Source organism: Zingiber officinale, chromosome 1B (assembly GCF_018446385.1).
Source record: "Zingiber officinale cultivar Zhangliang chromosome 1B, Zo_v1.1, whole genome shotgun sequence".
In the NCBI taxonomy this organism is placed as follows: domain Eukaryota; kingdom Viridiplantae; phylum Streptophyta; class Magnoliopsida; order Zingiberales; family Zingiberaceae; genus Zingiber; species Zingiber officinale.
In genome coordinates, this window is record NC_055986.1 from 123300175 (window position 1) to 123372263 (window position 72089).

The window sequence follows — 72089 nt, forward strand, 5'->3', positions numbered from 1 at the left end:
TGTCTTGTATTTTCGCTGTGCGCACTAACCATTATAGGAAGCGATGTTTTGAGTGACATACTATTCACTCCCCCTCTAGCGGGCGTTAAGGTCCTAACAATTAGTATCAAAGTGGGTCACTCTTCTACAAACTAATCCTCGAGGGAGCAAAGCGCTAGAGGAAGATGTAGTACGAAGGCCCTCTAGGATGGGATATCCGAATCCCACCTCCATACGATCGAGATGATTTCGAGTATTGGAGGAAGCTGTTGGAGATTTGGTTCCAAATAGATTAGAACCAATGGATTGTGTCGGAGGAACCGTTTGAAGCTCCAACGGACAAGAAGGGAAAGCGCCTCTGGCCTCGCTATTGGACCGAGGAGCAAAGGGAGCAATCGGAGGTGGACAAGGAGGTAACTAGAATTTTGATTAATTTATTACCTCTTAATTTGGTATTGAATGCAGGTGAATACAAGAACGCAAGCGACCTTTGGAAAAAGGTAATTACGCTTCATGAGAATCCTACAAAACTCCAAGTAGTGGAGGTGCCCAAGGAGAAAGGCTCATTGGTCCAAGAGGAGAAGGACCAATCGGATGTTGATATGTATTCAACATCCGAGGAGGAGAAGGAAGATGAGGAGGTATCATCCACATCTTCAAGGGAGGAAGAAGTGGAATCATCCACATCTTCAAGTGAGCTTACAGTAATTTTAAGCACAGAATGTCTCTGTAAGCTCATTTTGATGATGTCAATCAACTGAAACTTATAGCAGTCGACTAATACGGTCAAAAAATATTTTTCAGCATTAGAAAATAACCAAAAGAGTGGTGAACATGCATGTAATCTTATGGGGGATTAATACATGATGTTTATGGTCATTAGAGGTCAAAGAGTCCAATAATTGGGATATTGTTGGAGCTCTTTTTGATGTATGGTAAAGGGGGAAAAGCTTAAGTTTAAGTGGAAAACCTACATACCTTTGCAAGAAATCCTAACTCAAGGGAGAACTTAGGTGAAGGGGAAGCGATTACTCATTTATTTGCAAAGGGAGAGAAGTTTACCTTTTACGAGGGAGATTAGGTGAAGGAGGGAGCATAGAATTAGGTTCCATGATTTATGCATGTGTAGATTGCATGTTTATTTGCATTATTATTACTATATTATTTTCCTAACTTAAACGGGTTGTCAAACATCAAAAAAGGAAAGATTATTGGAGCAATCTAGTGACCCTAGGTATTGATGTTTGGGCAAAGATTTAAGTTAGGTTTATTATTATATTTGATATGCATTGTAAGTGTGCAGGATATAGGTACAACAAAGAAAGTCCAAGTATGATTTGGCAAAGGAGGAAAATCCAAGGATGAGTCTTGACGGTGTAAGTCCAAGCATGTAGTCTTGACAACGTAAATCCAAGTGTGACTTGGCAATGGATGAACTTCCGGAGGCGCGACCTCTTGGCAAAGGAAGACCCGACAACAATGACAAGGCCGATGGAAGCTCCAGAAGGCAAGACATGAAGGATGGGGAGGCATCCAAGGGACGCAAGGCTGATGGAGGAGGGTAGAAGGCTAGGTCTAGGTTGGTCGGGCAAGGACGAGTGTTGAGTGAATATACTCAGGAGTTAAATCCTAGGATTAGGATTTTACTGCAGCGTTACTGTAGCAGTACTGCAGCGTTACTGTAGCAGTACTGTAGCGTTATTGTAGCAGTATTGTAGTAGTTGACTAATGTTTTCATCAGTCGACTGGTAGTCGACCATTCGCTTGTAACGGTCAAATTTCACTTAGGACCAGTCGACTGGTGGTTGTACCAATCGACTGGTGGCGGGAAATGTGTTTTCCTCCCGAGCTCTATTTAATAGAGCTCGGGGTGCTTGGCCAAGGTTGACGAAAATAGAGGTGGTTAACCCCTATTAGAGTCTCCAAGGTCTTCTTGAGTGATCAAGAGCTTGTGCGAATTTGTGGCGAGGTTTCTCCACCCAAAAGGAGCTACTCGAGCTAGCCGGAGGTTTTCCGAGGAGTCATCCACCGATAGATCGAGATCGTCCACCTTACGGACAGTCGTGGAGTAGGAGTTTCATTTCCGAACCACGTTAAACAACGTGTTAGATTTGCCTTCTTTAGTTAGTGTTTGTCTTGTATTTTCGCTGTGCACACTAACCATTGTAGGAAGTGATGTTTTGAGTGAGACGTTATTCACCCCCCTCTAGCAGACGTCAAGATCCTAACAGTTGTATCATTATATCTTGGGAAACAGACGTTTGACGCGACTTATAAGCATCAACGAAGGGGATGAATTTGTTTAAGAAAACTATGTCAAATGTAGACCTTGGCCTTTCATTTTCCCAACTGGCTAACCCATTTAGACTTGGCCAAGTCAACATTCAATGACTCTGCCGACTCGGTAGTTGTACGACACAACAACTCGATAACTTGGACAACCCATTTAGACTTGGCCAAGTCAACAAGCACCTGGACTGGGTCACCTTCCAGGTTGACCAATTTTTCGTCTGGTCGCTTGGGTGATACTCCGAGCATCCAGAGTTGAGCTCACCCGAACCCAATTCTGGTCTTCTCCTCGAGCAATCTTCCTTCATGGCTTCTCTTCTCTCAAAAGTGTCGCGTTCTTCTCGTTTGCTGGTATATTCTTCTGCAGCTTCTCGTCCCTCTGATGCACCGAGCTCGTCGACTCGTTTCTTGTGTCATCCTTCTCACTCGTTGCATCTTCCGCTCAACTTCTTGTGCTCCTAAGTCTGTGCACACTTAGACACAAGGCATAAAAATGTGCAGAGCCTAACTTAACTCGATTAATCACCTTAAAATCAACTCGGGATATTTACAATCTCCCTTTTTTTTTTTGATGTGTATTAATCTAAATTAAATTAGGGTAAAAAATGTAAACAAATAAATTTGTAATTATTACAAGAAATAAATGTGCAATAAATAGTGCAATAAATAAAAGAAAAAAAATCAAGCAATAAATGTGCAATAAAAAGCGTAATAAATATAAGGAAAAAATTCTATACCTCACATTAACTTAATCTCTAATTTCTCCTTGATCATATCAAAAACTTGTTAGAAAAAATATGAAAAATTTAGAAAATTATTGGAACTTTTTCTAAGGGTTTTAAACATAATTTTCAGTTATATGTCTTTTTATGAAATTGATTTTTAAAAGGAATAATTTTTATCAATTAATCCATAGTTTTACAAAAATAATTTAAAATTATTTTAGAGTTTTAATGAATTTTTTTTAATAATAATTATAAGCTTTCGAAACATGATACCAATTTTCATACACAAAATATTTTTATTTTAATCATAACAAATATTCTTGAATAACAATAATCAATTTCAAAATTAAATGATCAAAATTAGAATTTGTCATTTAAAAATCTTACGATTTTTTTAAATATTAAAAATATAACAGTCATAGCTGAAAAATTAAGTTTTTCAAAATTAATCTCTAAGAAATTTTAAATTTTAAAATTTTTTTATCAAGAATTCATAGAAAATTAATTACTAATCGAAAAATTTTAAAATTTTTTTTATACTAATTGCTAATCCATTTGTGTATCAAAGAAAAATTTTCAACAGAAAACATGAATAGAAAATTTATGAAATAATTAATTTTGCTAATTAAATTAAATTAAATTAATATTTAAGTATGCGAATAAAATCAATTTAACAGTTTAGAACAAATTTAGGAACTTAAACTAAATTCATACCTACTAAATTTATCAAATATTTTTTTAGAAATATAATTTCTAGCTACGTTTATAATTTGGCTCATATAATTTCTAATATACTAATTTAGCCATTCATTATTTTTAAAATTTGAAATTGATGAAAAATTTACATCGTTCTTTTAATAATTCTATTTGCTCTTTTAATTTTGAATTTTCATTTTTAATTCTGTCAAAATATTCTACTAAGGAGACAAGACTTTCTTTGAATCTAAATATTTTGTCTTAGTTTTACAAAGTAATCTACTTAGCATTTTTATAGCTTCATATAATTGATCGGAGGGTAGAAATCGTATCTTACTTATCGTGTCATACTTGTAGGTAGATGCTCGCCCTTCATCATTGTTTGATTTCGAAGTGACTTCGTCTTCTTCTTCTTGGTAACTCGTCGAATGATGACGTTTCTGTTGGAACTCCAAGGTTGTTTTGGTGTGATCAACAAGTTAAGTTAGGTCCTGCGTTGTTTCTAACCTTGTGTCTAAGTATGCAGGAGCTTAGGAGCACAGGTACTCGAGCGGAAAACGCAGCTAGCGAGAAGGACGGCACGCTGTGCGTCCGAGGGACGAGGTGCTGCGGAAGAGTACACCGGCGGACGAGAAGGAAGTGCGCGTGGTGGTTCCGAGGTACGAAAGCCAGAGCGGAAGATTGCTCGGGGAGCAAGAGACGCAGCTAGCGCGAAGGTCGGCACGGGGTGCGACCGAGGGACGAAGTCTGCGGATGAGTACGCTGGTGGACGAGAAGGGGCACGCGGTAATTCCGAGGGACGAGAAGCCGGAGGGAAGCACGCTCGAGAAGACCGGAAGATGGGTTCGGGTGAGCCCTATTCCGGATGTCAGAGATCACCCAAGCAAGCGGAGCCGGAGCAGAAAGACCCGGACCAGAGGCGAGCTGACCGCAGAAGAGAGCACGGACCAAAAGTCAACTGGTTGACTTTTGGCCCGGCGCCGGAACTATCCGGCGCCGGAGTCGCCCGGCGCCGGAAGGACTTTTCACGGATCGAGCTTGACTGATCCAACCGCTGGGGATAAATTTTATCCCTGTGCGCCGGAACCCATCCAGCGCCCACCAAGGCTATAAATATAGCCTTGGTCCAGAAGCTTTTCAATAATCACGATCATTCTATTTCCAAACACTTGTATGCTTTAATTGTAGTTAAGCTTCTGTTTTCTGTGCCTAAACGCTGTAAGAGGCTTCTCCGCCTAAAGGAGTTTTTGAGCTTAATTTTCCTTGGATTAACAACCACATCGGTTGTAACCAAGTAAACATCTGGTGCCTCGTCTTTTCTTTTATGCTTTTATTTATCTGCTTAATTCATTTTACAAGTGTTAGCTTAATCGTTCGAGGAAGGGTTGTTTGTTTTTAATTGACAGGTTATTTACCAACCCTTCTAGCTGGCCCAACGGTCCTACAAGTGGTATCAGAGCCGAGTACGCCTCAGAAGGACTAACCGCCGTCTGACGCAACAAAAACGATGGCCGGAGCTAGCGACTACCCACCTGCATTCGAGGGGGAGTTTTCCATCTGGAAACAAAACATGGAGGTATACCTTAACTCAGATTCTGTTATTTCTTTAATAATGAAATTTGGTTATGAAGAACCAAAGAACACGAACGGAGAAGGACTCGATCTACGCCTCTGGAACGAAAAGCAATGTGAGGAGTCTATGGCAAATGGGCGAGCAAAATATTATCTTCTGAATGTAATACCAAAGGAAGATTTCAAAAAGGTCGGAGATTATGAAAGCGCAAAAGAACTTTGGGAAAAGTTCTTGCAGCTCTACGAAGAACCTTCAGAAGCTGACACTTCAATAGACACCGAGCCACCGACAGAAGAGTCTGAAATCGAGGTAAGTACTACAACAGCCGAAGTACATCCCAAGATCGATGAAGGGGGAGAATCTTCTGAAGAAAGCAACTCGATAGGGGGAGAATCAATTACTGACAAGGTAAGTCAGGTATGGACTCGAACCTCTGATCAATTGAATGATTCAATCGAAGAATTGCCTGAAAAATTTTGCGAATCATCGAAAGAGTTTTTTATATTAGAAGATCAATTGTCAAACTTATCCTGCAAATTTGAAATATTATCGAAAGAGTTCTTCGAATTTCAAAATATCTTAACAAAAGAATTTTGCAAGTTGGAAACTTTGATAAAAAACTTTTGTGAATCACAAAGAAGTTTTTCGAAAGAATTATGCAACTTAGAAATATTATCGAAAACTTTCTCTGGTCCTAAAAATTTGGAATTACAAATTACTTTATTGAAAAAGTTTTATGAATTAGTAATTGATTCATCGAAAAATATTTTCGGATTAAGAAATCTATTATTAATAAATTCCTGCAAATTAGAATTTTTATTAAAAAATTCTTGCAAATTATAAAATATTCCTTCAAACGAATTTTGCACATTGTCGAAAGAATTTTTTATAGCATCGGAAAATTTTATCAAGTTAGAATCTATACTATCGAAATATTTTTGTGAACTTGAAAAAATAATAGAAATTAACATGATACAAATTGTTGCATGTTTAATATTTTTTGCTTTAAATATGAAAAAGTGTAACTTAAGAATTTCTGATAAATTAAAATGGAAATTTAAACCTTCTGATTAAAGCATAAAATATATAAATAAATAAATGCATAGAAAATTTCTCTTTATGTTATTAATTCTCTGAAATTTTCTTGCATAAAGTTTTCTATTTAGAAACTTCTTAATCTTGATGTCGAGTGACTTAGAAATTTGTCTTGACTTAGAAATATTTCCTTGAAAATTATTGAAATATATTTTTTTAATGTCAACCCTTAGATTTCGTTTGTACCCCATTTTTATTGTGATCAAAGGGGGAGAAGGGAAAGTATAAGTCTAGGGGGAGGTAGAAAAAATTGAAAATTAAACTGTGATTTTTATTGTGATTTCGTTTGGAATGTTTGAAATTTAATTTTTTCTATCATGTTGCATGTTATTGCAATAAACTGTTTAATTTCATATCTATTGTTGACCCTAGCTTAACTTGGGTTGATCACACCAAAAAGGGGGAGATTGTTGGAACCCCAAGGTTGTTTTGGTGTGATCAACAAGTTAAGTTAGGTCCTGCGTTGTTTCTAACCTTGTGTCTAAGTGTGCAGGAGCTTAGGAGCACAGGTACTCGAGCGGAAAACGCAGCTAGCGAGAAGGACGGCACGCTGTGCGTCCGAGGGACGAGGTGCTGCGGAAGAGTACACCGGCGGACGAGAAGGAAGTGCGCGCGGTGGTTCCAAGGTACGAAAGCCAGAGCGGAAGATTGCTCGGGGAGCAAGAGACGCAGCTAGCGCGAAGGTCGGCACGGGGTGCGACCGAGGGACGAAGTCTGCGGATGAGTATGCTGGTGGACGAGAAGGGGCACGCGGTAATTCCGAGGGACGAGAAGCCGGAGGGAAGCACGCTCGAGAAGACCGGAAGATGGGTTCGGGTGAGCCCTATTCCGGATGTCAGAGATCACCCAAGCAAGCGGAGCCGGAGCAGAAAGACCCGGACCAGAGGCGAGCTGAACCAGAGAAGAGAGCACGGACCAAAAGTCAACTGGGTTGACTTTTGGCTCCGGGGCGCCCGGAACTATCCGGGGCGCCCGGAGCTGTCCGGGGCGCCCGGAACCATCCAGGGCGCCCGGAAGGGACTTTTTCACAGGATCGAGCTTTGACTCGATCCAACCGTTGGGGGATAAATTTTATCCCCCCAGGGCGCCCGGAACCCATCCAAGCGCCCCGACCAAGGCTATAAATATAGCCTTGGTCCAGAAGCTTTTCAACAATCACGATCATTCTATTTCCAAACACTTGTATGCTTTAGTTGTAGTTAAGCTTCTGTTTTCTGTGCCTAAACGCTGTAAGAGGCTTCTCCGCTTAAAGGAGTTTTTGAGCTTAATCTTCCTTGGATTAACAACCACATCGGTTGTAACCAAGTAAACATCTGGTGCCTCGTCTTTTCTTTTATGCTTTTATTTATCTGCTTAATTCATTTTACAAGTGTTAGCTTAATCGTTCGAGGAAGGGTTGTTTGTTTTTAATTGACAGGTTATTTACCAACCCTTCTAGCTGGCCCAACGGTCCTACAGTTTCATCCCAAGCTGCCTTAAGGTTTTTGTGTCTTGACCTTCTATTTTTCTCCTTTCCTTTGTTTTTCAGCTTCAAGCAGTTATCTTTGATATGTCATTTTTTTTGACAATTGTAGCACCAAACTTTCCTTTTGCTTCAGATTAGCTTTGTTGTCTATTTCTTATCAAATTTGTTAGTTTTAAAAAATTTACTAAACTTCCTTACCATGTAGGTTTGTTCGTTTTCATCGAGTAACGATTTTGAGTCTAAATCGATCTTCTTAGCTTTGAATGCTAGGTTCTAACATGACTCCTTTTTCTTTCTTAGACCTGTACATCGAGTTTCATGTAATTCTAAGGTCGAAAAAAAACTTTCTAAAGTACCTATCTCAAGATCCTTAGAGATGTAGTAAGAATATATTATCAATGTTCAGTCCGGGGTTCTTAGGAATGCATTAAGTGCATATCTTAACGAGTCTTGATTTGTTATTGTTTCTCTGAGGTTGGTGATTCTGATAATCAACTCCTTGAGTTTGGCAATAGCTGAGCAACCATTTCCCCTTCTTCAAGCCGGAGGTTACTGAGTTGGTTCTGGAGCAGATCTCGTCTTGCGAATTTAGTCTCCGAAGTTCCTTCATGTAACTCCAAGAATTTCTCTTAGAGTTCTTTGGAAGATTCATAGGCGCCGATTCCGATTGACTTCATGTGGCGATAGTACATTCAACATATGGAACTCTGCTTTTTTGTTGGCCACAAAGTTGGCCTGCTCCTTTTTGTTCCAAAGTTGTTCTTCTTTTTTGTCATCGTGTTGATCTCTGGGTGATACAAAATCATATTTGATAGTTAATAAGATATCAAAATCTATTTTAAAAAATATCTCCATTTTATTTCTTTAAATTACAAAATCCTCCTCGAACTTCTATGGATGAATGTTTGATCTGACCATCTTTTCATTACTTCAGTTGACAGTTAGTCCTTCTAAAGCGCATCTTACTCTAATATCACTTGTAGGTCCAGTTAGGCTCGCTAGAGGGGGGTGAACAACCCTGCACGTTAAAATTATCTTTCTCTTGCTATAGAACTTACAAGGACACACACTTAATTAATTAGAAACAAAACAGATAAAAATAGAGTGAGAGACTAGAGATTACTTGGTTTACAACCGGATATTTGCTAGTCCAAGAACTATATAAAAGCACTACTAAAGACTCCTTCGAGCAAAGTGTCGGTGGCAGAGTAGTCTCTTATAGAAGTGAAAGAACAAACAAAATGAAATAGAATTTAGAGATTACAGAGTGTGTTGTGCTAGACTTCAAGCACCAGAGCTATATTTATAACTCATTGGTCGAAGTTAACCGTTGACTGACGTGGCAGCTCCTGGACATCTAGACTGGGTCGAATCGATCCACTCTACAACGACTTCTTTTCTAGAGGTTATCGCTTCCGGGGTGATTGGACCCGATTTGGGCGCCTGAAGTCAGTTGGCATGGACTCCAGTGTTGATCATTGCTGCTCACTGCAACAACTCATTGATCTAGCCAAGATTGCTATGGACACTAGACTTTTAGGTTGACCGGTTTTTCGTCTAGTCATTTGGGTAATACTCTGGCCGTCCAAAGTTGAACTCACTCCAACCCAACTCCGATCTTCTCCTCGAACAATCTTTCTCCACTGCTTCTCGTCTTTCGGAAGTACCGCACGCATCCTTCTTGTCCGCTGCTGTACTCTTCTGTAGCTCCTCGTCCCTCAGATGCACCGAGCCCATCGACTCACTTCCTATGTCATCCTTCTCGCTCGCTGCGTCTTTCACTCAACTTCTTCTACTCCTAAGTCCCTACACACTTAGATGCGAGACATCAAAAAGGGCAGAGCCTAACTTAACTCGGTTGATCATATCAAAATCAACCCAGGATACTTATACATTCGACGCCCGAATTTGGTAAGTCGCTAGGGCCACAGTCGGCTTCCCACTCGGACTCAGGAAGCACTCGGGCTACTTGGACCTTGTGGCACTCGGGACTACCCAGGAACACCGCTTGGACAATCTAGCAGATTGGCCTAAATAACCCAAACTGATAGCTTCATATTATCAACTTAAGTTATCTCGACATATAAGTTTGGTTTCAGATAAGTATGATTTTAATTGTAATTTCAATTCAGATTATTTCGCTGTAACTCTTATAAATATCTCGATATAAACAACTTTAAATAAACTTTAACTTAGTTTAACTCATCCAAAGTATCAGTTCGGATCTCTTACTCTATAATCCTTGATCCTCTCCTGGTCCCTTCCAAAACCACACTCTAGATGCCTTTTTTTTACCCTCATAGCCTAACTTCCGACAAAGAACACCACACTTAACATACTTAAGCATAAAAACAACACCAAATTATGAAAAAACACTGTTTTTGGTTTTTTTTTCATCAAAATTTACTAGCTTTGATTGAATTTATATTTTTTTTTTCATAAATTGGTATTGTTTCTAAGCTTAAGTATGTTAAGTGTGGTATTGTTTGTCAAAATTTAGACTATGAGCGTAAAAAAAAAATATTTGGAGTGTGTCATTTTGTAAAGGACTAAAAAAAATCAGAGATTATACATCGGGTGATCGAAACTACTAAAAGTATCAAAAAGAAAGTTAAACATCTTTACAAACACAATGAATACATTTAAAAATTCAAAAATATTAAAATAAAGATTATATTATTATTTAAGGAAAAAACTAATCAATCAACCTTAAAAATTTAGGAAAAAAATTAAATAAGCGTTTTTTTAAATTATTAAAATATAAGCATCCTGGTTCTCCTGCAATTGTGGGAGATAAGGCTGTGCGAGTAGTTAACAACAATCACCTCTCATCTAAGTACAATTAATTATGAGCTTCATGGAAGTTTGAAGTCCTTGATTTCTTTTATTATATACTTATAATAATTATAGATGACCCTTTATTCTCATATTACTACTGATATAAATGAGTGCTAAATGCACAAATAAGTTCAAATCAGCTAGTTATTGAACTGTGAAAAGTTGTAGGAAGCGTATGATAGGCCACAATTCTTCCTACGATGTTAGCTTGCGCGATGGAATACAAACAAAACAAACAAGTTAAACATTAAAAGAAATACAAAGACTAAGAAAGACAAGTAAACTAATTAACACGTCGATGTAATGTGGTTCAGAGATATCTTACTCCTACTCCACGGCTGTCCATAAGATGGGTGATCCCTATCCGTCGATGGATTAGCCCCCGACAAACTCCGACTATCTCAAGTCGCTCCTTATGGATGGAGAAATCTCACCACAAAACTCATAATCACTTGAGAACTAGTAGACTACTAATTAGGGTTTACCACCACTATTTCGTCAACTATAACCAAGCTCCCAAGCCTTGGTTATATAGACCGCGGGTTGGAAAACTCCGCCTACTAGTCGACTGTCAAAACCATCAGTCAACTGCCCTCTTGTGGAAATTCGACCGTTACATCCCAACGGCTCGATACCAGTCGATTGGTAAAAGTACCAGTCGACTGCTTCACACTGGCTGAGCGAAGAAAAATATTTTGTTCGCTCCCAGTCGACTACACCAGTCAACTGGTGAAACCACCAGTCGACTGGTACCCGAGTACACTTCACTCAGCACTCAGACCCTCACCCTTACGACTCATTTGATACTTCTTTGCAGTCTTGACCTCTTGCCTTCAAGTCTACTTCCTTTGGCTCTCGTCCCTCGGATGCATTCAAGCCCGCGGCTCATCCCCAATGCCATCCTTCGCGTGTACCTTGAAGTCGCTTCCCTTGGCCCTTGTCATCGCTGCCTTGTCCACGGTCCCTCGGATACTTCATCCTTCACGGGACCCAAAGTCATCAACCTGAGTTAAATGTGTATCCTATAAATCTACACACTCACATACACATATCAAATAACAAGGGCGAACCTAACTTAAACTCTTTGCCCAAACACCAAAACACATGGTCACACGGACCATTAGGATTGCTCCAATAGTATTTTCTTGATGAAAATGAGAAAGAAATGGTTAAAGGGACCAATGTGGAGTTAAGAAGGGGTTTAAATTCAAGGTTGAATTTTTAATCTCATGACTTCAATTTTGGGATTTCCTAAAGGTTTAGTAAGATCTTCAAATCATTGTTAGTGTAATGATAAAAGTTGGAGCATGCTTTGAGAGAGAGTTTTACCTTAAAGGGATGATTTGGATAAGAAAGGAGATCTATAAAAGGATGATGGATGTATGCTCAAGGTTGAGCATTGAAAGCAATGGAATATTGAGAACCTTTATTGTGATAAGAGGAATTTTGAGAGGTTGAGCATTTGGAAACAATGAAAGGTAGGGAACATTCATTGTCATGGTTAGATGAATCTTGTGAGAAGATTTTTTATGTGTGTCAAAGAGGGAGAATGTAGGATTTAAGTTAGAAAAATCTCACTCATGCTTTGGCATGGGATGAAAATGGAAGTTGGGCTAATGGATTAGATTAACTTAAACATATTGTCAAACATCAAAAAGAAAAAAATTGTTAGTGCAATTATCCTCAAGATTGACCAAGTTGACTAGGCTCGGATTAACCCAAACTTGAGTTTCGATGTTTAATAATATGTGAGAAAAAAGTCAAGTAGGTCAAGGAAGGACCAAATACTTGACTGAAAAGTCCTAACTAGAGGTTAGGTAACGAAAAGTCTTAATTGGAGATTAGGCAACGGGAAGTCTTCACTGGAGGTTAGGCAATGGAAAGTCCTAGCAGTGCTAGGCGATAGAAGACCTAGTTGGAAACTAGGCAATAGAAGTCCTAGCGAGATTAGGCAGCGGAACACCTAGTTGGGAACTAGGCAATAGAAGTCCTAGCAAGGCTAGGCAATGGACATGTTAGGTAGGTCAAAGGCTGACTGGACACTTGGTGAATAAACCTTAACAAGTCAAGGTTGACTGGATGTTAGGCAACAGGAAGTTCCAACAGGTCATGGATAATTGGATGTTGTACAACGGAAGTCCTAGTAAATTAAGGTCAATTGGATATCAGGTAAGACGTGATTTCAGTCTTGAAAAGGTTGAAATTAGGATTAACAATCGATTGATAGGATTCACAAATCGATTGGCAAACACTAAACTCGAAAGTTCAGGTTTTGCTGCTCAAATTGATTGGCTTAATCGATTGAGCAGCGCCAATCAATTGGAAGGATTGTCAATCGATTGGGAGTTGGTTTCACTAAGCACATAAGTGTTGGAATCAATTGAAGTAATCGATTCAGCCTAGACCTAATCGATTGAGGCAACCTATTAGCATTGTTTTCTCTGCAAACAGAAATGTTTTGAATTGATTTGGGTAATTGATTGAGAGATTTTCACAAAGAGAATAGAAGGTGCTGAAATCGATAGAGCAATCGATTCAGCATGGGTCAATCGTTTGGAGGCTCTTCATGAAAGAACAAAAAATTTCAGAATCAATTGGATTAATCAATTAGAAGCTAATAATCGATTGGTATGACTCACCAATCGATTGGTAAGACGAAAAAGAGTTATTCTGGAGATTTGAACGGTTAGATCCTACGTAACAATAAATTGGAGGTAAGGTCAACTGATTGGGAGGTATTTTTTAGCTTGAAGGCAACCATAGAAAAGGAGGTTTCATGGAGTATCTTCAAAGCTAGTTTTTGAGAGTTTTTGAAGCAAAATATTGTTGCATTTCCATCCACTAAGAGGTAATCCAAAACAAGAAAAGAGCAGCAACGCAAGGTTCCTCATTGTAAACCCTAAAGTCATTCTCGATTGTATTCTATGTTTGTGTTCTTATTGTATCCTTGTACTCAAGGTTGTACGAGACTTCTCCACCTCAGAAAAATTTTCAAGAAGGAGACATTCATAATGGAGCTATGAGTGTGAGGAGTGGATCATTGGATTATTCACCTTAAATAGGTGGATATCAAATAAAATCGAATGTGTTAGCGATAAAGAATTTTACATTGAGTTTTTCGTTGCCATTCAAAGTCCAAAGAAGTGAAGCGAGCTATTCCCCCATCCTAACATTAAGATATATGTATGATTTCAAAGAAACATAGGTGAGTGGGTTGCTCTAAGATTTCAACCATAAGCGAGGGGTGAGATTCATGATGAGCTTAATAGAGTTTCTTCAAGTTCTATCGTTTCTATGCCAATCTTGGACTCATAGGAACAATGTTGGCTCAAATGTTTCAAATGTTTGATGAGAGGATAGTAATGAGGCAAAGAAGTGGAGAATAAATGAATACTAGAATTCACTTCACAAAATTGAGATAAAGAGATAAATACATAGCTTCTATTCTCAAATTTATTTTTTAAAAAGCTCAAAATATTCTTTTTATTTTCTCTCTTGATAAAAAAAAACCACATCAGTTTCTCTAATATTAAATGGGACTTATGGAGTTGTGAGATCTAATCTTCTTTGCATAGTTCCTTATCTTACAAATGCTTATTCTTTACTAACCTCTGAAGAAGGGACGTTACGAAGGCCTACCCAAACGAATAAACCTTTAAGTAAATATTTCCTTTTGAACGAATTAGTAATTTCATTTAAAATTAAGAATAAATGCCCATTAAGACTTGAGAGCCTTTAAATGTTTCCTTATGCATATTAATAGATTTTGGATTACAATGTCATATCCTACCATTGACTATGTAGAAGATTTTCCATGCTAAACTCATTGGTTTCCAATACAATATTCTAGTATTAGCTACAGTATGTTGAAAACAAAATTAACTGAATAAAGCAAGATAATGAGTTCCTTGTTAATTGTGTTGGACTTAGACTAGGTCGCCTACATTGCATAATTAACTAAAAATTAACATAAAAGAAAAACAAAAAAGAAAAGCTTGATGCGAAAACTCCTGTCAATATGAAATTCTAAGAAATGATCTATTGTACGCAATCTATCCTATATTGTAAGAGATTGATTCCATAACTCCAATCCGTAACTTCTAGATCACACAATTTTACTATTATGCTAAGGCTATCATTCTCTTGATAACACAAGAAATGGTAGAGAAAGAGAGAGAGAGAGCAATACAACAGTCAATCGGGCTAAAAATGAGAATTTCAGAACAGAACTTCTCAATAGAGAACGAAAAGCAAAGCATGCCATTTTCAGCATCAACATACAATACAGCTGGTCATTGAATCACCTTGGGCATTATGATAGATCATCCATGAATCACCACATCCAAAATATAAGTAGCAACATAAAGGGCTGCCATGTTACATGTGTACAAGAGAATAAGATTGTGTGCAAAACCGGCCGATCTAAAGGAGCAAAAAACTGTTGGAATGAAATTTTTGTCAAAAAACAAAACTCAAAAAATATGCCATGAACCAACAGAAGCTGCCCGCAGGAGACCCATGAGAAAATTATACATCACTAGCAGCTAAAGCACATCTCGCCTATAACAAGATGATTTGATTGTCTATTCAGCCTTGGTGACAAAAAAGCATAATTTACAAGGTGTGAAGCAAGAGAATCCTCACTGTCGTGGTTTCCTTAATGCTGTAACTGGATTGCCGTCAGGTAGAAAGGATGCCCATAAACTGTACCAGAAGTGCATGTTTTTAAATCACCGGTAATTCTCTCGGGTGGATTTAGCTCCCAATGCAATTCGTAGTTTGACAAATCATATGTACCAGGTGTAAATAGACAGATCTTCAAGGGAATTTCAGATGAAGACAGAGGCTGCAAATCAAGTTTAGTAGAGCTTAATGCACACCATATAAAGGGAAATTGAGACTCCATTGATAATTTCTTAGGTCGATTCCCCTGAACACTGGAGACAACTTTTATATCATTAACCAAGGATATGTCATTCCATCCACTTCCATTTCCAGAAGAATCAGAAAGCTTGGCCATTTCTGAGTGTTTTCTCCCAGGCATGACATCATAGGTTACCAGTCTGATGGAAACAACAGAATCAGAACAATTCTGGACTCTCAAATGAAAACCAACCTCACAGAAGGAAGCAGAGAAATCATGGTTAATCATTCTGGAGCCACTCATTTGCCAGGATATGGGGCTGTTGCTGCTAATACTGGAGAAAAGGATAAGAAATGGAAGTTACTTCAGGATTCTGGAAGTTCAGTAAAATAAAAAAAATTAAATAGATTCTAATCTTACCTGATATGGCAAGTATGATTGGTTAACAATTTTGGTCGTTCTACTGGCTCAATTACAGGATCTGTTTTGGCCATCTTTGATATCAAAATGAAGTCAACCTTGCCCAGATCTCCCTGACATTTCAATTGCACAACAAATCAGGCAATCATGGTTAGGGTAGACATCAAACTAATAAAATATCTACATCAAGAACAAATGAACAAAATGATTTTCGAATATTATATTTTTCAATGTCAAACATCTAGGAGATGAGGACAACACTAACAAATGACTTGAGTTACCCCTTCAGATGACATCGTCAAGTGCTCATCCAATATAAAGTTCATTTAATTGATATCATAAGACCTGAATAACAGATTACTGGATTTTGTACTAAAAACAAGTGAGGCGATAACTTCTGAATTAAAAATACACTGCATCATAGCTAACCAAATTCATTCAAATTTTATTTTGGCAAACAATTATAAACATGTGACTGACACAGAACTAACCTTCCCTACATTGTGTGTGAGAAAAAACTGACGACAGGATTGCGTGTGTTTCCTTGTGGCAGTTTTTACTTGTACTCAAGTGTACATTTGGTATACAGGAAAATGGTAGCAAAGATTACAACAGAGCAACTACTATTCTTCTTGCTTCTCCTTTGGGATGGATAAATCACACCTTTTGTCCATGGGCTGAATCATCTTCATGCTGCTTAATAAACAATATAAGCAGTCAGGCAAAGCTTCACCCTTGGCAGCTATGATACTAGTTGTTAGGGATAGCCAGAATCAATCGATGGATGAATGGCTAAGGGCTCATTGGTGAAGTAGAAACGAAGAGATCTCGTAGCATTCATTTGCGTCAAAGAATATCAAGTCTTATGTTGATAGACAACTATGATTCTAGGAAAATTTGAATTGATTCCTTCTCGCAGAATTATTAAATAATTTGTTGCACCCTGCTTTACCCTTGAATAAATCAACCACCCTGTACTTCTGAATATTATCACCCGTTCTTATATTTGCAACCTTCCAATTATAGACTAACAAGAACCTATGGACTCATTATACAAGCTTCATGAAAATCGCCACAATAGAGGACCCGTACAACAACAACCAAATTTTATCCCACTAAGTAAGGTCGGCTATATGGATCTTTCAATGTCATGGGGCTATATCCCTTACAATATCATTATTTATAATTAAATAAATTTTATTTTGTTTTATTGTTGCTAACCAAGTCTTTTTTGGTCATCCTTTTCTCGTTTGATGTGCACATTTGTCAGAGTTTCGTCTACATATATGTCTGTACCATCTTAAACGTGTCTCTTGGAGTTTTTTATCAATAAGTGCAACCCGACTCTCTCTATCATTTTCATTTCTTATCTTATCCATCCTTGTATGCCTACACATCCACCTTAACATCCCTACATTCACACAAAAAGAAATGCTGACTCCAAACTAACACTAAATAAATGACAACCAAATTACACCTCATGCTGCAATCATTTACCAAGCCAAATCTTAGATAATCTAATTACTAATCCCTACATTCACACCTGTTGCAGATCAATTCATCTCAGAGGGTTGAGCTATTCACTGACGTGGCAAGGCCAATAACCAATGTTGCGGATTTAATTAATTAATTCAGTCACAAATGGTTCTACCATGACATAGCTTTATGCAGACCAATTAATCACATGAATTAATTCAGTTGAACAGGTTTAATAGGATCTCCACTGGAAGTTGTTAAATTATATTGGCTAACCTATTGTCCTGAAAACTAGAGCTAATAGGAAAGAAACCAATTTACATATTTATATTGTTAATACTTCGTCTTCAACCCTGCTAAATTTACCACTTCTTCTAAGAGTTCGAGCTAACAGGAAAGAGACCAATTTATATATTTATATTATTGTCACTCCTCCATGTGTGGGTGAGGTACTTAATCTAATTGACCCAATCTCTCAACACATTGATTGATTAATTTTTTTAACAAAGGTGAAATTCAAACTTCTGACCTACTCTTCCGATACAGTGGTTAGCCAACAAAGTTTAACATGGTGCAAGAGCAGGAGGTCAGGCGATCGAATCCCTCGAGTGTTAAAAAAAAGAAGAAATATTTTCATGTGTGGGTGGGATAGCAGACAATCCATATAAAGCTTGAATTTCACTTTCTGCAACAGGTTCATCCTTCCATGGAAGATGGCCTCATAAAACCCATAAAGAAGGTTTAGATTGAGGTCGAATCCAGAGAGTTTATCGCTGTGTTCCTAAACTCTCTGCTGATTCTGCTTTACCCACAGTTTCACCATCAGTTGAGGAGCAATGTGCAATGTTGATTGAGAGGGAATCGAAGAGGGGAATAGCTTGAGGAAACTGGAAACCCTAATTAAATTCACTGTGACGTTCAATTCGGGTTTCAGTTTCCTCTAATGATACCCTTCCTCGATTCCTCTTGATCATCTCACTGCTCCGCGAGTGATGGTAATACTGTGGGTAAAGAAGTAGAATCGACAGAGACAGGTAGCATTCCTGACCCCTTCAAAAATGTCAAGAAGAACAGCAGGTCATCATATCGTAGGAAGAACAATGAGTATGTCAAATTGGCAGATAAGCCCTCTGAATATATCTTCATGTGCAACAGTGAGATGAAGCATGAGTGCTTCCAGGCCCAGGCCTCCATCTTGAAGGCAAGAGGCCATCAAGAAGATAAAGCCATGCACCAAGATATTCCTGTTTGACTTCAATTTGAAGCTTCTTTATGGGTTTATAAGGCCATCTGCCATGAGATAAGTGGTAATCAATTCATGTACTAGGAGGCCAAGACCAACAAGTCAAGTACCCCACCCACACATGAAGATAAAGTGATAACCTTATAAATATCTAAATCGATCCTTTTCCTTAATAGCTTGAGTTTTGGGGATAGGTGGCTTAGCCAATCAACTTTAATTAAAGGATGTTTTTTATATCGTTGACACAACATGACACCTCTCAATTATTATACTTTTGTTATAATCTTCCCAACATATAAAACAAATCAGGCAAAGCCATAATAAATAGGTTATAATTCAAGGAGCCAAATGAAACAAACAGGTCTTTTATAAAATAAATAGGCTGGATTTACCTTAGAAGACTTCACCTGGTGGTGTCTCTCGAACTGATGAAATTCAACCATGGGAGACTTTGACACATCAATTACTTCTTTGTTATCTTGAGAAACCATCAACAAATCACAACCGCTGAGATGTTCTTCATTACTTGAATTTTTCCGACAATCCTGAAGGATAAATACAGTTAATATTGCTTTGAACTGTTAAAATTTTATGGCATCACACTTTTGTTTTCACTATCTAGATGATAGACCAAAAAGCTGAATTTAAATCTCTATTTACTGAGAGACAAGCAACTCTTTTTTTTTGTCAATGCAAAATAAATTTGCAAACCTTTAGCTTAAAGAAGCATGACAAAGCCTGACCCGCCAGTAACGTTTGCACAGGGCAGATATAAAGAGTGGTAGGCAAAGCTGATATCTCCCACATATTGCCAACACTTGACAACTGATGGAGAGAGAAAGAATCCGATTTTGTCTTGTTCACTATGTCCATCTGGACAAAGAATTCATGCAAGCTTGATTTGCATGGAGTGATATTGAATGATACATCTATAGATGGCAATATCTGCAACAGTTTGAAAAAGGATTATTTCAAATTTCACAGCTTTGTATCTGCAGCACATCAACATGAAACACTGACAGCAGTAAAAAAACCTTCTGAACATGTTCATTCAAGAGAAAGTTAGACAGACAATAGGCTTATAGAACAAAGGGTACCACTGTACAAAGCATGTTCAAAACAAAACTACATGAAACTTGATGATTTAACCACCAAATTCTTGACTTTAATAATGGATGGGTATAATCAACTAGAAATGCAGCCAAAAGTCAGGGAAGAGATCAACAACAAAAGAAATGTCATCATCACACCTAACAAGCAATCCGAGGAGCAAACAATTAGTTTGGATGAGGTTTCTGAAGAGTTTGTGGGGGTACTTTCACGATCTATTGGGCAAAACCGGCCAATGCATACCTTTGGACAGTGCCAACTTCCCTGGGAGCTGGCTGTCCCAAGCCCAAGCTGTGGGCCTAATTGTTCCAGTCACAACGGAAGAGATCAAGGAGGCTCTCTTTGATATTGGGGCAGATAAAGCTATCGGTCCGGATGATTTCAATGCAAAGATTAACACGGTGGCTTGGGACAAGATTGGGGATGATTTTGTAACTACGGTAACGGAGTTTTTTCATCATGGGCAACTTCTTAAGCAATGGAATCATACCTCGATTGCTCTTATTCCCAAATCTGATCACTCTCCGCGTGTTTCTGATTATAGGCCTATTTCATATTGCACGGTCTTCTATAAAGTCATTTCCAAAGTGTTGGTGGCATGGTTGGCAAGTGTCATGGATAGTTTGTTGGATCGGGCACAAGTAGCTTTTGATAAGGACTAGTGCATTGGAGTCTAGAGAGCATACCCATCTAGCCCAAGAATTATTGAGGAAGTATGCTCATAAGAGAATCTCACTAAGGTGCATGATTAAAGTTGATCTCTAAAAGGCCTTTGATATGGTTAATTGGGGTTTCCTTATGTCCGCCCTAGTTGGTTATAGTTTTCCCCACCAATTTCGCAGATGGATTCATGAATGCATTAGCACGGTATCATATTCGGTTAACCTAAATGGAGGGCTACATGGCTTTAGTGGGAGAAGAGGATTGAGGCAAGGTGACCCACTCTCCCCTTTGTTGTTTGGATTATGTTTGAAGGTTTTCTCGCGCTCTATGAAGGAAGTTTAAAGAATGGACGGTTTTCATTATCATCCTATGTGTGCGGGGGTAGAACTCACTCACCTAGCTTATGTCAATGAGTTATTGTTGTTTGCGAGAGCGGATGTCTCTACTTTGAACCTCATCATGGGTTGTTTGACGGATTTTAGTGACAAGGCAGGCCTTAGGGTGAACCCACTGAAATATAACTTGCATGTGGTTGGAGTTGATGAGCAAATGCATGAGTGGCTACTCCACATTACTTGTTTTCAGGAGGGGTCCTTTCCTTTCCGCTATCTTAGCATTCCATTAGCCACAGAGAAACTAAGCATTGCAAATTATGTAGCACTTCTTGAGGCTATCACAAAGCAGGTAACCGCTTGGCCAAAGCATACCCTTTCATATGTCGGTTGGTTGGAGTTGATACGATTGGTACTTCAAGGCGTTGAATGTTTTTGGTTGTCTATTGTTCCAATGCCTAATGGTGTGATTGACAAGATTTATGAAATTTCTCAATTTGTTATGTGGTCTACAAAGCATCCACGAATCTCTTGGGCAATTATATGTCTACCAAAAGATGGACGATATGGGTTACGTGATTTGCAAGTATGAAATATGGCTCTCCTATGTAGAACTCTATGGAATATACAAAATCAAAGGGAGTCTCTTTGGGTACGTTGGGTCCACCACCACTACCTCCGACTTGTGGATTTTTAGCATTGGAGGAGTAGGCCTTCAGATTCTCCACTCATTAAGCATTTACTACAGATTCGTGACACTATTTTGGAGCACACTACCTCAGTAGGGGTGGCAAACATGAAACTGAGTGGTTCGTGGCGAAGCAAAACAGGTCAGCTTTGGCTTATGAGTTTTTTCGTCCACGAATGCCCAAAGTCCCTTGGTTTTCGGTGATATGGAAGTCATGTATACTGCCCAAGCACCACTTCATAGCTTGGCTACTTGCTCACGGGAAGCTAAGGACAGCGGACAACTTTCCTTATGAACCAAACAAGATGTGTGTCCTGTGCTGTCGGTTTGAAAAGTCCAATGCCCACATCTTCTTTGATTGTGCTATTGCTAAGTCTCTTTTTGATAGGGTCAAGAGATGGTTGGATATCAGATTCAAAATCACTAGCATGAGTAGTTTTTTTGATATTTTTCAGTACCACTACAAAGGGAAAGGACGACGCACCAAGGTGAGATATCTTGCTATATCTTCGATGATTTATCTTGTATGGGAAGCACGCAACTGGTGTCGTTTTGAGAACATTGTATCTTGTATTGAGAGGATGTTTCAAAATGTTCAGATACATATCTGGCGCTTTGTAGACATCAAGTGATAGAGCTCTCAGTCAGGTAGTAGTTGCTTTCTTGATGTCTTTCTTTTCTTAGATGTTTTCATTTGTGGCAGTTTTGTGATGATGTTTAGATCTGATGATGCTTTTCATGTCATAGACATCTAGAGTTGTAATAGTCTTGTGATCTTTGGAATCTTTATATATATTTACCTTCCCAAAAAAAGTCAAGGAACCGTTTTCAATGAACTGAGTTACTTGTAATACTAGTTAATTGTGTAGAGATCTCCAAAAAGATCTATGCTCAAAACAATAAACTGCAGTTTGTCCTTTCCTAGTAATACAAGTACAAACTAGGTACAATTTAGCTACAAAGATACCACTTGGGCCCTTCGAGATATCATCATTCAGTTAGAAACAGGTCTTGGAGTAGCACTCAATGCCATTAGTGACGAAAGATCATCAGGCTGTTAGTGCATTCAGGAAGTTTTTTGCAATTATCAAGCAATATGACATTAATTCTGGTTCAAAATTTACGAAATTAAACACCCGAAACCTGTTAAATGTATTGCCTATTTCAATTTTTAGTTACATCAGATAGTTATGGTGGTTAAATATTGAAGGATGAATCACATTTTTCCTGAACTTAATGTATCCATAATTTACATGAAGGCTTTGGATTTGAGGAAAATAATTGAAAGGATGGTATCATCAAATTGTTTCCCCAAGTTATTTAAGAACAACATACGAACCATATCTCTCCACTGAGTTCTACAAAGCTAGTAATATTTTCTTTCGTCTCCCTCTGTTTGTTGCACTTCCCATTCTAATAGATTCAATTTATCTAGTTATAGGATCTATTAGCTTTTGAATATTTTTATACCATCTCATTGCACTTCCCATTCTAACAGATTCAATTTACCTAGTTATAGAATCTATTAGTTTTTGAATATTTGTATACCATCTCAAACTTCTTTTCTCATATTTTATCATCTGTTAGACTCGCATCTAATCCCAAATATTAATATTTTCTATTATCCTTTCTAGTAACCACACATCAATCTTACAATTCTCTTCTCTACAATATTAACTTTTTTTAATAGCCCAACACTCTCAACACTCTGATCCTTGAAATATACATGTTGTACAAGTCTTAAATTATTACTCTTAACCTATGCAGAATAGGATGATCACATGACTTCAAAAGCTCCTTTTCCTCATTAAAAAAGTTTCCATCAATATCCCCTTGTTAAATCATAGATCCAAAATATTTGGGCCGGCGATATTGGTTGCCTAAGGTGAGTGCTATCATCTTTTGCTCCAATAGATCCAAAAATATCTAAAATTCTTAATTGCAAAGATTTCATATGCATCTTTTTAACCATTCCTTTGATTCTTCTCTTGCTACAAAAACTACATTCATATATTCAAATTTTGTTCTACTTACCATAAACCCATTAGTTTTGAAAGTTTCCCTTCAAAAAAAAAAAAAACTTGAAGTTTAGTGATAACATTATCATACATATCCATCAATATAATTTCTAGATATTGCTTTCTTATCCAAAACCCACCAAAATTAGTTGCCTAGGGATTTATTCATAAGTTTTTTTCTAACCAATAAAAGCATGTGCAAATCCTTCTTTTTCTTTATAAATATTTTTTCATTAGCTATCATTTTAGCAAATAAATGTCATCAATGGTGGACGTTCTAGAGAACTGAATTAGTTTTCAAAATGTTTTTTTTATTTTAAAATTGCTTTTAGTGTTAAAAGAACTCTTTGGTGGAACTACAAGAATAATAATTCTAGGCCTCTCCAAAGATAAAACAAAGAAAAAAGGCAGTTTAGAACTAAGAGTTCAATATTTTTTATGGCAGATGGACTTTGATGATAAACAAAATCATAGAAAGATGAAATTATAAACCATATAAAAGAATAGTCACCCACTCAGCATGTTCAATTTGTCTAGTTGACCCATCTAACCTTTACGTCACACAAAGCCTTTTGACCTACCGACTCATCTTACTTAGTGCACTAGACTTAGTTTGCTTCACCAATTCAATTCAATCAGTTCATTTGTCTCTTACCTAATTCAATTTTAGACTTTGAAATTAAGCATATATCATGTTCTGTAAATGTGGAAGGTCTTATTTCAACACAAGGAGAAGAAAGTCTCATAGAACCCACAATGAATTGAATGAAGAAACAAGGAAACTCTAAATCGATAAGATAGATGGAAAGAACCCTGACCCAATACTTAAGAAAGCACAAATCTTGGTATAGGAGATGGAAGATGCCACAACCTTGGGATTGAGGTTGATAAATCTTTGACCGCCACAAAGAAATGCCTTGATGAGTTCTAGTTTAATGAAGAACCAACAAGTGAGAACCTCACCATGCTTTAAATTGAAACGAGCCAAAAGATGGTGAGGCTCTCACTTGTTGGTTCTTCGTTGAACTTGAACTTATCAAGGTATCCCCTTGCATCTTCCATCTCCTATACCAAGGTTCGTGTCGTCTTAAGCATTGGGTCAGGGTTCTTTTCATCCATCTTATTGATTTAGACTTTCCCTGTTTTTTCATTCAATTCATTGTGGGTTCTATGGTATCTTTGGTCTTTCTAAATCGATTTGATTATCTTTTTCTTTATGTGCTTGAATCTTTATCTATTTTTTTCATCTTTTGATACTTATTGTTATCATTCTAATTTTAGCAAATTTTATTTGCCTTATTGCTATAAAAAATAAAATTAAAAAAATTGGGATTTTCAGCTAAAAAAAAAAGGAAAAGGAAAAAAATAGAAAGGGAGGCCAAAATTTAAAAAAAATTGAAAAAAAAGAGAAGAAACAAAAGGGAGTAGAACATTTCCTTCTACCACTCATTATCTTTTAATTTCACATTTTTTTTTACATTTTTCCTAGATTAAATTCTGGCAAATTTCCTTTCAGCACTTATTTCAAGTCTCTTTATCTTTCAATTCCGCATTTCTTTTACATTCTGCCTAGATTAAATTCTGACGAATTTCCTTTCAGCATTTATTTCAAGTATCTAACTTTCAATTCTACATTTCCTTTAAGTTTAGCCTAGATTCAATTCTGGCACCTGCCTAGATTGAATTCTGGTAAATTTCAGCACTTCTTTCTATCTTTATCTTTCAAATCTACATTCTCATAAATTTTGCCTAGATCCAATTCTAGCATCTGCCTAGATTCAATTCTAACAAATTTCTTTTCAGCACTCAATTCAAGTTTATCAATTCTGCTAAGTTGCATTTTTCATTCAATTCATTGAGGATAAATGCGGCTTTATTCTCCTTGGGTTCACATCAACTACCATGGCAAAAAATGATATTTATTGGAGTGTTAAAAGGATTCAACTAAGTCATTTGCTTGCCCACCTGATTCACCAATCTCATTCAACCCACTCAATTCTCTAACTTGTTTCACCCACTCATGTTGTTCAATTCGTCTAGTTGACCCATCTAACCCTTATGTCACACAAAGCCTTTTGACCTACCGACTCATCTTACTTAGTGCACTAGACTTAGTTTGCTTCACCAATTCAATTCAATCAGTTCATTTGTCTCTTACCTAATTCAATTTTAGACTTTGAAATTAAGCATATATCATGTTTTGTAAATGTGGAAGGTCTTATTTCAAATCTATGGAATGAATGGAATATATAAATTTTTATTAAAACTGGAATGATCATTCTGCCTTAAATTTGTCCATCCGAGTGCTGAGATGGAATCGCACATTGAATGATCCATTCTATTCTAACCTACCAAACATAGCCTAAGTTCTTAATTCAGTTAACATCTAAATGCTAGAATTTAACTTCATGTGACAGAAATTAGTTCCTAGAAAATTATGAGGAAGACATTTAACTCTAAGACATTCTTGTTTTGTATTCTCATTTCAAATTTAGACCCACTGTAATACTATGCTTTGAGAAATATACACATATAGGCATATAATTAAGTGGTATGTGCTACCTCCAAGTCATGGTGCATTCGCAGTATACGATAAGTCATGTTATTGGAACAACTTTCAACTTCATAATATATTGACACATACAGGGAAATCTTTCCAGTAAGACCAGCATGAAACCAAAGAGGCCACGTTAAGCATGCTCTGCCTTGTACTTTAGCATCCTGAAATGACAAGGATTTAAAAAGATAAAAAAAGTCAACACCTGGGAAATATTGGTGTGCTCTATTTACAGTACGTGTCCTGTGATAGTTTCATGAAGAGATACTGGTATACTTACATCTGGAAATGAAAACAAAAAACTCTTAGTGTTTGGAATGACAGTTGCTGGTGCCTCCTTAATTACAGCACTTTCAAGATTTTCAGAGTATTTAGGAAAATCCATGTTTAGTTCTTCAATGTTTCCAGGAATGAGGTACCTTGGATGACTGATTTTCATTTTAATATTCTGCACAATTGGAAGATGTTGAAAGAAAAGTCAAAATTGGCATGCAGCAACAGCTTTCTTAACAGAAATCTATGCATTGCCCATAAATTGGAATTTATCCGTTAGTACAACATAAACTGATATAAGATTGGCAAGGCCAGGAGAAAATTTGACCATAATAAAAGAAATATAATGAATCAACCTTCACAGAAAATTCTGATTGGTTCCGAAGTTCCAGTAGTAGAGGCCTTAGGTCCCCAGTAAATATTTTCTTTGGTAAGTGCTGAATACATGCCTCAAGTTTCGGCAAGCCCTGATTACAAAGAAGAAAACATGAGCTATTTCTCTCACTCCTTAAGTCCTTGGTGAAGTAGAAGAGAAGGATGCAAACCTTAATCACCAAAAACTCCAGGTTAGTGCTTAAAGAGCTTAAATCTCTTCTTCCTTTTTTCTGCTTGCCCTTCATATCAAACTCAAAGTGCCGATAACCAATCACAGTATCCGATAGAGTCCACCTCACTCCGGTTATTTTTAATAAACCTTCCATCTTCGGACAAACTTCAAGTTGTATCTATGATGTAAAAAAAGTGAAACAAATATTCAAACATATTAGCTATCAACAAGTTAACATATCAATTTAGAACAGATGTGATCCAATGTAAAGATAGTTTCACTGATGAAGTTCCTAATAATTAGAAAATACTAGCATATTCCATATTTCCATGTAGCAATTAAGTAAAAGAATATAAATTGTAGGTATACTAAAAAGTAGAGAAATGATAATAATAGAAATAGATGATTTATTACAAATTACAATACCCCTAACTTCAAATGTTCTTTTAACTTCAGTCAAGTTTTCCAGTACCAAAATTTTGAAACAGCACCAAATTACACAAAGGTCAAAAGGAAATTATTAGGACTCTGATCTTTTACCTACCCTCTTTGTCTCACCGGTTTCTAAAATAACATCCAGCTTTGATAGCATAAAGGAAGAATCACTATTGTATGGGCTCCTGAAATGATGAACACCATTTAACAACAATACATAAATGGAACAAAATAATAACATGAGCCTATCATTTGGAAAAGACAGTAATCTTTTCAAGAATATAGGCTATATAGCCACTATCTAAAACTAGGAGATGTTTACATACTCGAAATCCCCATCAGGTGGTGGTGTGTTTAATGAACTACTACCTGCATAATTTTCATAGAACCAGATTAACCTACTTTAGACATAAAGTTACAATATGGAATAATGTGCAATGTGAATTGGATATTGCCTGTTTCTGTTCCCTCAGATTTTGCAGTGAGCTCACATATAAGAGAAATTTCAGAGATAGGAACTGCAACCTGAAGAGGGTTCTGAAATTCAAGTTCCACAACAACTGCTTCTGCAATTATTAAATTTTCAAAACATAAAAAAGCAAATTCTATTGGTTTGATATTTATTTTAACAATACACTACAAAGCATACCTCCAACCACACATACAGCTGAATCATTGTTTCTTCTTGAAGAGGATTTCATTTGTGAATCCAGCCAGTTTGATCTGCTCGTGGTTGCTGAAGGTACCAGTTCTTCCTCCAACGACTGCCACAAATTTTCACTTACATGGACCTGAGAATTTTGTGAATCCATGTCAAATTGAGTCATATGAATTTCATATTTATAATAAAGCCAGAAAAAACTGAGTCAATGTCCAGATGACAAGGACACCGCTTTATACAATAAATAATATCATAAGGGCATAATCAGATGGATGCATAAGGTCAATTATCCAAGTCATAATGAAAATAAAAACCACATGCACATGCATACAGACATCCAGAAAGCTGCACAATATGGTAGACTCATCCAGTATGTCTGCACATCAGCCAATGAAACTCTGATCAAATTCAATCCATCAGAGAATTGTTTGTGCAGTGATCAACTAGCACTAGTTCTTCATTGGGAAATAACAGAATGAGATCGTCTCAACCTGACTCATTGTGATCAAGAACCACTTTTCCTGGGAGGTTTATTTATGGCACTCTCTAAGATAGAGTGCAATAGTAGAGTAGAATAGTCTTGAATGTTCCACAAGGGATGGTTATGTCAGTGATTATGGTGCAAGTTGATGGTGGAAGAAAAACCATCATTTGAGATGCCAAGCTGTGCTGCTTGAAACCCTCAAAACATTTCGTTCCGATCTCACACAAACACAGAAACTTGTCAGCACAGGGTGATATTGGCACGAACAGGGAAAGAAAGAGGAAAGATACAAAATGATGAATCGACATTGAAGGAGAAGTGGAGGGAAAGATAGCAAGATCGAGAGTGAGAGAGAAAGATACCTGGAGAAGGGAGGAACAAGAAAATAGGTGGATGCTTTGGTGTCACAAAAAAGGAGAGATCAGGTGAGACACAATTGTTTTGGCATCACGAGATAGAGAGATCAGGTGGTGTGAACAAAGGAGGTAACTAGTGCTGAAATATAATCACCATGCTTTGTCTCTAAAACCAATTGACACAACACAATGGACAAACGACAAAGCGAACCCTCACCTAGAGCGAAACTTACAGCAATACCATGCTTCAACTACTTTTATAATTTTGACTTACAACAAACACGAAAAGTTATAATATTCTAAATAAGGGAAATACATGATTTTAATTGGGATTATAATTATCATTGTTGATTACCAAAATAACAAAGAATAATTAACTGTAAATTACTAGATGACAAAATCAAATTTAAAATTTATTGCAGGTGTGTTAATCTCAAATAATTCATTAATTTCTTTCCCAATCTGCATGTGTTTCCCTATTTGCACTAAGAAGAGAGTAAAAAGAACTTTGCATCATTAAACTGATTTCTGACAAAGAAAGAGATGGAAAGAAGGAAGAGGATTAAAACCATAAATGGCAGGGTAGAGATATGAGGGGGAAAAAGAGAAAGGTGGAATTGGCTTCTACTATAAACTGATGTACTTACAGATACTTACGCTGAATGTCAGAAGTCAGAAAAATCAAGAAATATTTAAGTGCTCGTGCACAAATAAAATTGATTAAATTCTGAGTTTGCACTTGCAATTTTGGTAAATAAAATCAAATTTACTATGGCCATTGATTTAAATGATTATGATATATTGATAGATGTGGATACCAGACCTCCTTGTTTTAGCTAAAATAGGTGGATGCCAACCCCAACTAGTGGGATAAGGCATGGTTGTTGTTGTTGAATGATTTCTAAATCCAGTAACACCATCTTGGCATCATAGAATTAATTTTTCTGGGGCACAAAAAATTATGAATTTTCATAACCTCAATCAAAGCATTAGTTTGCTTTTTGTTCTAGCATCTAAAGCAAAAGAAAGTACATAAAGGATAGACAACAAGAAATAACCATGACAAGAAACCAGGAAACTATATAATAACAGTAGTCCTTCAAAGATAATGAAAATCAAGTAACTAACTTACATCTGAAGGTGATGCGTAAGTTCGGAAATCTTCATAAAATACTTTGAGTGAGGCCATATTGATAACAGGTAGTCGAAGATTGTAAACCTCAAATTTCTTTCCCATGCTCTGATGTATCAAGGTATAGCAAGTTTCTAAGATTTACGAACTACTAAACAAAAATATCATGAGGAAGAATCTATAGAAGTACCTGGACAACATGGAAAAATTCATTAAGGAATACATTTTGTGTGGCTAGGGACTGATGACTGCAAGCCAAAACCTCCAGCATATGCTTGATAGCCAAATCAAGAACTCCAATAAAAGAATACCACCTAAGTAAATGGAAGGAGATAATGTCAAAAGCATCAAAGATAAATGCACAAATATACAAACAAAGCATAGAGAACCTTCCAACATTGTAGTGAACGTGATCAGATATATAACTCCAACCATTTTCTCTGTAAACGAAGAGTGCATTCCTGTAAGCTCGAATCGCATGATGTCTCTACATTTTACAGAATGAATGTTTGACAATTAGCACATAAAACTTTGAACATGCTTTAAATATCTGAGACACAAGTTTCAATATGAAGATGAATTTGACATGCAATTGAGTACCTGATCAGAAATGTAGTAACGGTTTCCAGACAGAACAAGATGAAAACCATACTTGCGTAACATTGGTGGGATGGAAAGCAAATAGCAGTATGATGCTTGTTCAAGCATCACAGCTGCATGCAGAGAAGGTTCCTGATGAAATATGTACATTAGCTGCATGCTTAAACACTCAGGTTTAGTCAATTTATTTTCACACTTAGCATTACCTCATTAGAAATGCGAAAATATATATTTGCGGCATCCTTGTACTGCCCCCTGGCCTTGAGCATTTCTGCCCACCATAGCCCACACCTTGAGGCATTTCTTTGACTAGATGACCCAATTTTCTGAATAAGAAATTAAAAACATCAGAGATCTAGCAAATAAATAAGAAAAACAATCAGGTTGTATAATCTTTCTGAAAAGCATGCACAAGAAGATATGAAGTGCAACAAATATGTAAACATCTATACACAGCACAAACATGTAACAAAAAACCTAGTTTAGATTATTCTACACTATAGTATAGCATAAACATGATCTTTAATCTTTTTGTATAGAACACAGTGATGAAGATAGAAATTTGATACTCAAAATACTTTCCAAGCACATCAATATTGTCATCATCCCAACATTCATTGCTAAGTAAGGACTAATCCATTATTATTGCAAGATATATAACCATCGATGTCTTCCAAGGTACCACCACGGTTATTGGTTTTGAGAGAAACTTTATTCAGACCATAACATGCTTGTATATACTTTGCATGGTCATATGATTTCAAAGGAAATACAAGAATATTTAAAAAAAACGTCAAGGGATAATCTCAGCCATAGGATCTGATGAGGACTTGATGTCAAAAATTTAGGAAGCTGGACCAAAATAGGAAAATGCCCTGAAGTTATACCATATCAAAGCAAAGGATGATCTGCAATCATACAACTACTATTTACAATCAACTCCATCTTGAAACTGTCAACTACATTGGCATCAACTACAGTTAAGTTTGGAACCTTTGGATAGTTGCTCAGGTAAAGGTGTTTGAACCCTTATTTGTGATTATTCAAATACAATATCTGAATATTTCAAATTTTGAACTGATAATATCATCTGTACTTTTATAGATTTCCCTGCAGGTTTATATGAGACCTTCACCTTGTATTTTAGGTGATGTTTTGCTCCAGTACTGGTCATCAAAATGTATTGCTAATAAGATTAATTTTCCATATTGATTTGATACAATCCAATCAACCGTGGCATGGCATTTGGCATGCGATTATTATAGAATACTATGACACACACAGAAGAGAGAATATGAAGATTAAAGGACAAAATGGACAACATTGCCCCAGATTGATCTTCAACTAAATAACATTTCAAGCAACAAATAAAATTAACATTAATATTGAAATATAGAAATCCTTGTTACCTTCAACCAGAATCATCAGAGCAATGGATAAACAAAGCTTAACATAGAGAAACATGAATTTCTCCCGTACAGACATTTACATTAATTTGGAGTGTGGTCAAACCAAAGACATAAAGCTAACAAATGTAACCAAGCACCTAAGTACCATAATCATGCCTACTAAAATAACAAAGTGCATTTTGTCGAAATCATATGCAACAAAAACAGGTGGTAAAATGATATATATATATATATATATATATATATATCTTACCAAGTATGTAGTGAAGGCAGTTTCCATGCAATAGTCAGAATCCTTTCTTGACTGATCCAACATAAAGGAACAAAGGCCAGTCATTTCCTGCATGGATAGCGTAAAATTCCAAGAATGCATTAGAATATGTGACAAACTAAAAGAAGTCAAGGAAGTAATGCAATACAACAAAATTCTGAATATTAGGCAGATGTGGAAGAACAGACACAACAAATGAACATTATCCTTGGGGAAAATTATCAGTATTTGAAGCCCTTTGTCACCTGAGATATACAACGCCTATGTTTCACTTAATTTATAGTAAAATTTTATGTTAATTCTACATGAACTGACAAGGTTTTGGTGGTACCAACTGGCACCATGCTTGTCTTGGTCGATGTCATCTAGAACCACTTGAGAAGACAAGCTCTTCACTTGTCTTGTCCATCAATTTCGTTTGTCAGTCATGGAGTACCAGCATGTTGGTCCAAGATTTATTCATAGATCTATACTTTATCCGGTTCCAATTCTACAAGTTCAAGTCAAATGATCAATGATTCATTGAGATATGCTTATGGACATGTGAAGAAACTATTTCAATATTAGATGTTCTGAGAGGATTATTTGATTGGGATTTTTAAAGGTTGAAGAGAGCAGAAAAATTTTAATCACATGGAGAGCTAGAGTTGGCTATATTCAACGTGAACTATACATCTATGAATGACGTAGAAGAATAAGTGTTATCATATTCATATAAAGATAGCAATGAAGGTGTAACCAGTGGTGATAGAAGTCATGACATAGCATAGTCGGCTTTGTTGGATAGGTGATGCAGCTAGGGGTAATACAAACAAGAAAACATATATAAAAAAGACAATAATTGAAAAAATAAATCAACAACTATCAGATTTGGTACAAAAGGCATCTTCGCTTCACAACTACTTCACCTTCCCACTTGACAAAGTCAAGTTCTCTTCGGTAGAAGAGAATAATACAGTCAAAATTTAATTCTAGTTAGAACTATTCAAAGTTGTCCAAGTCATTAATTTTTTATAATTTATTAAAAATTTTAAAAAGTTAATTTATTTCTTCTTGAAAGAGTCAGTCAAGTTTTATTAGGATAATTGGGGTTTTATTATAAAATTATTCAATTCTTTAATTTTTATAATTTGTTGGAACTTTTAAAAAATTGTTTTATTTTTTTTTTTTGAAAGAGTCAATCAAGTTTTATTATGATAATTAGGATTTTATTAGAAAAGGTCTTTTATTTTATAAAGAATAGGTCACATAATCAAATTATAAAAAGGAGTTAGGAACCCATGTAATGGACAAGTTTTGGAGTTAATATAATTTGCAATTTCCTTTTCTCTGGGTGAGAATTGACAATTTTCTTCTAGGTGAGAACCGTATTTTTATCCTTCTGTTGTGATGCACCAAGGGGTCAATAGATGCTCAATAATTTTTGTGTTTTGATTGTATTCATCTCTATGATTTGTTAGTGAGCAGTGGAAACAAATAAAATAGCAAGCACAAAGATACAAAAACACACCAATCTTTACATGGTTTAGATCCTCCAGTTCCTACTTCATAGCTTATGATTCATCGGTGGATCACTCTCGGAATACCACTATCCTTTCTCTTCCTCGTATAACTTCTAGAGGCGGAGAGATATTACTCACAAGGTCCTTAGAATAGCAACACTCTCCTTGGAATCCGTTGGGTTATTTTTCTCTTTTATAGGGTTAGTCTTCGTACTTGGAATCTGTTGGTCAATCAACTACTCTGTCCATCAGTTGATTGTTTGCCTACTCATCAATCAATTGCTGTCCTCCAGTATTTCTTAATTGTGATAGCTCAGAATTCTACCATTGTCATGGCTTTATATGTTTACCTGCTCCTCCGCAGAATCCTAGAATCCTATTTTGGAATTAATCAACTAATATTACCATCTTAGTCAACTACTCACTTGAGATGAAACTTTTCTATTTGCTATGTTCTCATCCTAAATCGATTGACCAATTCAATGTTCACCCGAACAGAACCTTCAGTTTGCTTGAATCGAATGCTCAGTCAACTGTTTCATCAATTGACTGCTATCCATATCAATCAACTACTCTGAACCATAAATTCCTGAACACCTTTTTGTGATTTCTTGGTTCTTCAGTTGACTCCCTAACTCAATAATCGACTACCATTTGCATCAGTCGACTACTGTAAACCCCAAATCTAGCCAAACCACAACTTTGTGCTTTTGGATTCATTAGTTGACTGCTCCAAATCAATCAACTACTCTAAACCATAATTCCTGATCACCTTTTTGTGATTTCTTGGTTCTTCAGTTGACTCCCTAACTCAACAATCCACTACCATTTGCATTAGTTAACTACTGTAAACCCCAAATCTAGCCAAACCACAACTTCGTGCTTTTGGATTCATTAGTTGACTACTCCACTTCACTAGTTGACTGACACTCTAATTCCAGCCACCCTAAGATTGAATATGTGCTGTGCCAAGAACCCTCGTGACTCGGGGAATTCCTCATTTTCCTAGTACAAGTCAACCTCGATGGGGCTTCCTCCTTTGCCTTGCCTAAAGACTCCTCAACTTCATCAATTATCCAGTATCCATTTGACCTAGACCAACTGGGAATTCCACTCACTTGTCCAGCCTTAGGTCACCCTTAACCCACCAAGACTTACAATGCCTAAAGTTCACTCCTCTAGTATTTTGACTTTGCCTAGAATCTAGTCACTCTTGATGTGTCAAGCCTTCATCACTGTCAAAAATTCAATCCTCTATTACTCGTTTAGACTTCTGTCACCAAGCTAACATCCAGTTCCTTTGACATAGGATGTCCTTAACTACAAAACATTTAGTCCTCCTTATCCATCACTTGTCTTACATCCCATCTTAACCTGTAAGGACTTTCTTCACTGCCCAACATTCAATCCTTTATGACCTTCCTGTCCATCACCTACCTAACATATAGTCCATGTCCTCCTTAGGACTTCCTCTATCAACCCCTATTGCACTTCACAATTGTCAAGTGTCTAGTCTACCAATAAGTCTTTTCCCAGTTTTTCTGCATAGCAAGTTAATCATAAGGGCTTGATTGGCATGTTAATATATAAATGGACTAGTGTTCAATTAGTGGTTAAAGTAGTTCCTTGTCTTAGTGTTCCCAGACGAGTGGGGCAGGAATGGTTCAGTTTGAATTGGTGAAAATGGGAAGGACTTTAGGAATATAGGAAATGAAAATTGAATTCAAACAGAGGCTTCATTTGGAGTATTTGAAGACTGAAATATATAACCAGGAAGCACAGACGTTTTATTAGCTCATTTCTATGTTTTGTGTATCTAGCTATAGTATCTAGAAAACTTGTTACTGGTTTATTAGTTATCTACTTCAATGAGATTTTTCTCTTGTTCTTTTTTATATTCAAGAGTATTATTAGTTTTCCCCATGGATCTAGAATCATGATTTTAGATTTCATTTTTTGTTTTAGATTTTCATTTTTCTTTTTCAGTTGTGGAATGCATTTGATACTTCACGTGAGAAGTTAGCTGAGACATCTGCTCATGGTCTACCTCTGAATGGTAGACCATGGATTTTTGCATCTAAGCTTGCACTGTATGATGTTGCTGAGCTAACTTTTTCTCCGATGGTTGAACCATTTATGGTATGTTTCTACCACATTTGTTTCTTCCTTCCCTGAAGGTAAATTTTACATGATGATTGTTTCTACTGTACCATTTTTTGTTGTATCCATCATCCATATTTTCGTAATACAAGTTATGGTCAGAATATTCTTCATTATGATAATGGGGACTAATATCTGCAGAACTTTACTCCCCAAGGCCACGGTGCATCTGTTGACAAAAATCCATTTGCATAAAGTTTGGGACCAACTGCAGAATTGTCTAAAGCTAGTGTGAAAACACATGGTTCATATTTTGTTCACGGCCGCATTTGCCCGTTGATCTACTTCAAGTCAGCCAAAATCTGGATAGCTAAAGGCTTAATAGGTGGTGCACTCGTAACGTTGAATATGGGCCCGAGCTCAGCGTCTTCCTAGTTAGAATATAATTATTACTACTGTAATGTGTACGTGTAATCTATCTATGTGTGTAAAGATTGGTTACTTATCAGCACAAGGTAAGGATCAGAATGGTTAAACATTAAAAATTTAAAAAATAAAAAAATAGAAAAAACATTAAAAAATTAAAAAAATACAAAAAAACATAAAAATAGGAAAACATTAAAAAATTCAAAAAAAAAAAATGGAAAATTAAAAAACATTAAAAAAACAAAATAAAAAAATATATATAAATAAAAAAAAAGTGAAAATATAGTAAAATATAATAGAGTTTAAATAATAATAATAATAATAATATTATTATTATTATTATTATGTATAGTTGGTTTTGTAACTAAGGACTTCCTGTCCATCACCTACCTAACATATAGTCCATGTCCTCCTTAGGACTTCCTCTATCAACCCCTATTGCACTTCACAATTGTCAAGTGTCTAGTCTACCAATAAGTCTTTTCCATTGTCAACACCTTGTTGGGCTCGCCATATTCACCAACATCATTGGACTTAAACCAATGTCAAATGTCTAGTCAACCTCGACCCATTTGAACTTCTTACGTTGTCAACAATTCGATCAACTTGGACCTACTTAATGCATCATTTCCAATATCAAACATATTATTCAAACTAAGATCCAATTGCACCAACAGTCTTCCATTTGTCAAAAATAACTTTTCCAAGTAAAAAGTATTTGACAATGAAATTTATTCATACTCATGTTGTCAAATTGTAATAATCTTGTGCTCATACAGTAATAGTAGAATCAAACACATTTTTATATTTTATCTGAACCTTACAATTTTCAATCCAAAAATTCATCAAAACAATCCACAATATGAACCTCAATTTAACAAACTTGCTCCAATGGCAATGTAACCAACAACATGATACACTACCTCAAACTTACAATGTGACGGCTAACATCCATCCAGGTTTTGCACTAGGTTTTGCACTGCAAATAATAATATGCGGGTATAACATCTATATGTTATAAACTCAATCAATAAGCTTAAGCATGAACTCGTGGGTATAACCCAGAATCCGCACATATTTATAATAGAGAGTAAGACATGCCAATTTTAACACAAGTACAACAATCAATGCTATCCCGAGCATCCGACATCTAACACACCAATACCTCACAATTACCAACATGGTCAACATGTGAATGAGATGATGAATCTGTAAAATCAGCTCACGATTTTAGATCATCCAAGCGTTGTTGAGTGGATCCCCATTCACAAATGAAGCCATAGCCTTATCAATGGTTCAGAACTAAATGTATTTCTAGTACATGGTTTCAGGACATCAAGTGAATCACATAAATTTAGAAATAAATCTATTTCTGCTCCCAACATAGAAACGGATCCAAAGTTTCCAGCCACAAACAGCAACTCATGATGTTTGTTATGGGCACTGTTAAAAGTGCTTTCAAACTGATTGTTGTAAAGAATAAGAGTCTCTTTAGTTTGCAGGGCAAATAATGTCATTTTTACATAATGGCACGTTCAAATTGCATAAATCTGAAAATCTGGAAGCAAACTGAAGTAAAATGCATGCAAATACACATGGAACCCTAGAGGCCAAGAACGTAAATAAGAAGAAAAAAATAATTAGAATGAAGAGTAATTATTTGAGAGCTAGAAGCTGCCTCAGTTAAATAATCTTAGCAACAAATACTGAAAGTTACCTGTACACCAGCATAACGCTTCCAGGCTTTATCAAGTTTGTAATCAGTGGAAAGTAATCGATAATTTGACAAGGCAAGTTCATAATCCCGCAACATAAAGGCATAATCAGCAAGGACTCTTATCTGAGACTCGATAGAGCTAAATGTATATCTGCCACATATTCATGGAAAAATTAGAGATACATGGCACAACATAAAAATAAAGAATTATTTTTGGGTCACATGGCTATACCAGTCAACACAATATGAGAATGAGGAGGAAGAGGAGAAGAAATAATTAAGAGGGCTTAATCCAAACGGAAAATAAAGAAGGATGGAAAGAAAAAGAAGAGAGAAGAGGAGTAATAAAAAAATCAAAGACTAGAAAGAAATATAACTTTCACCAATTCAGCAGGTACAAAGTAGTCAGCATTTTAATATCTCATTGAAGGGGTGCAGCAATTGCACCACCCAATCAATATAGGTGGTGCATAATAAGATATCTCTAAATCATAGTATACAAAAATTCATTGAGAATATCCTTACGTAGGACCATCAGGAGATTCAGGTGCATCTTCTTTTCCTTTTCTCCACCATAAATTTTTTATTTGGTTTCTAAAACCTCGTCTAGTTGCCGCAACCTAGGAAGTAGCCTGTTAACATAATGAACAAAACTGTAACTTTGTAATTGAAATAGAACAATTCACAGGAAAAAACCTGCTGATTGAGAATTCGTATCTTTTGCTCCATGTGTGGAATAATATAATTGGAAGATAAATCTTGCATGAAATCCCTAACCTACAAAACAAGTATTCAAATAATTTTTCTTGGTCAAATTTCACTAAAAAATAAACAATTGCTACAGCACTAGAGGTGTCAAGAAAGCAACCACATCCAACATGAGAAACATGTCCACTTCTATTAGTTGTGTCAGGAAAATCAACACGTACGCACTTACAAGTTTTTAGTGGCTTCAACTAAGAAAAAATTTATTATTAAGAATAAATAGGAAAATGCAACATAACAAATTGATTAATTTTTCTAATGCATAATTTGTGCTGGTATGAATATGTATTTAGACAATTAATCAATACCCTAATTAGGTGATGTGAAACCATAATAAATACACATATTAATAGCGGAAGAGGGAGACGATAATAAAGGATAAACTTCATTTAAATATAGATAAGGATATAGTAGGGGATTGAACCCCATGCCATAAGAGGATCCATATAATTGACCCCACTATTATTGTTATTGTTGTTTATAATTTGTGCTGGTTTTCTTTTCTTATTTTCCATTATATGAGCAAGATGGATTTAAAGGACGATCTAAAAACCACTCTTCAAGTTGTGTCCCAGTACCAACTATATATAGTTACCCCTTCATACAACTTTATTGCATGCTCAAAAGTTCTGTAGTAGGTAATGTGGCAAGTGTGAAGTAGTGACCTTGTGTTAGTGTTAACCTACACAAGGAAACTGATTTTTCCATGGCATAAGAAAAGGACATGCAGGATCTTCTAACACTATAAATGAAACTGGTCACTTCCAAGATGGATTTAAAGGACGATCTAAAAACCACTCTTCAAGTTGTGTCCCAGTACCAACTATATATAGTTACCCCTTCATACAACTTTATTGCATGCTCAAAAGTTCTGTAGTAGGTAATGTGGCAAGTGTGAAGTAGTGACCTTGTGTTAGTGTTAACCTACACAAGGAAACTGATTTTTCCATGGCATAAGAAAAGGACATGCAGGATCTTCTAACACTATAAATGAAACTGGTCACTTCAAAATAGTCAGTGGCTCAACATCCATTCCAACTGAAATACCACAATAGGATTAAAAAGTGAAGGGACAAGCTTGGTGAACAATGATTTTAATGAGGCAATTACAAAGTTAATTCTATATGATGGCAGCATAGTAGACTTAAGAAAGGGCATGCAGCATCTACATATTCTTTCAGTTTAACCTGATAGCCTCCAAAGATGGCAGATTTAAACAAGCAGCCAATATAGGTTAATATAATGGTTAAATTTGTACCAGCCAACTGTGAGAATTCAGTGTGGCTGTGTAAGCTGATCCTAATGGATAAAATCCAATAATGTAATTATAAGGTTTGGGCTATTTGGTTCAGGTCGTTCCCTAATCAGTTTAATTTAATCAGAACAGATAAAAAGTGTTCTGTATTGAGATTTAGCATATGATAAAACGAATAGTTGGACTTGGGTGTGCAAGGAAGATCATGTTTTTAAGATTGGCATATAATTTTTTCTCATTCACAGTGCTTCAGGGATAAGTCATAAGAAGTCAAGTAAATAACTCCAATATCAATGGATATCACAATGCTCTCAAAAATACTACCAAACTCTTTTTATCAAAGTTGCAAACTTGGGCATTACTTAAATATACTCAAATATTTGATCAACCAAAATAAGGTTTAAAATCTTGAGGCATGACAAAGTTTCAGTCTTTAACTGGAACACGATACTATTTCAGTATCATGTCGACTTTCTGATGCATGGTGCGGGTGATAACTTGAAGGTTAAAGGAGGAAGGAGATGAAGTAGAGAAAAGAGACATTACCTATGCCAAGTAGTATTATCGGATTTTAGTAATTTATGGGAACAATACATTTCAATTGTTTCACCAGGCATGGTACAAGATTTCAAATCATAATCCAAAAGAAGTGGCAAAACATTCATGCAGCGCATCTTTTGGTTTGAAATTAGTTTTCTAATCATCATCAATTTAATTCAAAATAGATATAACCACTGTGCAAATCAACTTTAGAGAACCATGTGATTCAACAATCAAGCGTATCATTGAGTTTAGCTGTATGAAAATTTGCAATTCATGCTATGAATTACTATTTAATAAATTACTAAGCCCTGATACAAGAACATATAGCTAATCTCTCTCCTGTGTCATCAACAAAAGATACACTATTGCTAGCTGACATGCTTTGGAATGCATCAAAGCATATCAAGACACCTTCAAATGAATTTGACTAATGCTTCTTAATCAAATTTGTTATAATTTCATAACACATTTCTCTAAAATTTAATATGACTGTCTAATTGCTAGAGTTATATCTGTAGAAGTCAACATACTTCAAAGTGGATCGAAGTATGTAGAGTGCTGATACTATATTATACAATAAAATGTTAACTACTATCCAATTGTTATATTCTTATAATACAAAGGGAATAAAGAAGTCAAATTCATTATTTCTCCATGTGTTGAAATGTGTCAAGTGTTGGTACAGCATTATATAATAAAATTTTAACAATTTACTATCTAATTGTTCAAATCATAAATTAAATAGACAAAGTGGAAGATAATTAAAGAATTAAAGCCTTCCAAATATATCTCAACACCTTTTGACGTTAGCATTGTCAATGTATGGTACCAAAAGTGTATCTGACTGCGACGTTAACCTTGTAAAGAATTATATCACAATAATCTTGTTTGATGGGACAAATATTAAATCACAACATTCTACAGTAATTCTCTCTTAAGTCCAAAATGTTTGTTGCTTCAGAACTTTATTATGGGTCTATGCAATAATGAGACAGAATCTTTAATAAATATGAACTTGGAATGCGATATATTGAATGTTAAACATTTGTAACAGGAGTTTCAATGAACTATCTAGGAAATCATATACATGTTGCATTATACACCCGCATCTCACAAATTAGAGGAATGTACGAGTGTCACAAAAGCTTCTGCTAGTTAATGTAGCTCATGATCCAGAGTAGTAATTGTGCTTGCTAGTGAGTGGCTGTGGCTAGCACAGATGTCTAGGTATGACTCAACAACCTTAATTTTTAATACTTTGGCAAACATATGATAGTGATTAACATTTTAAGTCCCCATAATAGAAATGGGTAGCTCAGAAATTTTGCTCTACCACCATAATTTGCATCCCTTGCTAGATACATTATAGAACTTGACACCTCAATCTCCTCTGAGCCAAGACAGTCGCTCAAAAATATTGCTGCTCAATACCATTTGTCAGCATTGCTTTACACAAAGGAATTAGCGCCCAGGGCGTAGCACAGTGGGCATATAACATCTCTAGCATAATGGCCAGAGATCGAGTCCCTGGAACTCACAACCCGGTATTCACCTCACCATATGCCTCCTGCTTACCTGCATTTACCTCCCTCTATACTTGTGGGGCCAGCTCTAGAGGAGTCGTTAAGGAATTAGCCTTTGCATTATTCGAACCCTTAGACTTGTCTGTTTTAGGGATCTCCCAACTCAATAGGTTGTGTTAGGATGTGCCAAAAAAAGCCAAAATATATCAAACACATTTAGATTGATACAATTTCCATTCAGAAAATAAAATTTTATTAAATCAAGTGTGAACAAATTTGGTACAATTAAAAGAACTCCAGACCCATTTTGAGATTCAAAACAACTGGATTTTGGGGATGGGTGGCTTCAATCTCCAGTATTAAAATTATTCCAGAACAAGTCAAAGCGATGTTAATAGACTATTTCAGGATTTCATGGCTTTGATCTCCAAGTAATAAAAATTCTTCCAAAGTAAGCCAAAACAATATTAATAGACTATTTCAACTACTAAATCAACCTAGTAAAAGATGTAAGAAACACTTAAGGTGCTTTGGCTCTCACAATTCCCACAGGAGACCTCTTTGACTGCTAAAGTAAAACTATTTGTATCTGATAAGACATTATGGTTTAACGTATAAATACATGGCCAACACTCCTCAAGACCACTAGGACAAAAGATCAGCAAGTTCAATAAAACAATTGCAAACTTTTTGTTGCAATCTTACCCCATTAATATCCTCACGGCTAAGCAAACGAGCAGTATTATCTCTGTGCAATATATGGCTTCCCTGCATACAATGTCTTTTAGAGAAATCAACAAGAGCTAAAAGCATAGTCATGTTAAGCTAATTTAACAACGAGCTTACATAAGGCATCCATGGAACATCCTTCCCATCATCACTCCTAGCTTCAGCAGAATTTATGCACAAGAATTTGCAGTTTGATCCAAAGGTACTCCTCATTTCTGCTAAAATATTGGAGACCCTTCGAAAAATGAAAAATTGACCGATTCAACCATCATTAACATCGAGAATTTACTATAATGATAATTAGAGAACAGATTCAATACACAAAGTACATACCAAATCAACAGTGTAAAGATGCCTGCTAAAAAGGTAAGATAAAATCACAAGGGAAAAAGTTTCCATGTAATTTTCATGAAGAATGCAAGAGAACATCATGTTATCAGAAGCAGCAAAATCAGTGCAATCACATTTCCACACTGTGAGTTTGTCTTCCTGGTTTGTAATTTAAGTCAATGTATCATTTGTACCATGCCAAGCGTATGACGGGAGCTTCGTGCGCTGGGCTGCCCTTTTATCATTTGTACCATGCCAAGATTTTGTAATAAATGGACTCGCAATGAGCTAGTCTAATATCATAATAATCCACCATCAATCAAATAAATTTACCTACACTTCATGTATCGGATGTTAATTATGAAGAAATATATTAGCAAATGTCAACTGATTTATCATTTGATCATTAGACGAGAATTATATTAATGGAATCAAACATCTACTCTTTGTATATAATTAATTCACAATACCAAGGACCTGGTAATACCTCATCTAATCCAACTTTCAATTTCTGGAAATACATGGGTGCAGAAGAAGTGTCATTAGCAATCAAAAATTGCTTCACTATGATTGAAAAGCTCTAAACCAGGAAAACCATTAACGTTAATAATCGCTCAATCCTCACCTAGGCAAGTACTTCAGTGCTCATCGAGAAGGTGAGGCCAAAGCAAGGTTTAAAATTTCGACCCATGTCGAGGTTTCGGTCCCATACCGGAATGATACGATTTCGGTATCGTATCGTACCATGCCGATATGGTTTTAGTATTTTTTTTATTTATATATAGTAATTATTAGATAAATATATTTATTGTGTATAATTTAAAAATAAGTTGTATATTGATTTTATATAAGTTCCCCACTATTAAATAACTTAATATTGTTAGAAAAAATAATTAAATATAGTTTTCTATAAAGAAAATTGATTTATCAATCATTCGAATTAAAATTAATACATCATAATATGTTACCTTGCTAATACTAAAAGTAGTGGAGTAAATCAGATGGAAACATTGGTACTTATAACATTTTACTTAAATAACCTCTATAACTCTCCAATACCCAGATTATACAATCATAATCATATAAATTAATACAAAGATGTTATTTTATATATAATAATTATATAAATTAACTATTTATTCATTTAATTAATTATTAATTTTAAAAATATTAAAATATCAATTAAATATGAAAACAGTAAAAAAATAAAATAATTACAAATATATCAGAATATAAATTAAATATTAAAACGGTAAAAAAAAATATAAAATAATTTAAAATATATCAGAATATAAATTTAATTTATTAGAATTTTTATAAAAAATTAGAATTTTTATAAAAAATTAGAATTTTTAAATAAAATTTAAAATAGTAAAAATAATTTCATAATATCATTTAATAAAATTTATTAATTTTTTAAAAAATTTAAATATATTTTTTATATTTTATTGAGGTAATTTAATTAGGATTTATAAAAGCACCTTCAAAATATCACACTTAAATGAGAATTATTTGAATTATTTAAATTACAATATTAATTTTGCACAGGATATGCCCGCGACACACGCCCACGATGCCTCCGGCAGCACCAGAGGCGTCCGACAATTCTTCCGACGACGCCAAAAGTGTCTCGCTACGCTTCTAGTGCCGCCAAAACATCGCATCACGAAGCCTCGACACCCGCAACGCCTCAACACCCGCGACGCTTCAGGTGCCCCGCGACGCCTCCGGCAGCACCAGAAGCGTCCGGCCACACATTAGGGACGCCCTGCTACTTGCGACGCACGCTCGAAATGGTCGCACGTAGGATGTCGATTTCGCTTGCCCAGCGGAACGGTAAAAACCGTCCATGTCACCCGACACTAAACGACATTTCAATCGATGGGCCCAAGTGCCTTGATTTCATTCTGGGCAAGAGCAACTTCATTTCCCTGAGGCACTAAGGCTACGCACTAGCATTGAGGTAGGTGCCTCTCTTTATTAAGGATAGCTAAACTTAGAAGCATTAATACAGTTTAATACTACCGAACTCATTGAAAGCAAACCACTTCAATGATTTTCTCAATGGAGGGTCAACATTGGAGGCTTCAGAGTTGAGTGGAACAAAAGAAAAAGTTGGACCAAGGTGGAACATGTAATAACCCCAAACTCCAAGGGGTGTCCATACCATGAATAAGAGTTCTTATATGATGTCATCTTGCATACATGGACTCCTATGTAACAGTTTAAAAAGCAGGGCACAAGTTGTACACAGTATCTTTCAGTGGACAGGGATAACTATTGACAGGGAAAAGTAGCAATTTGATAATTGGAGTTCCAAATTTAATTGGAAAACAATATTGTGGAAGATCAAGCTAGATAAACAATCAATTTAGAAAGATCCTAAAGTCACCATATTCAAGATACACACATCTAAAAGAGATGCTTCTAAAAAACAGAAAATCCAAAGGAAAAAAACAGTCTTTCAAAAACAGTATCCATCTTATCTTAAACTGTGTATGTTGCGGCCGGTGAGAAACTTCCGCGGAGAGCCGGTCACCCAGGTTCGACAATACTTGACCTGGTTAATCATTTTTTTTTAATTGTGTATGTTCTTTTACAGAAGGGGAGCCTTGGCGCAACGGTAAAGTTGTTGTCATGTGACCAAAAGGTCACGGGTTCAAATCCTAAAAACAGCCTCTTGCAAAAAGCAAGGTAAGGTTGCGTACGGATCCTTCCTCGAGACCCCGCATGGCGCCATGGCGGGAGCTTCGTGCACCGGGCTGCCCTTTATATTCTTTTACAAAAGCTACCACCAACCCTATCTTTAGTGGTGACTTAGCATCACATATTTGGTTTAGAAAAGGACTAAAAATTTGCTTAGAAAGTGTCATTTACTAAAAAATATATTAACAAATACAAAATTAAACCGAGAGTATAAAAATTGGTGGTCAAAACACGCAGGTGAAATCAAATAACAATGACAAAAAAACAAGTTAATTGAACAATAGAGAAAAATTAACATAGTGTGGTAGCAATAAAAGAAAAAAGGAAATTACTTATCAGGTGAGCCATCTTGTCTGTCATGTAATACCAAATAATGCTTCAATATTTTTGGATCCATCACCCCATCATTAAGAAGCGGTGGAAATTGATCTGTGTTCAAAAGATCCACAAATCTGTTGATAGGTTGTTCATCTTTTGATGACACCACAAATAGACCTGCACAAATGTCCATATACATAACCATGCATGGGCATAAGAAAATTGTAAATCTCTTTTACATTACAGTCATGTCGAAACTGAATAGGTGATTACTCAAATTAAAGAATCAAAGACAATGATGAAGACCATTTCTTACATGCCACAGGGTGGTCAAAAGTTTCATGCTCTGAAAAAGATACTGTCCGGATAAGCTCCTTATTGAATGTCTCTATCCATGATGGGCATAAATCAGATTCTGATCAACATAGAAACAAACAATCATTAAGAACTGACTAGCTTCAAAGTATTATTAGGTATTGATTAGCAAAATGAGAGACAAAAATATAAATTACATTCCAAAATATAGAGATAGAACAGCCGAGATCCAATATTTCCTGTCAGTATTGGCCAATATTAAGTTTCCTAAATTTTAACAGGTACCACTTGATAAAACTGAAATGAGAAATATGCTGTCAGTACCCATTGGAAAGGACAAGAAATCACAAGAAGTAAGATTTGATCTATCCTCACATCCAAAAGAAGGTGCAATGATTGGGTTAAGACGGAAAAGTACTGTTTTTTTCTCATCGCTGGAGGAGATTATAGCCCATGAATATATATAGCCTCTAGGCCTACCTGATATTCCAAAAAATAGGTATGAGACTAAGAATTATAAACATTAGGCATCCTATCCAGAGGAAAAACAGCATTCAGTGTTAGGCCAATAATTTGATCATAGAAGTTTTAAGATTAAGTTCTAGTTTCAGATTTAAAATGCTGGTCAAAACAAAGTAGTTCTGGTGTCAACCAACATACATGCCTCTGCACAGGCTGTTGTTAGTCAGCACTGATTATCAAGAGGAGAAGGGACATGGAGAAGAAGAATAAAGAGGGAGAAGAGTTAGATGAAGAAAAAGAGGAAGAATATGGAGAAATCGAGAATCCGAAGATGACAAAGACTTACTTGGTCACAATCAAACCCTACGCAAACTAGATGAAGTCTTCCTCAATTCATTAACAGCTGCCAACCATCTCCAACATGGTTTCAGTCATCCGACCACATTCTATTGATATTATCATCTTTCAATGGAATTTTGGTGTCAATGCAGGGGCAAAATGAAGAATCAAATTTAATTTTTTGATTACTAGAAGTCCTTAAGCTGATAAATTATCTACGTACAACTTACCAGAATTATATATATATATGGACAAAAAAATGCTTGGCAAAGATAATAAAGACACTATATTATCACAAAAGTCCGAAACATAGTCATCAATATGAGTATTGGGACCAGAACTTAAGTGTAGGTGGATTTGCACAGTAGAATCAGTGGGATCAAAATCAGCAAAGGAAAAAAAATTTTAAAAAAATGAAAAAAAAAAATAATTTTTGCTTAATAGATACAATAAGTAGCCCAGTGCACGAAGCTCCCGTCAATGCAGGTCTATTACACGCAATCTTACCTACATTGCAAAAGGTTATTTCCATGACTCGAACCCATGACCAGTCACATAGCAACAACTTTATCGTTGCACCAAGGCTCCCCTTTTGTTTAATAGATACGATGAAAAAACTAAAAAATAAATAAAAATAAAAAAATTGAACCTATATATGATGGATGCTGAATTTGATTAAATATCAGCAAAAACAAGACAACTAATCACCACCATGCCAATAAATAATTTAAATAGCATCATATTATATACTCACTGTTATTTAATCAGTAACATTATAACAAATAATAAATAATGTCCCCGCCTAGTGGGATAAAGCTTGATTGTTGTTGTTATTATAACAAATAATGTGACTATTAGTATCAAAATATTACAATTGACTTATCCATTTTTAGTCTAGATCTAATAATATACTAACAGATATGTAGTCATAGAGTCTCTAATAGCACATCAACTATATTGTGTAATTAAATACATTGCATGATTAAATATGTAATAATATATCAGAGATTACTTATTATTTGACAATGTTAATTAACAATTTAATAAAATACTAACAGTTGATGATTAACTATACATGAATGCCAGTATTAGTTACACATTCTTTAACAGTATCAAATTATTAAATAATTATGTAGTAATTAATAATATTAATAATTAATTAACACATCCACAGCAATGAAATGCTTCCACTTTGACATGTTCACTACAGTCTTCTCAATCTAGATGGCAAGTTCTTGTTTACCATTAGTGCATCCATTTAACATAATTAAAGTTACATAAAATATTTAAAATATATGAAGATATTTAATGATATCAAAATATAAAAAAAAATAATATGTCCGAATAATGCTTTCTCTTCCGTTTTTGCCATAGAAGAAATTAATGAATTAATAATACATTAAAAGCTAAAACTGTTTTGTATTTTAAAAGTAGTGCAAGTTTCTAATTAACAAGCCAACATCATTGCAGCACGCTTTGTTCCCATGTTTCCAAATTTAGTAGTCACGTGACTTCTTTTTCCTTCTCAGCCAATGTATCTTCCTCTTCCACGAACTCACAACTGTGTTTTTTTCTTTTCCGTGTGTGTGCGCGCGCGCGCGAGTGGGTGGGTGGGTGGGTGGGTGGGGATTCATATCTCTCTGATTTCTATTGAGATCAATTTGATTTGTGACTGTCTTTTTTTCCCTATTCTTGCATACCTCCAAAGGATCAATAGCATTGCCCGATTTATCAGCCAAAATCAGATTGGTCTTTGCCAATTCCCATCTAATTCGGCTGATCGGTATTTTGATCAGCTGAGTTTGCCAACCATGGTCCCAAAGACCCAAAGGTTAGAATGCAATTGTTTACAATGATCTATAGAAAAAATAATAATCAGACTGAATTCAAAAGTAAATTTTCATGGAGTAGGTATGATTTTCGAATCTTCAAATGTGTACAAGCTTCTCAACTACAATATCCTACCTTAACCCTCCCTCGAACTGAATATATCATGGGACTCTGAAAATTGGAAAGGTAAAGTGACAGTATCTACTCTTAAGTTGAGGATTTAAGATAGGGAGAGACTAAGTAAAGATAGTAATACTCAAGAGATGCAGATGGCAAAGAGAAAAATGAGTTAAACTCTGACATCTACAGGAAATGAAAAAAAAAAAATAGGAAGATTAACAAAAACTAATCTATAAGTTGCCACCAATTGAATGACAGACAAAAGTGAGGTTAGAGTTCCAATAAAATTATGCTGTGAGGAGAGAAATGACAGCCCAGTGCAAGAAGTTCCCGCTATGCGGAGTCCTGGGAAAGAATCCATTACGCATCCTTACCCTGCTTTTTGCAAGAGGTTGTTTCCAGGATTCGAACCCGTGACCTTTTGGTCACAAAGCAACAACTTTACCGTTGCGCCAAGGCTCCCCTTGTAAGAAGAGAAATGGTGGAGATTAAATTTTCAATCGTTTTACTGAGAAAAGGAAAAGGCATCAAGTGAAGCTAGAGTGAAATTCTGGCATCAATTTCTAAGAGGGGAGAGATGGCAAAAAGTAAACTAAGAAGGATAAAAGAAAGGCAAAATTTGAAACCTGACAATACTTCCACTTTGCGTAATGAGGAAAGAGAGAAAGAGATGGGGGAAATTGATATGAAGGCAAATGATTCGTTCCTATCTGAAAAACTCTTCTGATCTAATAGGCTCAGGATGATTATGGAAAAAGATGGCGACCACAGTAGTGGCAGTACTAAGGTTGTAAAGAAGAATATGCAGAAGTTGGTAATGCCTGACTACAAAAGTTTATAGAAGGGATAGATGAACATTAGCAGCAATGTTCCCATGGTGATGTTCTCATGGCCAGTTGGAGAGGGAGCATAGCATGGATAGCAGCAGCTGCTGAAGTTGGAAAATTTTGGGACCTACAGGTAGATATACTAGATGGAGCGGGATATTGAATCATAATGGTACCAGCAAAGGGAGATCAAGTTATCCCATGTCAAGCTACAATGGTTCTCCAGAAGGAAAAGGTGAAGGAAGGGGAGGTCATTGTCATCCCTAAGACAGTTGAAGAACACTTCGACAACAAATGAGAACCTACTCTTACATGAAATTGAAAGGGAAAAGATATTGTATTTTTTGTTATTCCCAATAGGAGATTATGAGTTACAACCACGGATATAGAGCATATAGGCCAAACTTATTAATCAAAAATATTGGTTTGTGGCTAAGCCTGTTATTCCATTATTTCACTGACACAGTTAAAACAACCTGAATGTTAACCCAAAATGGTTTTCAGTAAGCCTGATTTCCCAATTAAGTAATATGAAGAAGCAATGCAATTAGACATCAATCAAGCCAATGAAATGACTCACATATGAAAAACAATCTTCTATACTGGTATTACAGGAAAGAAAATGCAGGACCCTATGCATATGGTAGACAAATAATATCAAATTCATATGATTATAGAAGTCATCTCACTTTTAAGTAAATTTTGAAGTTCTGGTGGCTCAGAGGTCAAATGAGGAAGAATATTTTGGTTGGCATCAAGCACCACCTGCTTCAAATGCTCTTCAGCAACCTGCTAGCATATGGCCAAAGGTAAATTTTGACCAACAAAATGTCTTTAATGTAAGTTATCTACCAATGTCAAGCTAATCATGAATCACGAGAATATACATGTCATTACTCCATCTATAAAATGTATATGTTGCTTCCTTTAAAGTGATTAACTGGAACCAAATTTCAGTTATAGCATTTGCACCAGGCATTTGCCAGTTGTCAACATGAACCTAGCTAGTATATGCCGTAAGACTGTCTCAAATCCATTTTGAATCATCACATGTATTGCCAACATATATACAATTAAATACTTGAATATCTAAATAAAGTGAATATAACCATATTGTGAGATGAGAAACATATGCAAAATATATGAGCAAGAACAGAAAAATGAATATATAATATAAATTTCAAAAACATCATAATAAAGATAATTTAATGCCTGCAAAATGACAACATTTCAAATATCATCATTTTATCAAAGGCGTATTATAAACTATAGGTACTCTTAAGCCCGAATATTTATAGATACGTTGATGTGTATGTAATAGCATACTTGGTAGATACTTCTTAGATGAATTAGTTACTAAACTTAAGTATCTATCTTCAGAAGTAGATGCAGTTTGTTTCTCTGCTTTCTTTCTAATATGATCTTACAACAATGGGCTATATGCTATTTCATAAACAATAGAACACCACTACCTATAACAGCTGATTGAAATCAGCATGTGCATTGGTCATGGCATGGGAAGGATTTCATAAGTATGATAGCAGCACTAGTACTGAGAAAATAACAAAAAAAACAACGGAGCCGTGGCATCATTACAAAAATCTGACACTACATTGTTCATTCTCCCTCAATCTTTCCCAAGTAGAATCATCCAAGCAAAATAGTTGTGTCAAACCATCCAAGGCGTAAAAGATCACTCTTCATATATAGCCTACATTGTGGCTCATATGAAGTGTTTTCTCTTTATATTTTCTTTTCTAAATCCAACAAAATGCCCAGTATGCCAAAAATCAGCTTGAAACAAATCATTCCACTTTAGAGCAGTTTTCATCCACACTAACATGTAACTGTCAGGAAGACCTAATCCATCTAAAGATTTAGTCATACATGCAAACATATTACAAAAAAAAAAAATCCTAGTACACCTTCATATCATCTTAATGCTTTGATATTTAGTTACTCATGCAAATCACTATATTATCAGTAAGATTCTAAGTTCTTTAAAGAAAACAAGTTTTTCAAAATGTTAGATCCCCAATAGCACTTCTTCCAACAGAAAATGAGAGCATGAATCTCGTACAGGTTAGTTTGTTGATGTCCAAATGCAATGTCACAATGTCAAATGTCATGATACTAATTAGGAATAAAATAATCACCCTCTCATAATGAAAACAAGTAGAAACTGTCGCTATCAGTAGTAATTGATCGCACCTCATCGTTCTGAAGGTGTATATCACAAGCATAAGCCAAACGAAGCTTGAACAGCTGTATCCTATAAGGTTGGTCGTTTGCAGTACGAACAGGAACTAAAAATGGAGGATCTCACATGATAATGGATCTGACCGAATCATTAAAAAAGCATAAAAATGAAAGGTAGATGATTTGTCACCATTCAGTTTAGTGAAAGACGAGAATGGTAGAAGCAACTCGACAAAATTCAGCCCATTCTTCTGGCAAGCATCTTCCGCAAGCGGAGTGGTCCGTACCATTATCATAGGGCTTATCTCTTCCTGCAACAATCTTCCGAAATATGATTTTAGAGGATCCATTTTATGTTCCAATGGAAATGAGCTCACAATCCCTGAAGATGCCTCCGGTAATTTGTCCCGGCGAGAAAATAAATCTTAGCTAGCAAAAGCGTGAACTATGCCAGAAATGCTAATATTTATGGAATCGGCCGATCCGATTAGCATCAACAAATCAGGTTGCCACTCGATGTTTGCCGAAAAATTATCCGAAAGGCGATGTAAACGCAAGCAATTGAAATCAGTCAACTTGCGATGAAGCGCCGAATTGACGGGAAGTCACCGGAGACAAGCGGATCCGTCGCTGACACGGGAGATTGGAGCAGAGGGAAGCACACTGGTTGAGATTCGAGTGAAGCTGCGGCGAAGACGAGGAAGATCGAGCACCGTAGGAGGACGGAGACCCAATACCCAATTGAGGACAAAAAGTTGCTCGGAGTTTATGTGTTTTTCAATATGGCCCTCGAATATTAAATTTCTCAAAAACTTTCATTTCTTGAGTGCAAACATACAAAATTGCACATCTTTTCACCCTTCACCTGTCATCATCATATCGCACCGTAAGCTGATCTAGTTAATTAGGAGATAACAAAGTTACTATAACGGGTGAAGGGATTCAGTTTTGAAGGACGTATATCTTCGAAAAAAAATCTTCTCATCTCCTAATTAATTTGATTATTGATTATATATGGATTCTATATAATTTATCTTCTTTCATATCACTTAATTCAGGATGACTTAAAGTATAGATTACCTATATATATATATATATATATATAAAATGTGTGTGAGAGTTTGGATATTAAATATTTAAAAGTATGACTAAAGTTAAATTTTAGTCCAGATTTTTTTTCATCAATATTTTAATTTTTTTAGTAGCTAGATTATATTTGACTAATAATTTTTAATTTTTTAGATTTAATCAATAATTTTTAATTTTAATAGATTAAAGTTAAATTTAATCATTTTTATTTTTTTAATCGTGTTAATTTGATTGATAGTTTAAATTTTTAATATTAAATTTAGATTTGGTTGATAATTTATTTTTATTTTTTATTAAAATTTGATTTATAATTGATAATTTTAAATTTTAATATTAAAGTTAAATTTAGTTGGTAATTTATTTTTATTTTTTATTAAAATTTGATTCATAATTTTTAATTTTTTACTGATACAAATTAAATTTAATAATCAAAATTAAGTTTGGTTAATAAATTAAAAATACTTATTGATTATATTTAATTGATATTTTTTTATAAAAATACTTTTGAAAGTAAAAAAACATATTTAATATTGGACAATTATTTTTCTCTAAATTTTATTTTTTTTCTATTTTTCCTTCGTTATCTTTTTTTATACCATTATTACTATGTTCTTACTGTTCAAAGAGTTATTATACATATTCTTTTCTTTTAATAATTTGTCGTGTTTACTAGTTAAATATTTTTGACTAAATAAATTTAATTGATAATTTATAAAAGTTAAAATTGATAAAAATGTAGCTTGGTCAATGAAATTCCTATCAATATGGAATCCTACGAAAGTGCCTATTTATATAGTGTTTACATCTACTACTCAGGCGTTTTATATTTTGTTCACACAACAATAATTTTTATCATTACACTAAGACTTTCTTTCATCAAGTTAAAATTAATTGATAATTTTTTTAAAAAAAATAGAAATTAAATGTATATGGATAATATTACAATAATTTATTATTCATTGTCAAATTAATTAACATAAAATATTTTTTATTTTTTAAAATTTTACTAATAAAGAAGTGAGCTTTCGTATAAGATAAAGTTGTTCCTACGAACTACTTGGTCACTCTTTCCAATTGCATAAATAATCATTGGCAATATATTAACTGTCCTTTTAAATTTTACTAATAAAATTAAATGTTTCTAATAATATTTTTAATATTTATTTTTAAAAAAATATTAAAGCCTTAATTTTTTTCCGCTTGTGGCCTCAAGAATGATTGAGACCGCTGACATAACCTGAGGGCGGATTGTGAGTAGAGGTGCAAACGAATCAAGTCAATCTATGAGCTTTTCGAGTCTGTTCGTGAGCTTTTTGAGCCAGTTAAAACAAATATTTGATTTGTATTTGAAATTATCGAATTCGTGCGGAATTTGATAATGTTTGATAATTTTTTCGAACCGAATTCGAACTCATAATATTTTTTTCGATTGTTTATGAGCTGCTCACGAGCTGAATTCAAATCGAATTCTAATTATTTTTATACAATTTTAACTTAAATATATTCAAATTAAGGTTCAAATAATTCAAATCAAATTCGAATTTAAATTATTTCGAATATGCTCAACTCGCAGTTTGAATAATTTGAGTCGAACTTGGATTTAAATTTTATTTCAAATCGAGCTCGAGCTAAAAAGTACTTGTATTTTGGAGCTTAACTTTGAATATCATATATATTTTTCAAATTTAAATTCAAATATCAATATTTTTATATTATTCAACTGGATTCACTGTTGCATATGAGGGCATAACTATATAATAAGTTGTTTAAGGAAGTGATGGTGCGGCGAAAATATAACATTTGATTACGGTTTAAATTGTCGGCTTATTATATATTAATAATTAAGGTTAAAATTATAAGACTTAAAATTGAGAAGATTTGTCTATTGGACAATCTGTGAGAGTTTTTAGAAAATTAGCTAAATTAAAATTACACCAAATTAAATTTAACTTATCTGTTGAGGTAATCTCAATAGATAATCTCATACTACTAATGGGGACTGATTTCTACCATGTGTTGAGTGTAGACTGTAGAATGATTGAGTGTAGAGCAGATGAGTGCAGAGCGACAGAGTGCAAAGCGACAGAGTGTGGAGCAGTAGAGTGTAGAGTGGTTGATCGAGTGTAGAGCACAAAGCGACCTAAAGGCAGAGAAGTCGAGCAGTCGAGGGCAAAGTGGCCTAAAGGCAAAGCGGACTGAACGACAGAGCGAACCAAGCAGTAGAGTGAACCGAGGCCTGCAATGGACACAGTTTCCTTAAAACATATTCACCCCACCTCCAGCTGTTATTCGAGATTTTCTCGGATCGTCTGTGTTCCCATGATATAATAGTTAATCGTGATACACACCAAACACTGGTGGTTAGGCCAAACTGAGAGGTACCCGACTGCGATTAATGATCATTACTCGCCAAATTTTGAAGCGCCAATCCGTTACCCACTTAAATAAGCAGCAAAATGATCTGTGGCAAAACATTAATTCATTCACTAATCATGTTCACACACGAGCCAACTTTGTTTAATACAATCCAGGATTTGGAATTGCACCCCCCCTTGCACATCTATGCATGAGAGAGTCTCTCTATATATTTGTTCACATCATTAATGCATGTGAATCAATATAACCAACCAATATATCTTGAAATTCTTAATGAGGGACTAAAGTCATATTTACAATAAAGTTTCTTTCTTATTATTTTTCATCTCTTTTTCATTCATATTTCTAATATTTTCTTGATGATGATGGTGAAATTCTAACACCTATTGTTTAGAGAGAGAGAAAAAAACAAAAGAAAAAGTGAGATATGATATAATTTTTTCTAGTTTATTTGATTATAATTCAATATAATCTATTTTAAATAAGAGTTAGAAAAGACCGGATGAAGTAAATGTTAACTATATTCATGTTGTTATAGGAAAGAAAGAACAACAAATATGGGGTCAAAGCAAAACATATCATAAAAGATGTAAAAATCTCCTAAGATTATTGGATAAAGTTTTGAGAGATGTCGAATATAAAAGTAATGCAAAGTTACCGACGACGAAGAAGAATAGACAAATGTATATTTGAGAGATGTCGAATATAAAAGAGAATATAAAAGAGATATGTAAAATTATCAATAAAGAAAAAGAATATATACAAATTAATATGAATCTATTAATCTTGTAAATGGAAGACTAAATAATTAGAAGAATAAGGAGTATAAATCACCCTTAAATAAGGACATTAAAATTAACAATGAGATATTATTTAATTAATATATTATATATCAGCTATTTTATATGATAAATATGCAAATTTTAATTAATTATATAAGATATAATTTAATTAATATATCATATATCGTATATTTTACATAATAAATATTATTTTTTAATATATATATACACTTATCTTGTCCAGGAGAGATAGAAATGTGGCTCCGCTGTTGATTCGGCAAAGACTCCACGCTATCTTGTAACACAAGGAACGTTAGTACCGAGTCAGAAAAGGGGTCATCGACGTTAGCCCTCCGACATTCAAGTCAGCACATGACTTAGTCAAAGAAAATAGTAGCAGAATACTGTAGCAATGAGTGTGACAAAATATGAAACATCGTATACCACTGCCTCTAAATGAAGGCTCTTTTTTATAGTGTCACTGTTGTGTTGTGCACACATCTCAAAGCTTCGTACATTTCCCAAAACATTCCTAATAAACGAAAGGTCATAAAGGCCTCTAACACCTTTCCTTAAAAGAGTACAATAAGATAGATGTACGATCGGTCATTCCCTAAGGAGATCCTCTGCTCGACTCTATGGCGCATAATCAGTGATTAGGCCTTCACTCGACCCCTTAGCTTGTTTTCAGAGCACAGTGCGTTCAATCGGCCAGTAAGCCCAATCGACTTTTAGTTACATTTGCTTTTGTTAAATTATATATTTATTTATTTATAGCGTAATTTGGACTTTTTCCTTTTTTTTTTTTAGAGTTTAGGATTTCTTAACTTAACTATATAAGACCTTATATTCTGTATCAATTTTAAGATCTAATAATATAGTTAGTTTTTTCCTTCTCTTAATTTTTACATGGTATCAGAGTGGTTCCTCTTCTCTGACTAATTTTTTCTACCACCTCCTGTTATTACTTTCTGTTGTCGTTGCCGTCTTCTACTGCTGCTATTGATTTCGGCGCCATCCATTTTCTGTCATGTTGTTGTTGATTTCGGTGTCGACATTTATTTTCTGTCGATTTCAGCGCCGACGTCCTATCCTACCAATTTTGGCGTCGACATTATTTTTTGCCAATTTCAGAGCTGACGCTATTTTTTGTCAATTTCGGCACCGACGTCCTGTGCTGTCAATTTCTACGCCAACACTCTTTTCTACCTATTTCGGTGCCGAAGCCCTATGTTGCTAATTTCGACACTAATATCCTTTTCTACTGATTTTGACACCGACGCTCTGTACTACAGATTTCTACATTTGACATCCTTTTCTGCCTCAGATTATATTCTTTGTATGACCACGGGTCGTCCTGATATCAGTTTTCGTGGATCATACAAATGTGTATCCTTACAGTTTGGTTATTTTGAGAATTATTACGTCTGTCATCATGTCTGGTCGTGCAGATGCTTCATAGAAATCTGATTCATATATGTTTGAGCAGTTTCAATAGTTCCTTGCTTCACAACCCTCTGCCATGTCAGCTTTCTATCATATAGGTTTGTCGTCGTCTGATATTTCAGGTATATCTTCATCCTTGTGGATTTTAGACTCTGGTGCCTCCCATCATATGTCATCCAAGTTGTCATCTTTGTTTCTTTTTCTCCCAGTTCATCTATATCTATTGTGACTGCTGATGGTACTCCTATGTTATTAGTAGGTATTGGTTCAATTGTTACATCTTCTTTATCTCTTACTAATATTTATTATATTCCGAGTCTTACTTTAAATCTGTTTCTATTAGTCAATTTGTGAGTCTGTATATTTAGTCTCTTTTTCTTCATCCAATTGTTATGTTCAGGACCCGCAATCTCAGAGGCTGATTAGGACAGGCCATAAGCAAGGAGGTCTCTATGTTTTAGATCAACTCAAATTACTAGAAGTTGTAGCTTCGAGTGTGGATTTATCATCTTTTCATCTGAGTCATTCATCTTTTGATTTTTATTTGTGGCACTCTCGCTTAGGTCATGTTTCAGTGTCTCGTTTATAGTTTTTAACCTCTACAGGAGCATTAGGACCTTTAAAAAGTTTTGATATTTCTGATTATAGTGGTTGTAAACTGGCCAAATTTTCTACCTTACCATTTTATAAAAGTCATTCTTTTTCTTCTGCTCCATTTGATCTTATCCATTATGATGTGTGGGGACCCTCTCATATTTCTACAAAGGGGGGATAAAGGTATTATATTTCATTTATTGATGATTGCACTCGTTACTCTTGGGTCTATCTTATGAAATGCATGTCTGATTATCTTACAATTTTTAATAACTTTAGAGCTCTTATGAAAACTCAACATTCTAGTGTCATAAAGTTTTTCGTTGTGATTTGGCGGGTAAATACACTTCGAATCAATTTTCACATTTACTTGCTTCTGATGGTACTATTCATCAAATCTCATGTACAAATACTCCTAAACAAAAAGGCGTGACTGAATGAAAACATAGACATCTTATTGAAATAGCCTGTTTATTTTCATTATCTGCCAGTGTTCCTAGTGCTTTTTTTTTGGGGGTGGGGGGAAGCAATCTTTACTGCTGCTCATGTCATTAATAGAATTCTAACTTCACATAATTCGAGTTTGTCACTTTTTGAAAAATTGTATGGGTATGTTCCTGTCTATTCCTCTTTGCGTGTTTTTGGTACTTGCTTTATCCTTCGTCCATATGCAGAGTGTAATAACTTAGCATCTCAGTCTGCTTTTTATGTCTTTCTGAGTTTGGTGTTAGTCAAAAAAGATACCGTTACTTTGATCCCATTAGTCAAAAATTATATGTCTCTCGTCATGTTGTGTTTCTTGAGCATATTCCATTCTTTTCTATTCCGACTAGTTCGCATAATATGACAAAGTCATATTTGGTTTGCATTTATCCTTTCCATACTAATACCGAGGAAGATTCACCCACAAATCCTACTAGTAGTTCAACTGAATCTGGTACTTTGGTTCCCGAGATATTCGCTCCACATGTTCCTCCTTCTGCCACTACCCAATTATCTCCTAAGATTGCGAATAATCCTTCTCTCCACCGTCGTCAATCCACTTGTATTCGTAAGTCTACTAAACTACCAGATTTTGCTTACTCTTATTATTCTCGTTCTTTTGCTTTATTTGTTGCATCTATTCATTGTCTTTCTGAGTATGAATCCTATAGAGAAGTTGTTTGTAATCCACTTTGGCAGAGTGCTATGGTTGAGGAACTGACTGCTTTGCATTAGAGTCATACATGAGATTTGGTTCCATTGCCACTAAGAAAACATACTATTGGTTCTCGTTGGATATATAAGATCAAAACTAAATCTGATGAATCTATAGAACGATACAAAGCTCATCTTGTTGCTAAAGATTATTCTCAGGGGTATGACATGGATTATGAAGAAACATTTGCTCCTGTTGCAAAAATGACAACTATTCATACTCTGATTACTGTTGCTTCTATTTGTCAATAGAGAATATCTCAGATGAATGTCAAGAATATATTTCTAAATGGTGATCTTCATGAAAAAATTTATATGACACCTCCTCTTGGTATTTTACACCAACATTGTGAAGTTTGTAGGCTTCGTAAAGTACCTTATGGTCTTAAACAAGCACCTCGTGCTTGATTTAGGTGCTTGGTTTGAGAAGTTCTCTACAGTGATTACTTCGTTTGATTTTCATCATAGTAATCATGATTCAGCATTGTTTGTCAGATGTACGAGTGCAAGTCGTATTCTTTTATCATTATATGTTGATGACATGATTATTACTGGTGATGATTTTGATGAAATTGCTTCCTTGAAGTTTAAATTGGCTCATTATTTTTCTATGAAAGATTTGGATATACTACGCTATTTTCTGGATATTGAGGTTGCTTATTCCCCGAAAGGTTATCTTTTATCGTAGTTAAAATATATATCTAATCTGTTTGAGTGTGCTCGTCTTACTGATAATAGTTTTGTTGATACTCCTATTGAGACTAATGCTCGATATTCTCCATCTGATGGCTCACCTTTACTGAATCCTAGTTTGTACAGAACTATTGTTGGAAGCTTGGTGGTGGCTTCGCTGGTGGAGAAGGTGGTGGCTTGGCTAGTGGAGAAGAGGAAGGAGAGGAGATCCAGTGGAGTTGGCGGTTAGGGAGCAGATATGGCGGTCGATGGAACATGGATAGTGTCAAGGGCGGAGATCTAGTGGGGTCAGCGGTGAGGGAGGAGAGGAGTGCGCGAGCGAGCCAGTGAAATGGCAACATTGTAACGAAGTAGGTGAGGGAGGCGTTGTGACAAGCAAAGGGGTCAACCGGAGAGGACACTGAAGCCCTTGACAAAGGCGGCGTGAGCGTCAGAGGTGTTGAGAGAGAGAGAGCCCCCCCAAGATGGTGGTGCGTGAGTGGATGAAAAAGGCGATGACGCTCAGAAGAGGTGGCGGTGGCTTGTCGCCTGAGAGGCCGGTGGCAAACATTGGCAGCGTCGTGAGGCTTTCCTTCAACTAAGGAAATCCCTAATAAGGAAAAAAGCAATGAAATCCCCAAAAAACTGTGTGGAACCTATTTTATACCCTCACATTATTTATGATTGATACAGATATGGTATGAGGGGTATAGGAGAAGTTAAGAGGAAGAAGAGGGGCAATTTGGTAAAAGGACTCTTAGGGTTTTAAAGAAAGGGGGCACTGTAGCAACAGGAGGAAGGGAGGCTCATGGGGTTTCGACCGCCGACAAGGAGGCACAGGGGAGGAAGCCATCGTCTTCCCCTTCTCCGCGCTAACCCCGCCCTCGAGACCGCTCTTCCTCATCGTCTCTGGCGCCAACCATCCTTGGTCAGTGAGATCACCTCCTCCTCTCTCCCTCTCCTCTCGTCGACAGCGCGTCATAGCAGCCTCTTGCAGCCTGTGGGCTAAGATCGCCTCTTCTGCATGGCGCCACCACCGGATGGACTCAGTGCCGCCTTCCTCATGCAGCGTGCCCTCCGGTGCCACCCATGCCCCTCCCTTTTTCTCCCGCCGCCAGCAACCTCCCGTCGCCCTCTCCCCTCTCCTCTGAGGTCGATGCCCCCTTCGCCGTCTCCAGTACCAACGCCCCCTTCGCCGTCTCCAGTACCGACGCCCCCTTTTGTTGTCTCCGACGCCAGCTAGATCTGAAGGTCGCAGTCCTCTCCCTCCCCGGCAGCTCTACTGCATCCAGCGGCCTCTGCCGCCATCGAGTCTAGCGGCCACTGCCGCCTCTAAGGGCCGATGCCACCTATAGCGACAACCACCAGCCGACCCACGACCTTCGTCGGGCGATGAGCCAGCTCTTGAGCCATCTCTGATCCAGCCTTCGGGATACTGTTGTTGCACTACCTTTGTGACTTGCGTCTGGCACTGTGTTGTGTTCCGGCCACCGAGCCGCGGTGTTTCGTATCGCTATTATGATTGTACGTTATTAGTATTATCTAGTCTGCGTGCCGTGTACCGGCCTATGAGCCGCTGTGGTATCCCGGCTTAGGAGCCGTCGTCATATTTCAATCGACATGCCGCCTCTTGGAGTCGCGCTGCACCGGATTCTATGTCGCCCCCAGATCCGGCTCACTAGCTGCCTCACTTTCGTCCACTCTTCAGGGCCGCGATGACTTGATCGACACCTCGATTAGCTCACTGACCCATCCAAAGGCGCCCCCAGGGCCAGGGTACATCATTGTACTCATCCTACATTTATTTTATTATTCTGCTATTGCTTATATATTTGTGGGACCCGCCTTGAGTATCGAGGTATCAGAGACCGGGGCAACCCGGTCGCTAGCTGCAGGTAGCATTGACCGGAGGTCCTCCGATGACTTAGTCAACCCAGAAGACAACTCACCATCCGGATCATGGAGATGCGGTCAACATTCCAGATACGTCATTCCGACAGGTTCGTCTTCTCAGATTCCTGACATGATCATAATTGGCGCCGTCTGTGGGAATGCACCTGATCTGGAACGTGAAAATGGACGACGCCGGAAAATTCTGCTGTACTCATGACCTTGATGGATTTCAACGAGTATATCATATTCTCCTCACTCCATGGGTATTCAGGAGTCGAGAAATTGAGTCAGATTCTTTGCTGGTCAGCAGGTTAGTTTTTCCGTTATATTCTCTTTCGGTTATAGAATTTATCATAGTTTCCCGAGCAAGGACTCCCGTGTCGATTGACCGGGTATATATTATCTGAGTCACATGCTCATTGTTGAAGACTCCTGTGTCGATCAATCGGGATTATATCATATTAGAGCCATAGGATCATTGTTGAAGATTCCCGTGTCGATCGACTAGGTTTTTATCATATTAGAGCCATAGGCTCGTTGTCGAAGACCCCGTGTCGATCGGGCGGGTTTGGATTATATTAGAGCCATAGGCTCTAGAAGTCGAGCGACGACTATAAACCCCTGTGAAGACCGTCGAGTGGCGACGTTAAACCCAGGTCTCCACCGGTGGTCGAAGGACGACCTTAAATCCTTGTCTTCACCAAGACCGTCGAGCGGCGACGTTAAATCCAGGTCTCCACCGGCGGTCGAACGGCAACCTTAAACCCGTGTCTTCACCAAGACCGTCGAGTGGCGACGTTAAACTCAGGTCTCCACCAGCGGTCGAACGGCGACCTTAAACCTGTGTCTTCACCAAGACCGTCGAGCGGCGACGTTAAACCCAGGGCTCCATCGATGGTCGAATGACGACCTTAAACTCGTGTCTTCACCAAGACCGTAGAGCAGCGACGTTAAACCCAGGTCTCCACCGGCGGTCGAGCGACAACCTTAAACCCGTGTCTTCACCAATCAACTTATCAGAGCATCTATCTCCCCCGTTCGGGGTCGAGCAGCCTTCACTGGTCTCAGACCAATCTTATCGGATCTTCTATCTCCCCCGTTCAGGGTCGAGCGATAATCACATGGGATCTTCTATCTCCCCCGTTCAAGTTGAGTGATCGTCACCAGCGGATTTCCTATCTCCCCCATTCGGGGTCGAGCAGGTTACACTGGTCTCGGACCAGTCTTATCGGATATTCTATCTCCCCCATTTGGGGTTGAGCGACCTTCACTGGTCTCGAACCAGTCTTATCGGATATTCTATCTCCCCTGTTCAGGGTCGAGCGGTCATCAATAGTCTCGGACCGGCTTAGTGGATCTTCTATCTCCCCCGTTCGGGGTCGAGCGATTTTCACCAGCGGATTTCCTATCTCCCCCATTCGGAGTCGAGCGATTTTCACCAGCGGATTTCCTATCTCCCCCATTCGGGGTCGAGCAGTCTTCACTGGTCTCGGACCAGTCTTATCGGATATTCTATCTCCCTCGTTCGGGGTCGAGCGGCCTTCACTAGTCTCGAACCAGTCTTATCGGATATTTTATCTCCCCCGTTCGGGGTCGAGCGGTCATCAATGGTCTCGGACCGGCTTAGTGGATCTTCTATCTCCCTCGTTCGGGGTCGAGCGATCGTCACCAGCGGATTTCCTATCTCCTCCATTTGGGGTCGAGTGACCTTCACTGGTCTCGAACCAGTCTTATCGGATATTCTATCTCCCCTGTTCGAGGTTGAGCGACCTTCACTAGTCTCGGACTAGTCTTATCAGATATTCTATCTCCCCCGTCCGGAGTCGAACGACCTTCACTGGTCTCGGACCAGTCTTATTAGATATTGTATCTCCCCCGTTCGGGGTCGAGCGACCTTCACTGGTCTCGGGCCAGCATATCGGATCTCATATCCCCCCCCGTTCGGGGTTGAACGGTCTTCACGGGTCATGGAGCATATCGGAGCATCTTATCTCCCCCGTTCGGGGTTGAGCTATCGCCGATGGTCACGAACAAGAGTATCTCCATTGATTTCGGACCAAGATATCTCATAGGTTCTGCGCCCGTTCGACTCACGACTTTCGCGTCCATGCGCCGTCAACTCACGTGCTACACTCTAGTTCAGTTCATGTGTGATGCGCTTGCTCGGCTGACAACTTTTGCTTGCGTGCGCTTTCGATTCAGGGGCTATACTCCCGTTCAGTTCACAAGCGATGTGCCCGCTCGGCTCACGACTCCCGTTTCCGTGCGCATGTGATTTTGCGGGCTATGCTTCCACTCCATTTGCGAGCTCCACTTCCACTCGGCATTGCCTCATCGCTCGTTTGATATTCACCCGGACGCTCACTCGGCATTCGCTCGATAGCTTCCGTGGCATCCGCTCGGCACTATTTTTCGTCGCTCAGTCGACATGTTTTTCTCGCCACTCTACCAAGCGCGCGTCATTCTGTCAGCACTTGCAAAATCGTCCGACTGGTATCGCCCAACCGTCCATTCGGCCACACACTTAAACTACTTGGTCGAACACTCGACATTCTCTCGGTGGTCTGGGCAGCATCTTGCGATAGACTAGCCGATACTTTCTCGGTCACTCGCTCGGCATCGCCTGCTTGTTCACTTAATCTGCTTGACATCCCGCGTGTCGCTTGATCGACTATCATTTTACTCGTTCGCTTAATGTTTTGTCGCCCGCTCGACATCTGTTCGGTTATTGACTTGGTATTATTTTTCGTAATCCGCTCGGCACTGTTACCATCTTATGTGACACCATTACTATAGCGACCGCTCGTGCGGCATTATACGATGGGTTTAGCGATTTGATTCGGGTATCGAGAGTGAGTCAGCCTTTGTGATAGACTGTCTAGTCAGTCAGACTCGTGCCTCCTTCGACTAGACTTGAGGGGAAGATTTGTGATACGGATATGGTATGAGGGGTATAGGAGAAGTTAAGAGGAAGAAGAGGGGCAATTTAATAAAAGGACTCTTAGGGTTTTAAAGAAAGGGGGCACTGTAGCAACAGGAGGAAGGGGGGCTCGTGGGTTTTCGGCCGCCGACAAGGAGGCACACGGGAGGAAGCCATCGTCTTCCCCTTCTCCGCGCCAACCCCGCCCTCGAGATAGCTCTTCCTCATCGTCTCCGGCACCGACCATCCTTGGTCAGCGAGATCACCTCGTCCTCTCTCCCTCTCCTCTTGTTGACAGCGCGTCACAGCAACCTCTCGTCACCTGTGGGCTGAGATCGCCTCTTCCATGCGGTGGCACCACCGGATGGACTCAACGTCGCCTTCCTCACGTAGCATGTCCTCCAGTGACACCCATGCCCCTCCCTTTTTCTCCCGCCACCAGCAACCTCCTGTCGCCCTCTCCCCTCTCCTCCGAGGCCGATGCCCCCTTCGCCGTCTCCAGTACTGACGCCCCCTTTTGTTGTCTCCGATGCCAGCCAGATCTGAGGGTCGCAGTCCTCTCCCTCCCCGACAGCTCTACTGCATCCAGCGGCCTCTACCGCCGTCGAGTCTAGCGGTCACTGCCGCCACATCTAGGGGCCGATGTTGCCCGTCGATGCCACCTACAGCGACAGCCACCAGCCGGCCCACGACCTTCGTTGGGCGATGAGCCAGCTCTTGAGCCATCGCTGATCCGCCCTTCGGGATACTGTTGTTACACTACCTTTGTGACTTGCGTCTGGCATTGTGTTGTGTTCCGGCCATCGAACCACGGTGTTTTGTATCGCTATTATGATTGTACGTTATTAGTATTATCCCGGCATGCGTGCTGTGTACCAGCCTGTGAGCCGCTGTGGTATCCTGGCTTAGGAGTCGTCGTCATATTTCAGCCGACATGTCGCCTCTTGGAGCCGCGCTGCACCGGATTCTATGCTGCCACCCCCAGATCCTTCTCCCTGGCTGCCTCACTTCATATCCACTCTTCAGGGTCGCGACGACTCGATCGGCACCGCGATCAGCTCACTGACCCATCCGAGGGCGCCCCCCCGAGATCAGGGTACGTTATCGTACTCATTCTACATTTATTTTATTGTTCTGCTATTATTCGATTGCTTATATATTCGCAGGATCCGTCTTGAGCATCAGGGTACCAGAGACCGGGACAACCCGGTCGTTGGCTACAGGTAGCGTTGACCGGAGGTCCTCCGATGCCTTATTCAACCCAGAAGATAGCTCACCATCCGGGTCATGGAGATGCGGTCAACATTCCAGACACGTCATTCTGACAGGTCCGTCTTCTCAAATTCCCGACAGGATCAATGATATCTAAATTATCTTGTAGTTTTATATAAAAAGGGGCCAATTGCCCCATGTTCCATGTCACTTGGTTCATCATTTTATTCTCGGGACTATAGTGTAATAGAAGAACGCTAAGTTGTCACGTTGATATTCATAGTTCAATCCCCAGTTAAGACACATTTGTAAGGATTTTTTTTTCTCTAAATGTGACGCGTACCCATAAAAGATTAGGCTTTTAGGCTATCTGTTGACATGCGCTTTTCGCCGACAAGTAAATACTTTCCAATTTATCTTAACAGTTGATGAAAAATTTTCATAACACTAATCCAGCCATCCATATGCATTTGGTATTATCTAGTTCATCAATTTTTTTTTTAATATAAATACTTATATTGTCATATTCTCATGTCAGATAGTTTGTGGGATTTGTCTTCCCTCACAACCATGGTTCGTCGAAACGGCAGTAGAACGATCGGAACAGACGATCTGGCAAGGGAACACAGCATGCTGTTCCATTTTTCCGATGTATAGTGTCAGTTGCTGTGGCACGGTGTTCTTGGTCGTTATAACGGCAAAAACAGTTGGAATGGAACGGATCAGAATGGATCGGAACAGGGAACGTTGATGATTACTCCAGAGGAATCGGGCAACTACGTTGGAGGTGCTCCCAGCGTGGCCTGATCCACAGCGAGAGAGTGTGAGAAGAAGGCGGAGGCGGCCAGTAGGAGAGCTTGGTGGTTTAATAAATAAACATAGGATGCAAATTCATATTAACATATCAAAGCCTAATATATCACATTAAAATATAATAAAATTTTATTTTTTTAATTTTTAAATATAAAAAATTGATAAATTTAATTAGATAAAATTTTAATTAGTTTATATAGATATATCCCTGTCACGTCGGCTTCGAGAAAGATCGGCATCGGCGGGTGGGCGCCGATCAAGGACGTGGAGGATTCCCACGTCAGAGAGCTGGGCGATTTCGCCGTGGAGGAGCACAACAGGCGGGAGCACGATGAGCTTACCTTCGACAAGGTGGTGAGGGGTGAGACGCAGGTGGTGGCCGGGATCAACTATCGCCTGGTGCTGCGGGCCAGGGACGCCGGCGGCTCGGCGGCCGACTACCAGGCCATGGTGTGGGAGAAGGTGTGGATCAATTTCAGGCAGCTCACTTCTTTCGTGCATATTGAATCGTAGTTGTTTCTACTGTTTTGCTGGGGAGAAGATGAAGATGGATCCATTGATGAATCATAAATAAAGGAAGTTTTATTTGGAATTAAATTCAATCAATTTTGTTTAAAAATATAATTAATAATTAAGATGATACAAGTTGGATTTTGTTTGTTTTTGATACGTGCATCAAGTTTGAGCATGTGCAAAATGATAGTGCTGCTCATTTGGAGCAGCACACAAGGTGGCTTTGATCCATGTTGCAGAGTACTGTTAGATGCAGTCTCTTATCCGGTCTCATGTGGTGTGTATATACATTCTGCAAATTTAGATTTCCTGGAATAGATGGGCAATAGTTATAGAACTCTTTGCTACCTCCCATGACAGAATTATGATCAGAATAAGTAGGCTGCTTGTTCTCGAAGTATGTCTTTGTCTCTGCCAATTCTGATTTAAGTTTTTGTTTGAAGTATACTGTCATCCTGATGTCTGTTTCAGTTGAACCAAATAGGCCTGCCTAACTCACTTTCCTTCATATCAGCATAACCAAAAGGTTGATTTTATATAGAAAACTCAATATTTTACTGCACATGGGAGATGCATGATATCTACTGAGATATTTTTATGAAAGCAAAATTTTTTTTTATGCCATAAACTCAATGTGGCATTCATTATCTTTGCTTTCAGTTGCCTTTAGATTAGTGTTGGATAGTTACACTGACAAAAGACAATGTAGTATAAAGAGAATGCTAAGACTAATGTATGAATTTATTAGAAAAATATAAAAAACTATTATCAAGAAGCATTTGTACATAATTACAATAGATGATAGAATGAGAAAAAGTGAAGTGAGATGACATGGATTGTTCAAAGGTGACTGATATGTTCTACAACTAAATGGTGATGTATAGTATCTTGCATAGAGTTCATTGAAGGGAGGATAATGTCCATGAAGCCAGCCCCAAATATTTGCCACTAACACACTTAATGATGGTGATTAATTTCTTTAGCTGAGTTGCAAAGATCCGTCTTTCATTATTATTATTATTATTATCATTATTATTATTATAAGTCTTCTATTTCAAACTCAGAAATTTTACAATCTTTTACTTTTGACCTTTTGAGGATCACACTATTACCCAAACCAGTAGCGGATTATGTGGAGTTCTTTTTGCAAGCATGATCATTTCTACCTTTGGCATCTAAACTACACTAGAAAGGCTTATTTACCTTGTTTGGCCTTCTTTCTTTTGTTATACAATACTTATATAAGGTTCAAGTTTTAAGTAGTGCTATCGATTTTCAATTATGTTAAAGCTTTTTATGGGTCTTGGGGAAAAAAATTCTCATGTTATTATCAAACAAAAAAATGCATTTTATTAGTTTATAACCATGGTTCTACATCATAAGTTTTGTATTGGCATTTACCTTAATAGTTGGTGCTTTTCCTCTTGTTAATTAAAGTTGGTGGCTGGTATAATTTGATTGCTTTGAGTAAGATAACATTATTGTCACTGGTCATGCAGTTAAAACAAAATTTTTAGTAGATGCCAAGCATTTAAATCTCACTATATGCCGGACAACATCGGTGAAAATTACCATTCCACCCATCCATTGTCATATGGAACACATCAACACAATTAATGGAGGCGAGGGAGAGTTGTGATCATCTTCCTTAGTTTTGTGAGTCACCACCGGAGTCACAATGGGAAGTGTGATGCTGAAATGAGGAGAGCAAGCGTTTTCCTCAGTTATAGAAGCCGCCACCACAGGGCCTTCTTTTGTAAGGCTAGTGGCATTGTGAGTTCTGTGAGGTATGATTTAGTTGCAATGTCATATGTGGAATTCCTCCATTTCTTCTTCTACTAAACTCTTCGATTCCTCCCCCTCCTCCTCGTCCTCCTCCTCCTGCTGCTGCTGCTGATTGGTGCCGAGCAACACTACCTTGATATGTTGTTGACACTATCGCTACATCTAGTAGATGTGCTTTTACACATGGTTTAAAATTTCGAGTCATATCGGAGTTTCGATCTCGATATTGTATCGTGCCATATGAATATAGTTTCATTTTTTTAAAATATAAAATATATTAATTTAAAATAAAATTTTAACTTAAATATTAAAAAAATTTAAAATACAAAATAATAATAATAATAATCTTAAAAAATAAAAAAAATGTTGAATCACGGCGCCCCGTGACCCCACGAAGGTTGCCCAATGCCGATGCCGGGTGGCTAACGGAATAATAAATTTCTCCCGTTTCGCTCGGCGTGATACGAAATTTAAACCATGCATTCACATGTTATGTGGTAAAGTAATTACAATGTATCACATGACATGATTATCTTGGACTAGTGCCGTATTAATATCTTAACTTTTCTGATATCAATGGCGATTACATGAGATAGAAAACAAATTAATCACCAGAACTATTGCTATGCATTTTAATATATTTATCTATAGCCCATGACTTTTAATGTGAAATTTAAACCATGCATTCATATGTTATATGGTAAAGTAATTACAATGTATCACATGACATGATTATCTTGGACTAGTGCCGTATTAATATCTTAACTTGTCTGATATCAATGACAATTACATGAGATAGAAAACCAATTAATCACCAGAACTACTGCTATGCATTTTAATATATTTATCTATAGCCCATGACTTTTAATGCATATGTAAAACATGGTGCTAGAAGGATCATGTTGATATTTTCAAATAATTTACTTGTCATTTCATCCAACATTCAGTCTCGCATTCTACCTCTTGCAAGCTAATAGGTGATATATTGTTCTGCAGATGTTAGAATTATGTAAAAATATACGGGAGTTGAAATTTGTTCTTTATGGTAATAGTGAATCAGAGTCAGTTGTTGAAGCTTGTACACAGTTGATTCAAGAGTTCTTCTGACAGAACACCTTGCGACTATTATTAATTTGTCTTCCAAAATTGAACTTAGAAGTAATTTGCTACTTAAATGTTCCTATTTTCAGAATGATTAATATTTCCATGGATTTGAGTTTTTTTTTAAAGTTTCATACATATCTATGATTTTTTCCAATCTTCTTGATTAAAAGTTATTTACTGATTTGAAGCTAAAATTTGGTTCATGTCATTTTAAAGGCCAAACAAAATGCTACTCAAGTTGTGGCAAATTTGCAAAGGCAACATCTTCAATCAAGGTTAATTGCTTCTGATTATTTGGAAGCCAATAAAGATCTTTTGGACATTTTAATTTCTGGGTGAGATTTTGATTTATTGCGATTGTCAAAAAATAAAAAACCATTCTTTGGATGTTCCATTGATTGCTTTTGTTGCAATTTCTCTTTTCTAAAATTCAGTTGACATGTTCAAGCGATTTCTGTTTTAATATTTTATTGTTCCTCTAGGAATTTGGTTGATCACACTGATAGCATATTAGTGTTTTTATATTTGTGTATCTGAAGAAGATTTAGTAGTAACCTTTAATATACATGTATACTGCCTTAAAGTGATTGTTAAGGTCAGAGTTCAATTGTGGTGATTCCATTTTGGATGCTGACTCATATTGAAGTATAATACTTGGTTTCTCCCATTGAGTTCTTAGTTTTTAGTTGTTCATTAATGTTACATCAACTATGCTATGTGAATTATGACAACTTTGACTTTGGCCATATCAAACTTAGGACTTTGCTAATATTGTATTTATTATATTTGTATACAACAAAGTTACATAGGTTAATTGGATAATTCTCATCTGCAGTTATGAAGACATGGACATTGCGTTGCATTATGGGGCTATGCTAAGAGAATGTATTCGACATCAAAGTGTAGCTAGGTTCTTTCTGGTTTTCAATGAGAAGGAATTTGGTCTCTCTTTTGATAATATATCTGTGGCTGCCATTATTTATTTCTATATTATTGTTCAAGATTATGACATTGACAGTGTAAGGAAAAGTTTTTGTCATCTTCATGTGGATTGGTAGTGGCTGCTTTATTTTTTTCTTGATAGATCGCTCTCTGCTCTTGGCCTCTTGGTAAGGATCTTGATATTTTTCTATTAATCTAACACCGAATTAATAAAAAAAAATTAGTTTCCATTCTGCCACAAATGAACTTGGATTAGGGAATCAGTTACGGGATAGGATTTCTTTTGAGAGGCAACTGACCTTTTAGGTAAATTCAATACTCTTCCACTTGAAGAATTGTTGGGAGAAAAAGAAAATTAAGGTTTACAATATGATTTGAAATCTTATACTATCGGTGGCATGTTGAATCATTCCATCCTAGTTAATTACCAAAACACAATGCTGATCAGTGCGACTAATGAATGTGCCATAGTTCTGGCATGATTGATGCTATTAGAAGTGGCTCAAGTGTCATATGAATGCCGGGCAAGAGTACAATTGTTCAAGG

The 72089-nt window shown here is 36.9% G+C and overlaps 1 protein-coding gene across 1 annotated transcript; it reads right to left on the reverse strand.

Moving 5' to 3' along the window:
* Positions 1-14899: 14899 nt before the first annotated feature.
* On the reverse strand, positions 14900-52977 carry LOC121976700 (trafficking protein particle complex subunit 8-like). The gene is made up of 28 exons (XM_042528991.1): positions 52396-52977; positions 52218-52312; positions 50696-50795; positions 46430-46528; positions 46128-46290; positions 42877-42994; positions 42736-42798; positions 38641-38721; positions 38470-38564; positions 37945-38095; positions 32182-32268; positions 30726-30845; positions 30520-30651; positions 30309-30406; positions 30110-30233; positions 29920-30027; positions 27936-28077; positions 27742-27852; positions 27613-27655; positions 27396-27471; positions 26850-27029; positions 26661-26771; positions 26312-26479; positions 26037-26195; positions 19375-19608; positions 19056-19208; positions 15945-16057; positions 14900-15858 (listed from the first exon to the last, which is right to left on the reverse strand). Exons 1-28 carry the CDS (start codon positions 52553-52555, stop codon positions 15318-15320), a joined length of 3825 nt encoding a protein of 1274 aa, XP_042384925.1. The 5' UTR covers positions 52556-52977; the 3' UTR covers positions 14900-15317.
* Positions 52978-72089: the final 19112 nt, after the last annotated feature.

What these genes read in the sequence shown, in the direction of transcription:
- LOC121976700 (XM_042528991.1), bottom strand. Translation starts at nt 52,555, where the DNA reads ATGGATCCTCTAAAATCATATTTCGGAAGATTGTTGCAGGAAGAGATA. An exon ending in TGGAGTTTTTGGTGATTAAG is followed by an intron (nt 26,772 to 26,849) that starts GTTTGCATCCTT and finishes CTTTGTAATCAG; the next exon opens with GGCTTGCCGAAACTTGAGGC. An exon ending in AATCAGAATTTTCTGTGAAG is followed by an intron (nt 26,480 to 26,660) that starts GTTGATTCATTA and finishes CCAATTGTGCAG; the next exon opens with AATATTAAAATGAAAATCAG.